The 72,089-nt window shown below is 40.6% G+C and overlaps 1 long non-coding RNA gene across 1 annotated transcript; it reads right to left on the reverse strand.

Moving 5' to 3' along the window:
- Positions 1–27,267: 27,267 nt before the first annotated feature.
- On the reverse strand, positions 27,268–58,216 carry LOC309390509. The gene is made up of 3 exons (XR_014175147.1): positions 58,124–58,216; positions 27,775–27,887; positions 27,268–27,319 (listed from the first exon to the last, which is right to left on the reverse strand). It is a non-coding gene; the product is annotated as an uncharacterized lncRNA (long non-coding RNA).
- Positions 58,217–72,089: the final 13,873 nt, after the last annotated feature.

Here is a 72,089-nt window from a genome sequence, read left to right on the forward strand (position 1 = left end):
AGGATACTTAATACTGGCATTATAAAGACCCAATGATCAAGACAGAGTTAATTTGAGTAATTCTACTCCTAGGAAGTCTGTCAATATAAATTGGTTGTGTTACCTATTTGTCAAGTGACAAAATTTTCAATTGCCATACTAAACACACAAAATTTTTGATGATAAAATGTTAACAAGAGAAAATCTCTCAACTGAAAATTGAAAGCTTCAGGACTCTCTTGAAAGGCCCTCCTCCTTACATTACTTTAGGGATCTTCACACTCTCATTAGCTAGTCATTGGGAAATTATTGTAGTTTTTTCTTCATGTATGAAAGACAGTTTCTTGCCTGCAGCACATTTAATTAAGAGAACAGTTGGATATTCAATTTTGACAAAGGAAGAAGAGGGAGTGGAAAATGTTAATATTCTGCAAAATGCAACGGAAATAAAATTGAGCTAATACACAAAGAAAAAGTGAAATCTATAAAAATCCACACATATCCTAAAAAAAATGGTGGTAATATCTCATGGCCATTCTATTCAAAGGGTGCCTGAAACATTGCAAAAGAAGCAAACAGGTCATTATAAAATAGTCAAAGACTGTCAAATGCCAACCTATTCTAAATCATACTTACGTAACTCATCAAACATGTCCCTGCCAGGGAAAACAAGGGTTCAATAACTCTTATGACTTGTTAGTGATTAGAGTTAGCACTTGTTGTTTTAACCCTTCTGTCATGTCTGATTCTTAGTGCCTTTATAGCAAGTGCTGTCCATGTTACCATATCAAGCACAGCTTCTTTCAGTTATTAGATGTTCAACTTTGTATCTCTTTTGATGTTATCAAGGCACTCAGCATGTTCTTTGGTTGCCCCTTCTTCTTATTCCACTAACTATTCCCAGCATCATTGACTGGGAATCAATGAATTTGCATGCATGACATGACCAAAGTGATTGTGATTTTGGCTTCTAATGATATGTTTATTGGCTGCTCGGGCTGTGCATGGTATATGCAATATTTTAGGCCCAGTACCACAGTTCAAAGATGTCAATTCTTCTTCAATCAGCTGTTCTTTGATCAGAGTTAGCAAGTAGGTGTGAAGTTTACAAAACACACCATACTGGAGGTGGAGGACATAAGCAGAGATTGTTTTGGACTTTGGCTCACTCCCAAGCTCCACTACACTTAAAAATAAATAATTGAGTAAGAATTTGCTAAAACACTCAGTTCCTTATAAGATCCCATTATATCTTCCCCAAGCTCTAGGAGGAGTATCTATAGCAGTGATGGATATCTATAGCAGTGATGGCGAACCTATGGCACGTGTGCCACAGGTGGCACGTGGAGCCATTTGTCAGGGCACACAAGGTGCTGCCCTGTCAGCTGGCAAGTGCGCATGCGTGCCCTGGCCAGCTGAATTCACCCTTTTTAAAAGCTATTTTTCGCCCTCCCCAGGCTCCAGAGGCTTTATAGGAGCCTGGGGAGGGTGAAAAGAGCCTCCCCTGCCCCGCCCCGAGGCCCTCCGGAGGCTTCATGAGCTTCTGTGAAGCCTTCGGAACACTTAAAATGACCCTCTGAGCAAACCGGAAGTGACTTCCGGTTTGCTTGGAGGGTCGTTTTGAGTGCTCCGAAGGCGTCAGGGAAGCCTCCTGATGGTCCCTGAAGCCTCCGGAGGGCGTCTGGGGGGTGGGGGAGGCTCTTTTCACCCTCCCCAGGCTCCTATAAAGCCTCTGGAGCCTGGCAAAAGGCATGTAAAAATGCATGGAAAAAGGCATGTAAAAATGGCAGGGGGGAGTGCCTGTAGTGCATGCATGCGCACTGGGGGGAGCGCATTGCATTATGGGTGTGGCACCCCTGCACACGACCCCCCCTGCGCTACCCCCACTTATGGCACATGAGCCAAAAAAGGTTCGCCATCGCTGATCTATAGGAAAGAAGGGAATGTTGTTCTTCTCCCAACTTTCCAGGTGGTCCATTATCACTATGTCCATTTGTAGTCCTTATATTTAGAAAATAATAGCAATTAAACTGAGAACATATTTGTCTGTCATATTGTGTTTACTCATTTTTACCTTATTTTGCTATTTTTAATTCTTTTAAAGATCATGGTTTTCTGACTTTTTAATTTTTCAGTTCATTAGCTGCCTTGTTGTCAATAATTTAATTTCATTATTCAGTTAATTGATTCAGGATTTTTTAAAAAAACTTTGATAAATTACTAATGTTTTTGACACCTAACCTCAGTAAAGTTTTCAGAAATAGGTCACTTGAAGTTGTTATTTAGATTCCAGATAGGCGTTTTAAAGGCTGGGTATGTATAAGTTCCTGGTTAGAAAGTAATACCAGCAAAGCCCTTGTTTAATGTTGTGATGAAGAGGATGACTTCTCTTTAGGCAGAAATTAGATTTTCATCAAATTATCAGCTCAATTTATTCCCAATGTTTCATGTTCAATGACTCCAGCCTGGACATTAAATGATTTTTCATATTCATAGATAGATAGATAGATAGATAGATAGATAGATAGATAGATAGATAGATAGATAGATAGATAGACAGACAGACAGACAGACAGACAGACAGACAGACAGACAGACAGACAGACAGACAGACAGACAGACAGACAGAAACATTTACTAAATTTTGAAAGGAGTATGGATACTTCTAGCAAAGCTTAAAGCAACACGTTTGTAGCAAAAGCTTCAAGTTCTGGTAACTCCTAACATGGTTTGTTTCCTTTCTACTTAGAAACTCCTTGCAAAAGAAGAAGAAAAACTTCATTAAAAAGTATCAGAAACTTTGATCTTCTGCATAGGTATCCTGTGTTTTTTATTCAATTTTCTGTTTTATCATATGATCAGGAAAAATGTGGTTGAAGAGCAGTGGTGGGTTTCAAATTTTTTTAGAACCTCTTCTGTAGATGAGGCCTGCTTTGTGGGAGTGGCTTGCTGGCCATGTGACTGGGTGGGAGTGGCTTGCCAGCCATGTGACTGGGTGGGAGTGGTTTGCCAGCCATGTGACTGGGTGGGTGTGGCCAACTTTTAAAATGTGATGAAACTCACTTAACAATGCTCTTGCTTAGCAACCAAAATGTTGGCTCAGAAACTCTGGCATTTGAAGCATGCAAGTCTTAAAGCTGTCAAGTTACAAGATCCTTGCACCCCTAACCCTTTAGAAAAAAAACCCAGGGGTGTTCAAATGTGACAACCTTAAGACTTGTGGACTTCAACTCCCAGAATTCATCCTCCAGTCATGTTGGCTCAGGAACTCTGGCATTGAAGTCCACAAGTCTTAAAGCTGTCAAGTTACAAGACCTTTCTACCCCTAACCCTTTAGAAAAAAAACCCCAGTGTGTTCAAACATGACAACTTTAAGACTTGTAGACTTCAACTCCCAGAATTCCTCCTCTCGCTCTTCATCTTGATGATGTGCGGATGGGTGGAGGGAGGGAGCTGGAACCGGTTCTTTTTAAAAAAAAATTATTGGTTTTTAAACATTTATAGGAAAGCGTAGGTGGATATACAAAAAAATTTTGGCAGCTACATCGTGCTAAAGGTAGAAATCTCTCCAAATCTCACAACTTTTACAAAGAAAAAAAAACAAAAGATAAAAGATAAGCAAAAACAGCATCTTGTTATACATTGTATCAACCATATGTTCAATCATCTCTTTTGCCACTTTCTAATATAACAACAATTACAATAATATTTCAAATACATTTATTTTTGTAACCTGTGTCTTTTCAATATTGCTCCCTTCCCACTGTCCCCTGGTGGAGCCATAGCCATTCCCTCCCTCATATCTTGTGTATTGTCACCTTTTTCACTACCTCTTATGATTTCATCCTCTAGGAGGGCACAATGTTTTTTCATGAAGGCTTCTGCCTCCACAACTGTATTGATTCTAATTCTGTTTCCCTCCCAGAAGATCAACATTCCTTCTGGCAATAACCATCTAAACCAAACTCCTTTGTTATATAATTTCTTTGATAAGGAGGAATACTTCCTCCTCTTATCTCTTATTTTTTTCATAATTTGTTTAAGAATGGCAATTTCTTTATCTTTATATTTTAGTGGTCCCCCCTATGGGCCCCCAAAACCTCATCCCTTGTGGACGAGCAGCAGACAGCAACATCCGTCGCCTTCGGGGACCGGAAGTGATCTCCGGAGCTGGAATAGGTTCTAAATGGCACTGTAGATTTGTGGAACCTCTTCTATAGAAGAGATTAGAACTGGCAGGAACCCAGCCCTGTTGAAGAGTGAGAGGAATCTATCGGATTTCAAGCTTGTGAGGAATAAAGATTTCCTCTTTGTTATCAAAGGCAGCACATTAAAATAACTCCTGTGTCTGGAGGACATGCTTTACAGAGATTGGTTTGCAAGTGTGCTTACAGCAGTAAAAGCAAAAGCAACATTGATGATTTAACTGCAGTAATTAATTGATCAAATGAGATATATATGAAACATTTTAGTTTTTATTTTTTCTCTCAAATCCTGGGCTGGAAAGTTCAATAGCAGCTAAAATTAATAATACGTACACTGGTCTGCAGCCAAAGCAGTAAATAGCTTAAATGATTTGGTGTGCATGATTAGATTGAAAAAAAAAGTCATGTTATAACTCAAATTAGTTTGGAATCATTATTGCACTTCCACACAAATGAAGACTTGGCTGTAGTTTAGTCCAATACCTAGTATAGCAGTGGGCTGTATATGGCTTCCAGTCATAGAAATGAAACTTTAAAAATTTTAAATTAGCTGTACAATTAGTATTTTTAGAGGAGTAAGGATAATATTTAGTGCTCAAGGGGAAAAAAAGTAAACTGAAGGAATTATGGCTTGAGAGTAATATGCAAGAAGATTAAAGAAGGGGGGAAAGATAAAATATACATATGCATTCTGTTGTATACATGACTGGTATATCACAAGGAAAACAATCAGTGATATTTATTTGGTCAACGACTAGCATTGCTAAAAATTGGCAGATATGTTTCTCTGCAATGATTTATGGAGTTGTTCATGACATGTTCTCAAAATTCCAAATTTGATTACCACTTCAAAAAGATAGTTTTCTTTAGAAAGTCCACAATAATTAAATCCTCTGCTGATTTAATATTCAAACTGAGAACTAACGATATGCTTCCAGAGAAGTTTGACTAGGCTCAATGTAGTTCTTACTATATTGTCCCCCGTAGCCTTCTTAAATTTCAAACACATTACATGTCAATTTCCATTTATGAATAATATACATTTCTGACTTAGCAAAACTGAATAACCTGTGTTACTAAGCCTAAAATGGATCTTAGTTATCCTAATGAGGATTAAATTTTCCTTTATGTGTGAAGGATTTGTTTTGGGTTTTTTCTTTTTCTTTATTTGAACCCACGCTTTGAGGGAATCTTGTCTCTCATATATATATTAACTATTATCATGGAAAAATTTGAACATTTATTCTAGCTTCTATCATTTTAATGGAGGTTAGGAGGCACATTATAGACTGTAAAATTTGGAACAGTCACCAGGACCAGAGGTTTAGTCTTCCAAGTGTCAAGCTCAAAATTGACATATGCAAAGCCATTTTATTTAGCTCTCTATTATACTCATTTATTTCTTTTCTTTCTCTGTGTTAGGGGGGTTTCAGGCTTGCCACATTCTTAAGGTGAGGGGGGGGGAGAGCAAATAGATAGTGAGGATTGTTTTGGCTAGGTGACCTTCTTTCCCGTGGGAACAGAGGTTGCTCCTGGTGAGAATGGAAGGTGGAATTTGAAGACACCGGGCAATGTGGATTGTGTGTTTATTGGAGAATGTGATTTTTGTGAGATGTTTCTAAATTACAATAGTATGTGGTATAATTCTGGTCTGTATCAGATCCAGAATGATTGTTGGCTCATCTGAGTGGGAGAGTCCAAGCATGGGTTAAATTCTGCCTTCTGCCCAAGGACTGAATTGGATTTCTTTGGCCATTCCCACTGTTGCTAGCTCTAGCCAGTTTTTTCAATTAAGGTATGGTTGAGTTGAGATGATAGTCAATGCCTCTTGCATCCGGCTGGTAGTCAGATAAACTCCCAAAAGAGTTCGAGGTCACCGGAGATCCTAGGGTGGGTTTGGATTCTCCCGCAGCACCCAGAGAATGATCGTTCAGGTAAGCCAATGATCATTCTCCTGAGTGCTGCTTGGTGAATCCAAGCATGGGACATACCTAAGCTAATTGTCCCTAGGGTGGGAAACAGATGTGCTGGAGGTCTCCATGCTGGAGTGAACTTCCTGTAACACTCATCACCCGAATGCTGCTTCAGCGGATGTGAACTTGTCTAATTTATAATTGCATACAAAGAGAGAGGGCAAGGCCAAAGTGGCTGCCCTGCAGATCTTCTCAATTGAAGCTTGAGTTACCCAGGCCGTGCTGGTAGCTGTGCGCCTTGTGGAGTGAGCTGTTATTTGACCTGGCAATGGCTTGGCCTGGTGTTCATAGGCTAGGAGTTAATTTTTGGAATAAATGAAGGGTCCAATCAGAGGACGACCCTGTCAATGTGAATGATGCATTCAGGGTATTGATCCCCTCTGCTTGAGGTGTGGGGAACCTGGAAAAGAACCTGGGTATTCTCCAGGGGTGCAAAGAGGTCAATCACGGTGGGATCGAACTGCATCGATATTTGAAGAAATAAATCCGGATGCAGTCTGTATTCTGACTAATCAATGGTGGTCCGGCTCAGAAAATCTGCTTGAATGTTGTAAACCCCAAAGAAGTGCTCCACCGTGATGGAGCTGAGGTGACATTCCACCGCAATGGAGCTGAGGTGACATTCTGCCCACCTGCCCAGGCACTTGGCCTCCATCATGAGGGATATGGAATGGGTGTCACAATTCACATGTGCCTTGGTTGCAATGTGTTAGGATCAAGACATAGTGATGTATCTCTGACCTGAACTGTCGCAAAGTGAGGTGGACTGCCCTTAGCTCCAATCAATTGATGCTGTGGGACAACTCCTGCACGGACCACCTACCTTGCACCACCTGGCTGAAAAGATGTGTGCCCCACCCAAATAGGCTGGTGTCCGTCATGATGGTGAGACAAGCTGGCTCCTTGAAGAGGCTGCCTCTCATCATGGCCAGGGATTGCCACCAACATAGTGATCTGAGAACTCTCTGTGGTACCTGAACTCTGGCATGGGAGTTGCTGGTGTTGGCCCTTTGTAGTGGGAGCAGAAACCACTGAAACTCCCTTTAATGCAGGCATGCCCAAGGCACTATGTTGAAGCATGATATCATCTTGCCGAGCAATTGAGATAAGAGGACTACAGTCATCTAACGTGAGGTCAGGACCTGCTGAATCATCGACTGGATGCTGTTTATCTGTTCCTCAGATAGAAACACTTGGCAAGACCAGATACCTAGTAACACCCCCCCCCCCCCGATGAAGCAGTCTGGTGTGGGGGGGGACAGGTGATTCTTCTCCATGTTGATGGAGAACCCATAGGTCTGAAAGGTACACATTGTGATGGAAAGATTGTGTGGAGCCTGCTGGTGGGAGGATGATTGAATCAAAAGATCGTCCAGGTAGCTGGACTTGGAATAATGGATTTTATTGTCTGGATTTGAACTATAGAAAAGGTCCCAATTACTGTCTGGACTACCTGCCTCATGATCTCTCTTGGCTATCCCCTTTTATAGCTGCCATTTCAACGTATGGACACAGACACCTCTGAGTTCCTTTTATTAAAATGGCACCGAAGAGACCACCACCTGGGAAACCAGGCTTTGCTGGTTCTGCTCCAACATCTTCAACATCCAGCCCCAGTGGACAATAGACATTAACATCTCTATTACAACCCAAAGCCCCTGAGGAGGACCTAACCCACCAGTTGCTTCAAAAGCTCTTAAAGGGGCAGGAGGACTTGAAAAATCAACTGAAAGAAATGAACAAACAGCTCAGAGAGAACCAAAACCAAACGACTCAAAATAAACAGAGACTGGAAGTTTTGGAGGAGGGGACGGCTGAGATGAGGGGGGAGGTGAGGGGGGTCCAGAGAGGAAACCAAGAACTTGAGAACCATCAGATAAAAATGGAATTTGAAAGGATGTCTTTTTTCCTTAGATTCCAAAATGTAATTGAGGCTGATGATGAAGATTTGAGGGAGATCATGACAAAATTACTGGCTGAATATATTAAAAAAGACAGACAGCAGTTGGGTTGGGATATTGACCTGGTCTATAGAGTTAATTCAGCTTATGCTAGAACACACAATGTTCCAAGAGAGGTTCACATTAAATTTCTTAGAAAGACTACAAGAGATGAGATTCTGAGTGCACAAAGGGGGCAAATGTTAAAATACAAGGATAGAGAGATAGTCATCCTGAAACAAATCCCAAAGAAAGTCTGAGATAAAAGAAAAAATATGCGCTTTTAGCGAAAAAACTATTCGAAAAAGGAGTATGGTTCCGGTGGCTTTTGCCAGAAGGCATGCTGATATTCTGGGAGGGCAGTAGAGTTAGAATTAATACAACTACGGAGGCGGAGGCCTTCATGGAAAAAAATAAAGCTCTCCTAGATAAAGCTGATGATACCACACGAGACACACAAGACACGGGAGGTGCCGAGGCTTTGCTGGTGGTGGTGGTGGGGCGGGGGAAGAGGCAACATTGAGAAAACTTAGATCACAAAGGTGAGTTAGAAAAACACTGCAATTGCTGATACAGGGAATTTTTTCTGTTTGATATAAAATAGATTGAAATTATTGGAAGATATAAGGTAAAAATAAGCTGTCAAAATATTGCTAAGTAATAATTATCTGGTGTATTAACACGTGAAAGTTATGAGAACCAGGGGGGAGTACCATTTCCTGCATAATGTAGCTGTCAAAATTTGTAACCATACCCATCACTCTTTTCCTAAAAACTTTGTAAAACTAATAAAAAAATTTATTCAAAAAAAAAAAGGAAAAAAAAAAGATTGTCCAGGTAGCATTGAAGTCTTATGGAGCATGACTGGACAGATGCTGCTACTGCCGACAGCAACATGGTGAAGGTCCTGGGTGCCGATAACAAGCCAAATGGCAGGGCTATGTACTGATAATGGAGCCCAGAGAAGTAGAACCTTAGGAACCTTCTTTGAGATTGCCAGATTGGGACGTGCAGGTACGCTCCTTCAGATCTATGGATGTTAATAGGTCTCCCTGCCTGATGCAGCCTAGGATTGACTGGAGGAACTGAATCTTGAAGCGCTTGTAGGCCAGATGGATGTTTAGCTGCTTCAAGTCCAAAATTGCCCTCCAGCTCCCCGAGCTTTTGGGAACTAGGAACAGGATGAAGTAGAAATCCCTGCCCTCCTGTTCTATGGGAATCCTTTCGATGGCCCTTATCTCGAGAAGATGGTGGTGTATCTCGCCTTCCATGAGGTCCCTCTTGGTTGGGCAGGAAGGTGTGGGGCAAGGGATAAAGCATCAGGGGGGAGGAGATAAACTCCATGGTGAGGTCCTGCTTCATTTTCTGGAGGACCCTTTGGTTGGTGGTAATTGACTCCCACTGGCTGGTGAATAGCTGACAACACCAGCCTCTGGGAGTGATAGGATAGTGGTCACTTGTTGTGGCAAAAGGGTCTCGAATTGGACCCTCCTACATTTCGCTGTCTAGAGAAATTGCTCCACCTGTTCCTATCCCGAAATGGCTGCCGGTCCTGGGAACAGTTGGAGCCTTGGGTATAGGGATGGTGAAAGGAGGATGTGGAAGGTGCCAGATCTGGCGCCCAAGGTGCTTGCCTGGGAAAATAGGACGTGGACCTACGAACTGCCTTCTTGGGGTCAGAGGGGAGAACCTTTTCTTGTCCTTGTTTTCCACAAGGACAAGAAATCTCCATATACTATAACTTCCTGCCCTTGAAGGGAGATGCAGCTAACTTCCATTTTGATCTCATGTCCACATTCCAGTGGCAAAGGAACAAGAGGTGTTGTGTGGTAGCATTAGAGGCCAAGGCCCTGGATGCAAACTTGGTGGTATTGAGTGTGGCATCTGCCAAATACTCAACCACTGTTATTATCTTATTTATGTCCTGGGGAAGCCTTGCTTCCTGGGAGGGTAATTTCTCCTGGAGCTTACAAAGCCATAGTATGGAGGCCCTATTAAAGAAGGATGCAGACATGGAGGCTTTAAGGGCCTACGCTGTGCCCTGGTGGGTCTTGGGTCAGGATTTCTCTGACCTCTTGTCTTCTGCCTTCAGCCCCTCCAGGAGATCTAGCAGAAGTACAGATGAAGAAGTGAGAGAGCCTACTGGGGCATCCACCAGGGGCACCTTGAGGAGCTCCTCAAAGGCTGGATCTATAGTATACAGCCTCTTGTCAGTGCCACTTGGGGTTGTTGAGGTTCCCAGCTGTGCCCACTGTCTCTGAACAATGACCTGGAATAGAGACGGAGCAGGAACAAAAGCAGGAGTAGGCCTTGGTGAGTCACAGTAACCTGAGCCATTATCTGGTTATAGGTCCTGGCCCCATCCTCGATATCAGAAATTGGGTGTTCTATTATGGGGTGAGTCTGCCTTGGGGGAGAGCCTGGAGGGGTAGACTACCAGGAGGTGGACTTAGCCTGATCTTGGGCCTTGTCAAATTGCCTCTCCAGTGTCTTTTGTCTCTGAAGAGCTAGCTTGTCTGACCCCTTGTTTTGTCTCTTCTCCTTTCGTTGGGATCCAACTGCTCCCAGGGCCTCAGCCAGTCTTTTGCCAGCCTGTCTCCCACCACAATTGGTGGATGGGCCCGGCTGCTCCTCATCCTACCTGGAAGCCACGGCTGGATATTCAAACAGAAAAGGAGGGAAACAAAGAAAAAAATACTCTGTCAGATGTTGCTTCAATAAAAATGGCTACCAATGGCCCACCTTCGCAGGGTAAAGGTGTGCCACTCTCCTCAAGGCTGCAAGTGTGGCTGAAGCAAAAGGAGAAATGCAGCAGGTTTCCAAAATGGTGAGAGCTGAAAAGAACGCTCCCAGTGCCAGGCAGATCAGACCTTGGAGGTTGACCAGGTGGGCCAATCCCTCCAAAACCACTCTTCTTGGGACAGCCCTGCCAATCATATTGGACAGGAGGAGATACCACTGGTGATCTGCCAGGACAGGTAGTCAACAGGGTAATTTGGGCTGAGGAAAAAGGGTGCATGATTTTCGGCGTGCAAAATGCCTGCCCGACACTGGAGTGAGGTGCTGTTGCTGCTAAGAGCGCTATTAGCGCTAACACGCTCAGCAGCAGCCTGTACAGTTCGTAAAGATCACCTCCTTTTAAGGCAGGCTATTTGGGCACTCCTGCTGACTGCCACAGCATCCGAGTTGACCAGAATGCCACGGTGAAGAAAGGAGGGGGAGGAAAAGGGAAAAAAGCCTTTTAAAACTCTCCCCACCTGCCCCAGAGCAAAATACAAGGAAAAAATTCAGACAAAAAGAAATCTATGAATACAATCAGTACTACTAAGAAAATAGGAAAGGAATAGTGGAGATTAAAAGAGAGTCCAAGTTTATCTGGTCAAGAACTGCTGGAGCTTCTTTGACTACGTCCACTGGGCAATAGACTGAATTGAAAAACTGACTAGAGCCATGATGTACCACAGGTGTCACATGGACCCATTTGTCATGGCACGTAAGGCGTTGGCCTGTCAGCTGGCCAGCGTTCATGTGTACGCTAGCCAGCTGACTTCAGCCTTCTTTTGAGGCTGTTTTTCGCCCTCCAGAGGCTTCAGGGAAAAAAGAAAAACTGGCCCTATGGGCAAACCAGAAGTCAGGAATGGTGACTTCCGGTTTGTCCGTAAGGCTTATTTTTGACCTTGGGAGCCTTCAGGGGCCTTCAGAAAGCTTCTCAGAAGGCTCTGGAGGGCAAAAATGGGCCCTATGAGCAAACCGGAAGTCACCATTCCCGAACTTCCAGGTTCCCCATATGTCCGTTTTTTGACCTCTTGATGCTTCAGGGAAGCTCCTGAGGCCTCCTGAGAGCATCTGAGGGGGAGGGGGTGGCAGAAGAGGCTGTTTTCGCCCTACCTAGAGGCTCCTAGAAAGCCTCTGGAGCCTTGGGATAGCGAAAAAACTGCGGCAAAAGCAGTGGGGGGGATCTGCTGGTTATGTCCGGGGGGGTGCACACAAGGCATTATGGGTGTGGCATGCCGGTGCATGACCCTCCCTGTTCTCCCCCCACTTTTGGCATGGCAGCTAAAAAAGGATCGTCATCAGTGGACTAGAGCAAGCAACAGTGGGTATGGCCAAAGAAATTCAATTCAGTCTTTGGGCAGAAGGCAGAATTCAACCCATGCTTGGACTCTCCTAGCAGTGCACAGGAGAATTACAACAGACTTTGTCAATTTGATGCCTACCTATGTAAAAGAAATTTGTTTTGGAAGATGGATTTTGTATATTTCTTCTTTGAATAGGTTTCATCACTTGGAAATCTGACATTAAGCTTTCAGAAGCTGGAGCCCATTGTTAGGGAACTTGGCTCACACACATTCTGGTGAGAGAGAAGTTCCCTGTGGATGGGCTCCAGCATGAGTCCAAAAGCTTGGAAGACTAAACCTCTGGCTTTGTGACCAATCCAGATTGGGTCTGTCACCTGCAACATTATCTTGGGACAATACACTTGCCTTCGTTTGCATATTATAGACTGTTCTCATAGTTAAAAAAGATTGGCTTGGTTTATCAACCAACCAGTTAATGCAGGCATCCATCATTAATTTCTTTTCAAATATAATAGTATGATCTGCCAAGATCTACTGAATCTATTAAAGCCCACATTTCTGAGCATTGCACAATCTGCTGTCTTGCACCTCAAAATACTCCTTTCAATCAATACTTGAATACAAAACTATATCTGAGGAACTTTTATCCAGAAATGTGCATATTTGTGGAATTTGTGCATTGGTATTTAGAAGGCATAGAAGAGGCAAATGAAATATATTAATGCCTAAAATGCTAAACAAAATTAGCCCCACAGAAACCACTAGATTGTTGTTTAAAGCATTTAAGATGATTCTCAGCATTTCACAGGCAATAAAGGAAGGAGAGAAGTGATTCCAGAGATGGAACGAGTGGGAGAGAGACTTTTCCTAAAAGTCTGGAATCTGGGACTCCGAGCAGAAGGGTCTGTTCTGGATTGTAGTGAGAAATAATGACTGAGGAGGTCATAACTGAAAGGCTGGAAGGTTACGTTTGAGCTTAGCTCTGGGTCAAATAAGGAACTAGTTAAGAATCTTGCAGTGCATAGGAACATGGAAATAGTTTGCAAGGTTCACAACAGTTTAAATGGCCCAGTTCTGGATGAGGATCAGGATTAGAAAAAAGAATCAGATACTATTGCAATAATCTAAATATGAAACAACCAGTGCATGCATCCATAAAACTATAATGTTGTCTTGTCCATCAAAACCTGTGGAAAATCTGTGACACTTGCTGTAAAATCAATAAATAGGCATAGTGAAGATCTCATAACAGTGGGCATCTTAAATTACTTGTTTCTAAATTTGGAGATTGATGCAGAACTTTGAAAGGAACAGAGTAATATTGGAATCCATGTGTCACTAAGACAGTCCAATATAGTCTTTTTCTGAGTTTGTGATGGCTACTAATCACTCCAATCTCTGGAGACTGTGTACATATAGAAAATATATATTTTTCTGCCTTTGAAAAAGCCCAAAGGCAAAAATACTTTCCCCTATGAATCCTACATGAAACATAAATAATTTGGAACAGAGAGATAGAAAGAAAATTTTAAACTTTTTTTTAAAAATACATTATTTTTCACCATTTCCATATTTGCACAAGTTTCTCAAATATTAAAAACATCAACTTTTATGGGATTATTTAAGGATTATTTAAAAATAAAATAAAATAAGCGAGAAGGAAAGAGATTGCTTAGATTCTTGCATTGTAGATCCTTCCTCTTACCTGGCAAATAAAACTAGTTTAAGGTCCTGGTTTCATCACAGGAGCTTTGCTGAGAAATATAAATGGAAAGCATCTCAGAGAAAAGGTACAATTCTAATTGCCCTGCAAAAGTTCTACAATATTTCCAAATTAAATAATTTTCTTCATCAGTAAACTCACTTTCATAGGTAACCTGAGCAGTTAGATATAATCACACCAATCTTTTCAACTCTCAAAAAACAATTAGCAGACAGAAATGCTACTCTGAGTAACCAGTCTTTGTTTAGTGCAGAACTGGCAGCATAATAAGGCAGGACAACATCAGAACAAACAATGTTCTTATAGTTGGATTATTTACATAGTTGACAGTTGAGTTGTTGACCATACAGGTCAAAAAATGAACACACCTAGCCTTTCATCTATTCAGCTTTTCAGTGTCATATCTGGCAAACTTTGTAACCCATTTCACCATCTTCATCATTGTCAGGACATGTTGAAAATTCTAGGTGAATTTCCTGAAGCAAACTCATAAAGCAGAGAAATTTCAACTGATTTTTAATGTCCTTTTCCAAAATAGGAAATTCAGCGCAAACTATGAAAACAATGATATCAGGGGAAAAATATGCAAAATAACTGCAAAACCCTATTCTGTTTTTTTGGCGAAGTCATGCCAGTTTAAAATGGATCTTTTATTTAGTTATTGAATTTCCTTGGTTAAACATTTCTCTTTTTTATTTTTAAAGAAATGTTTTGTAACTTAGACAACATACAGCCAAGATTATTATGATAGAAAGCACTTGACATTATGCTTTATTTCTTATCAATACCAACACAAAGATTCAATCTTCTCTGCAGTGAGAATACCTGCATTGCGCTGTATCTCCCTGTAAACTGTCAAATTAAATAAATAGGTGTGATGCATTCTGGACAAGTACTTTTAACAACTCATCTGGAAAATAGAGCATTATAATTTCTTCTCAAAATAATGTGTGCTTAAAGCTGCTGCTATGCATGTAACATCTGAAATATGATCCTTTTCTGATTAACTATTTCATTGACCTGGAAAACTCAGATTCCATTGATGATTTTCTTGCATTATTGAATCTTGGTCACACTTTCTTAGGTTGTTTTCATGGCTCAGTTAGAAATCAACCAAGAGAAAATAGTAGGGACTTGAAGTTCCTGAACAATTACTTTAGTAGTTTAGGACATTTAAACATTTCATATGGGGAATTGGCTTCAGATGTGGTATTCAGCCAGTTCTGACAGGTTCTGGAGAACCTGTAGCAGAAATTTTGAGTAGTTCGGAGAACCGGCAAATAGGCTGGTCCTGCCCCCACTGCTTCCCAGCTGATCTTCTTTTGTTGCCCTGAACAGGAGAATGGAGCTGGAAAGCAGGTTAGTGGGGTGGGGAGTACCCCATGGGATTTTGCAGTATCCTTCCCCTGCCACACACACAAACCCATGCCCACAAAGCCACACCAAGCCACACCCACACCCACAGAACCAGTAGTAAAATTTTTGAATCCCACCACTGATTGGCTTTTGATTGATTTTACAAAAGAATCCAATTTAAATCCACTATGATTCATTTACTTCCTTTATGAATCTTCTGGATCACACCAGTCATATTTACCTTTGATCATCTAACCTACCTCCAAAATAGTATTATGGATAAAATGAAAGAGAACAATATAAAGAAAAGCATATAATAAAGTATATAGCATATAATAAAATATAATAAACATATAATAAAGTAGTCATATAATAAACAAAGCTCTCATGCCAAGAAATAACCATAACTTCATGATCTTTGGGAAACTTTAAAGTAATGCTCCCCATTGGTCCCTAGAGTGCCTATTGAAACAGCCAAGTCTTAATGGTTTGTGAAAAGCCAACAGGGTGGTGTCTTATTTGATATCAAAGAAGTATATGGTGTTTGAATAAATCTGCAGACGACAGTAACTAATCCTACCAGAAGGGAACCTTTTCTTCCAGGACCCAATGTACAGATAGTGACTGCTGAGTCTCACCTACAAATATCACACACACACACATACACACACACAGGGAGGGAAGGAGAGATGCATGTGCATATGCATATACAGTAAAGAAACAGAAAAGATACATATAAAGAAATATCTTCTCCCTTTCATAAGTTAGAAGTTTTTGTAACACTTCACCCCATCTTAGTTTATAACCAATGACCTCTTATCTATAGACAAATCCATAAAGCATCCTCTTTTCAGTTCTAGTGTTTATCTTATTTTAACCTTGATTAAATAAATAAATTATTATATTCCTTCCTTTTACTAATAACAGTCTTATTCTTTAGGCCAGGGGTGTCAAACTCACGGCCCGTGGGCCGGACATGTCACGTGCTGGCCCTGACCCCACCCAGTTTAGCAAAAGGGGAAAAAAGTCTCAATACATCATATGACAATGCGGGTTTTACATCCTTGCTTTAGGCAATTCAAATATTGTTGTAGTTATTTCTTTCCATGTTGTCTTTGTTCCTTCTCACAAGATTATTCAAAGCTTTAACTAGCTTCTTTTGTAAATCCAATATAAAATAATTATCCAGGTCACTCTCTTGGTTTTTTATTTGTATTTTTCTTTTAATTTTTGAAACATCAACCAATTCCTTTTGTATATCCAGTGAGGTATTCTATGTCATTCTTATTACCTAGTATTTACATATTTATTTTCAATGCCATTTATGTATTTTCAAATAAAATGTGTTCTTCATCTGCTATTTCTTCCATAACATATTTTGGATACAGTTTATCCATGGAAGCAAACATCACCATTGACACTGTTGCTGCTAATTTCTGATTCCATTTTTCAAAGTTGCCCTGCATTATTTCCTATGTTAGAGTGCTCTGCATCATTTTTAAGTCCCAGTTAATTTGCTGTTACTAAGGCTTGAATATTGTTCTCTTTAACTCTTCAACTTTGCTCCCTTTGTTACCTAATTTTAAACATTACTTATTTTTATTGTGTTTTGCAAATGTCCAAGCAAATCTATTTCCCATGAGAACAATTCACTATAAATAATTCCAAAATCTTATTTAAAATTTATCTAGGTGCCTTCTAAGATCAAGCTGTTAATTATCTTTTTGCAATTTATTTCAACTAAAAAAAAATTAAGTTTACAATTAACATTTTCTTTTGTTAAGTATTGAAGGCAGCTTCACCTACCATTCTCAGAGTTATCAATCTGAATATCTCTAATGGATTAGAGTAGTTAACCATTTCCCAATGTGATTAGAACAGGAAATAAGCAAACCTAGTGCCTTTGAAAGGTGCACCATAGTTGCAAGCAAGATGGCTACTCCTTCTATCTCTCAGTTCTCAAAATTTGCTGCCGACCACTGCCTTGCAGCCTCCTTACAAAAAGCAATTGTTCAGAGCCTATGTGGGTGATTTCACCCACATATCTTGTGCATAGAAGTTCTAAAAAGCTGACCTATTCACTGGCTCTTTATTCTTCACTACAGTTCTTGGTGCTGCAAAAAAGTTCTTCAATCCAACAATTCCCTCTTTTGGAAATCCCAAAGCATTTTTTTCTCTTTTGAAACCTGTTCTGACCCCCCCCTTCCTCCGTTGCCCACACAGCACACACACTCCGGAACAGTACAAGGGAACAAGGTTTATTACACCAACAGACAAGAGGTTTTGTGGCAGCAAGCCACCAAGACAGAACTCACAAAGACAGAACACAGAAAAGCAGCAATCCAGCTTGCCAGGATCCCAGACTAGAGTTGCTGTCAAAAGTCCTTTGTTGATTGCTACGCAGAGCCTGTCCAGAGTCAACCCTTTTATAACCTAAAAAGGGCGTCTCCCAACAGCACCTGAGAGCTCTTTACTGCCTATAATTACGCCCACGCTCCTTGCGTTTGTGGGCGCGCCAGAAACGAGCATCTCGAAACGCCCTACTAAGTCCTGAGTCACTATCCTCTCCGCTGCTCCAAGGCAGGGCATTGGGAGTCCTCCTCCTCTCGCTCTCACCGCTGCTCCATGCCTCTGGCACCACCTGGTGGCCGACCAGACTCTCGGATTCCTGCTCAGCCTCCGAATCCTGTCCAGGATCGCACATCTCCTCTGGAGCTGACTCGTATGGAGTATCACTCTCGGAGTCTGGTGACAGCGGCACCGGCTGGGCCACAACACTATCCCTCACCGCAGGGCCCTTCCCCCGGGCCTGACGCTCGGGATGCGGTCAAGAGGGAAATTGTCCATGATAGGCCCGCACCAAAGCTGGAGCATGCACAGCCGTCGCATCGGTCCAGGACCCCCCGTCCAAGTCCTCGTCCGCCCAGTCGACCAAATACTGGAACCGACCCTTGAGCCATCTCGAGTCACGGATCCGGGTCACTCTGTGCGATGGCCGTGCGTGCACCTCAGGTGACGACGGCAGGGGTGAAGAGGGACGTTGGAGAGGACAATCCGACCGCTCAGGGATCAGGAGCGAGCGATGGAACACCGGGTGTACTCGCATCGAGCGCGGGAGGGTCAGGCGATAGGCCACCGGATTTATAACGGCCTCCACAGGGAACGGCCCCAGATACCAGTGGTCCAACTTCCTCGTAGGCCGGTGGGACGGAAGATGCCGCGTGGACAACCACACGCGATCACCCACGGCCAATTCCGGCACCGCACGGCGAGACCTGTCCGCCACCCGCTTGTAATCCTCCTTCACCTGATTCAAGTAGCGGCGCACCATCTGGTGAACCGCCTGAAGCTCAGAGAGGAAATCCTGCGCTGCGGGGACCGGAGAGTCCACGGGGGTGAGAGGGAAAAAACGAGGGTGGTACCCGACGTTCGCCATGAAAGGCGTCGTCCGTGTGGAGGAGTGCTGCGAGTTGTTGAACGCAAACTCCGCCACGGCGAGGTACTCCGCCCAATTGTTCTGCTGCTGGTTCACGAAGCAGCACAGATATTGTTCCAGAATCCCAATCACCTTCTCCGTCCCTCCATCGGTTTCGGGATGGTGCGCCGAGGACAGACAAACTTGAACGTCAAGAGCGGCCATCAGCCCTTTCCAGAACTGGGCCGTGAATTGTGTACCACGATCGGAGACGACCCGGTCAGGTAGGCCGTGCAGCCGGAACACGTGCTGGATGAACATGCGGGCGGTGGCGCGGGCTGTCGGCAATCTCCGGCAGGGGATGAAATGCGCCATCTTGGTGAGCATGTCCACCACCACTAGGACCGTAGTGAAACCGGACGACGGAGGCAGTTCCGTCAAGAAGTCCATGGACACGGCTCCCCAGGGTCTGTCCGGGGTCGGCAATGGCTGTAGCAAACCTGGAGGAGCTCCCATCGCTGATTTGGCCTGTCGACACTGCACACATGATGTGACGTACGTCTGCACGTCGTGTCGCAGGCGAGGCCACCAAAACATACGGGAAACCAGGTGCAAAGTTTTGAACAGGCCAAAGTGTCCCGCTGCCGGAGTGTCATGACATTGGGAGAGAACCAATCCACGGAGCGGTCCTGCAGGCACGTAGAGCCAATCCCGATACCTCAAAAGGTCCTCGTCAAAGGTCCACGGGGATGTCGGCCCTACCTCTGCCTGCCGTTGTTCCACCCACTCGTCGTTTCGCTGCGCATTCTGTATCAACGACCGTAAATCCACGGGTTCCTGGATTGCAGCGAAGGACTCGACGGGTAGGACCGTCCGGGGGGGCAGTGAGTCAGCAGGGTCTGAGTACTCCGGCTATCTAGATAGGGCATCCGCCCTCTGGTTCAAGGCATTGGGGATATACGTGACCTTGAAGTGGAACCGGGCAAAAAACAGAGACCACCGGATCTGGCACTGATTGAGCTTCCGCGCTGTTGTCAAAAACTCCAGATTTCGATGGTCTCTCCGGACTTCGACCTGATGCCTGGCCCCCTCCAGGTGATGTCGCCAGGCTTCGAACGCCGCCTTGATAGCCAGCAACTCTTTCTCCCAGATGGTATAATTGCGCTCGGAAGGATTGAGTTTCCGAGAGTAATAGGCGCAAGGGAAAAGGGTGCCATCAGGGGCGTGAGCCTGCAACAACACTGCCCCCACCGCGATGTCGAACGCATCCGCCTCGACTACAAAGGGGCGATGGGGATCAGGGTGTTTCAAGATCGGCTCCTTTGTAAAAGCGCGCTTCAAGGCCACGAATGCTTGTTGTTCCGTGGACCCCCAGTGAAACGGCACTTTCTTTTGCAGGAGTCGAGTGAGGGGCGCGGTCAAGAAAGCAAAGCCGGGGATGAAGGACCGGTAGTAGTTGGCAAACCCGAGGAGTCTCTGAACGTCTTTCATCCGTCGAGGAGATTGCCAACTTCGTAATGCCTCCACCTTGCCTGGCTCCATCGCAATTCCTTCAGGGGATATACGGTGCCCCAGGAACTCGATGGTGGTCTGCCAGAACTGACACTTCTCCAGCTTGGCAAACAAGCGATGCTTTCGAAGGCGCTGCAAGACCTGACGCAAATGCTGTTGATGATCCTTCCGAGACGTAGAGTAGATCAAGATGTCGTCCAGGTAGATGACGACAAACTGATCCAAAAGGTCCCGAAAGATATCGTTCATAAAATGTTGGAAGACAGCTGGGGCATTGGTCAACCCGAACGGCATGACCGTATACTCAAAATGTCCGTATCGGGTGCCAAAGGCTGTCTTCCATTCGTCCCCCGCCCTGACTCGAACCAGATTGTAAGCTCCACGTAAGTCCAGTTTTGTAAACACCACGGCCTCCCGGAGCCGCTCCAACAACTCGGGAATCAGAGGCAACGGGTAGCGATTACGGATCGTGATGGCGTTCAAGCGCCGGTAATCGCAACAAAGTCTTAGATCCCCGGTCTTCTTTTTGACGAACAAAACCAGGGCAGACAAGGGCGAAGACGAAGGCCGGATAAAACCCCGGGCCAGGTTCTTGTCAAGGAAGTCCCGCAATGCGGCCAACTCCGGTTCAGACATGGAGTATAGGCGGCCCGTCGGGAGTTTCGCATCAGGTACCAGGTCAATGGGACAGTCGTAAGGCCGGTGCGGTGGCAGTTGATCCGCCTCCTGCTTGCTAAACACGTCCGTGAACTCCGCTAAATCCGGCGGCTCTGTCACCTCGGCCGAACTGGGCACCTGAGCCACGCAAACATGACGGGTATGGTCTACGCATTGCAAGGACGGGAACGAGATGCGGTTCTGCGACCAGTGGATCTGGGGATCGTGCGCCCGCAGCCAAGCCAAGCCCAACACCACGGGGAAATGCAGACCCGAAGCCACGTAAAATTGAATGGCCTCCTCATGCTCCCCGAGGATCAGGCACAAAGGCTGCGTGGCGTTCTTGATGGGCCCAGACAGAAGCACCCGGCCGTCAATGGTCTCCACTCGCATAGGAGGGTCTACCGGGCACAGAGGGACGTGATATTTCGTGACAAACGCTGCATCCATAAAATTCGTGGTAGCCCCGGAATCGACCAAGGCATGGGCTGGTATTCCCTGCGGACTACCCGACAAGAGAATGTGCGCTGCAAGAATCAGATGTGGTGGAGGCCCCTCCGCCTCTGTTCCGGCCTGTGCCCAACCCGAAGTCTCCCTCAGATCGGGCTTTCCCCGTTTCCCGAGACGGAGGTCCGTCGTTGAGGGGGGGCCATAGACCGTGAAGCCCCTCTACCTCCCTTCTTGGGGCAACCCGTAGCCAGATGTCCCGGATCCCCACAGTAAAAACACAACCCCCCTGCATGCCGTCTCTCCATCTCCGTGCGTGACAAGCGGGGTCTGGCTGCACCCAACTCCATGGGCTCCTCTCGTGGGACAGGAGTCTCTCGTGGAACTGGCACTCTCAGCACCTCCCGGGACGCTCGGCGAGGCCTCCGCCTCTGCAGCCGGCCATCAATCCGGAGGCATAGATGAACCAACGCATCAAACGTTGGAGGCCTGTCCACTCTCACCAGCTCATCCTGCAGGTCCTCTGACAGGCCATCCTGAAAAGCATCCATAAGGGCTGGCTCATTCCACTCAGAGTCCTGACTGAGCAGCCGGAACTCGGTAACGTAGTCCAGTAAAGAACCACGCCCTTGGTGCAACTCTTTCAGGAGTCTGGTGGCTGTTTCTCCTTTGATGGGGTCCTCGAACGTCAGCCGAAGATGAGTGCAAAAACCCTGGAAGTCATCCAGCAGGGGGCTCGGCTGAGTCAGCAAAGGCGTAGCCCACCGTGCTGCTGTGCCTGAGAGCAAGCTTATCACAAAGCCCACCTTCGTCTGGTCGGTGGGAAAGTCCTCCGCTCTCAAGGCAATGAACAACCGGCATTGGCCCAGGAACGCCGGGAAAAGTTTCGGACTGCCATCAAACTTATCCGGCATGGCCACTGGGCATTTCCTTCGTTGCTGCTGGGGGGGTGGGGGGTTGGCAGGAGCAGACAGCTGTGCAACTTGCGCTGTTAGCAAGGCAAATTGCTGTGCGAAGAGAGCATTCTCCGCCTGAAGTTGCTCCATCATAGCTGAATGGAGATACGTTTGGGGTAGCAATCAATCTGTTCTGACCCCCCCCTTCCTCCGTTGCCCACACAGCACACACACTCCGGAACAGTACAAGGGAACAAGGTTTATTACACCAACAGATAAGAGGTTTTGTGGCAGCAAGCCACCAAGACAGAACTCACAAAGACAGAACACACAAAAGCAGCAATCCAGCTTGCCAGGATCCCAGACTAGAGTTGCTGTCAAAAGTCCTTTGTTGATTGCTACGCAGAGCCTGTCCAGAGTCAACCCTTTTATAACCTAAAAAGGGCGTCTCCCAACAGCACCTGAGAACTCTTTACTGCCTATAATTACGCCCACGCTCCTTGCGTTTGTGGGCGCGCCGGAAACGAGCATCTCGAAACGCCCTACTAAGTCCTGAGTCACTATCCTCTCCGCTGCTCCAAGGCAGGGCATCGGGAGTCCTCCTCCTCTCGCTCTCACCGCTGCTCCATGCCTCTGGCGCCACCTGGTGGCCGACCAGACTCTCAGATTCCTGCTCAGCCTCCGAATCCTGTCCAGGATCGCACATCTCCTCTGGAGCTGACTCGTATGGAGTATCACTCTCGGAGTCTGGTGACAGCGGCACCGGCTGGGCCACAACAGAAACCTATGGGTTTTTTGGCAATTTTTTGTGGTGTGGACAGACTTGTTTGGAGTGTATTCACAGAAATACAATAATCAATCAATATAACAGCAACAATAGCATCATATTTATTAAATATTAAGGCGAAAGGAAATAAAATCCTGTTGGAACATTACGTTCTGTACATTATAAACCTTATACTGAGCCAAATATCTCACAATTTTTTTTTCCTGAGAAAATGTAGGTGACTTTCGATTTCTGTATTCCAGGAAAAAAATGAAATTCTTTTTTATCAATATTCACTACTACTACTATTACAACTACTACTACCACCACCACTACTACTATAATATAGCAATTCTGATATAATTCTCAAATATCAAATTGCAATGGATCTTCCATTTAATTTATTTATGTAATATGTAAGGCTTCAGGATATTAACATATGCAATGGAAGAAGGGAATTGAATTTCTTTAATTGCCCTTTGAATTTTCACTTTTCTGATAAATCAGCATTACCAAAGTGAATAATTATTCCAAGCACAGGGGCTTTGAATAAATGAAAAATAAAATGATTGCTTATGCAGCCATCAGTGGCTGACACTTACATTTTGTGGATATCAGCCCTCATTCAGAGGATAACAGTGGTGATAAATGCTGTTTCATATGTTAGTTGTTTGATTCTTGAGTGGAAAGCTGTCAAAGTGCAACCCAAAAATAGCACTTAGACTTATATGCTGCTCCATAGTGCTTCACAGCCCTCTCTAAGCAGTTTACAAAGTCATCATTTTGTTCCCAACAATCTGGGTCCTCATTTTACTGACCTCAGAAGGATGGAAGGCTGAGTCAACTTTGAGGCAGTAAGAATTGAACTGCTGGCAGTCGGCAGAATTAGCCTGCAATACTGCATTCTAACCAATGCACCACCATGGCTCAGTGGTTAGATATGTAAGATCTTGCATATCTTTCCTATGTTTAATGGTTCCTGCATTTTTTTGATAAGGCAAGGTGCAGGAATAAAGCCAGCTTATGGGGAGCAGCAACATTTGCAACAGTTTTTGGTTCCACAAATCAGGACATAATATTTGAGCTTATTTAAAAAGCACCCAAAACGTTTCATTCAAAACTGATAAACAAAACCAATCAGTCAAACTATAATCCCATACATATTAGGCTTGTGAGAATCAGCTCTATTTTGATTCAGATTGGAAATTGAAGATTTACAGAGAGAATTCCCTTGACTTGATTTAAGATTCTACATTTGATAACAACCTGTTTCAGTTCAATCAAGATAAAATATTCATTTTAGAAGAAGATATTTCAAAAATCTATAATGGGAGAGTTTCAAATTACCTAAAGCTGTCTGGTTTGGGGTAAAATTAGGCAAAATTAACACAGATGGCAATAAAATATTTATAGGATATTTACCCTACCAGGTTTCAGTAAAACATTAAAGAGTTTAATAATTACACTTCTTAGGAGAAAAAAAGGAGGCCTGAGCAAAAGAAAATTCAACAAACCGTGGAAACATCTGGAATAAAGAAATGAAATGTCCCATATTGATAAGTAATTGTCAAAATAAGTATATTATGATACATTCAAGAAAAAAATGTTTTGCCCAGTCATTGAAAACTAACAAATGTAAAGAATAGGCTGACTGTCAGAATCATTACGTTGGAAGTATAACCTGAAAGAGAGGACTTTAGCCTGTCTCACTCTTGTCCTGATTTGGTTTAATATCTGTAACTTTATTAATATGATTTTGGAGAAGAAGATGCAATATAAAAGGTGATAAATGACCTAATTTAAAGAGAACAATCATTTCTCACAGTTTCCAAAAATCCAGATTTTAAAGACAAACTTATATGAAGGAGCAAAACAAATTTTGAGGGACACTAATAAGAACAAAGAGTTGGTAGCTCATATACCTATAAACTAACCTGGTGAGGCCTGATCTAAAGTAAGTCATTACCTCTATCTCAGTAGGCTACCAAATTGATTTGAGCTGCAAAAATCCATGTAATTGTGAGATGACCAAAAAAGAGATATCAGGGAGTCTTTCTCTTTGATGCCATCACATGGTCTGGATTTCTGTCCAAGATATGGTAGCACTAATTCTTAGAAATAAAACAATAATAGTAACAATAACAGCAACAATAATACCATATTTCCCCAAAAAATAAGACAGGTCTTTTTTTCTTTTGATACCCCCCCCCCCCCAAAAAAAATAAAATAAGCATGGCTTTATTTTTGGGGAAGTCTTATTATTTTTGAGGTGCAGGAGGCTGCAAGCACGGTCACTTCATGGCTGCTGCTGTGTCGCAATATTTTCAGGGAAGGCTTATTTTTGGGAGAGGGCTTATCTTAGCACATGCACTCAAAAGTCCAATTGGGCTTATTATCTGGGGAGGTCTTATTTGCAGGGAAACAGGATAATAATAACTTATTAAAATTGCATGCCACCCAACTCTGGACAGATCAGAAAAACCAAACAATACAATAAAACCAATAACAGGTGAAGATAAAAGATGGCAAACTCAATGAACCAAGGGATCTCATTCTCTCTCTTGTGAAATGCTTTGTCTTCAGGGCATTTCTAAGCAACAGTAGAGGGGATCCACCATGGTCTCTATTCTAGTTCCAAACATTGTTGCCTTTGGTTAACTGCAGCAATACACATTTGGCACCAATCCATTCTAGGCATTCACTCAACATGGAGAATTTTATAGCTTGTCCAAGGCAAATCAAAGCATTTCTTTTTCGTGTACTTCTGTCTTTAACATTTAAAAAGATTGCTGGACCTCATTTTTGCAATCTCGACCAAAAAGAACATTAATTTGACAAGTACTAAATTACTTTTCCCACCTGCTCATTCCCAGAAGGAGTGAACTTTGTGAACCAAGACTTCCTCACTCAGTTCATGAATCTGAGTTCAGAGGCTGGTTGATGAAGTTAAATTGTGTGACAAAGATTTCCTAATAGCTTCTGCCTGAAACTATGCACCTTCTGCAAACTTCTGTGAACAAGTGAAAAACAAGACAAATTATTATCATCACCATCATCATCTTTAAAAAAGCAGTGCACCAATGAACAGGATAATGGGGGTGACTCATTCTCCCTAAAGATCCATCTTATGGTAACCAAACAATAGGAAACTGCCTTAAAAAAAAAGAAAAATGTTGAAGAATGAGAACAATCTCATGCTCCAGAGGGCTGGGATTGTTTGGAATTGGAGGGAATGCCACCCCATTAATTGTCCTGCTGAAATTCCCTTTCTTGGAATTCTTGTTGGTGGGCAAAACCCTCTCCTGGGCATCTATGGCCAGGTTCTACTCTATGTGACTTTGAATTGAGAACAAGGAAGTTTTCTGACTCCGCTTCTGCTGCCAGAATGTTTCTCTTTCACTCCATTTCTTCTGTCTCTCTTTCCCTAGTAGAAAGCTCATCTGTTTTTTCTGTATGCCATAGCATTAGTAGTGCCTACTAGCACAGGAGGAGCTGCCATTCTTTTACCTCCACCTGGTCAAATGAAGACAAAACTTGATGAAATACTTAACTTGATGAAAACCAATCTCTGTTTATCTATTGTTTGCCTACAATAAAAACACTTATCTGAGTGTTTTAGTGCTAGTCTATATTCTATGAACAGTGCCCTAAATTGAAAACACAAACTCAGACCTTCACTTGAGGTCTTCTCAGGATTTAGGCTTATACTCATGCCCAGATAAAGATAGACAATAACTCAACAAACAACTCAGAAGTATATTTGGCTGTTTAAAATCAATGAATGAAAGAGAATCAGTATAGGGACCAAAAGACTAAGTAACAGCACAAACAAACTGGATTTCAATCATATGGATTAGACAAAGGCAGAATTACACATAAGAACAGTGCATTTCCTGATTTTCTGCCCCCTTTCCTGAACAGCATTTTCAAATTAGGCTCAGGATTTGTGTAGTCAGAAAGTCTAAAATGGTGTTGGTAGAAAAAAGCTCATTCTTACAGCAAAGCTATTGTCCTTATGCCCAGAGACAAGCAGAAAATTTTGGTTGACTGGTAGAGGATTCCAGTCTAGTAACAAATTGGTTTACTATTAGAAATTATTTCATGACCCCTTGGGCTCAGGAAATTTTGGTAGGAATTGAGAACTAAATAGTATAAATGGTATACAGCTGTCTTAAGATAGATCATTTCAAGTGGCATCAGGATTACAAGGTTGGGCAAAAATATCCAAAGCCTTTCCCTTTTACATCACACAGCTTCAAGATTCAGCAGCTGCTATACAAACCCAACAGTCCCATTTGTGGAATCTTTTTGGTAAATGAACCTGGAAATCCTTTCAGTGTACCAAACTCTTTGTCATACTTCTGTTTGTGCCTGTAAGAAATGACATGATGAGGGTTACCAGACCTTTTTATCAATGGTTCCCTCCCCATCCTTCTCCTGACTCTTTTTCTAAGGGCCTGACACACTCTTTTCTCTGAAAATGGGCTTTCTTGAATTAACTACCATTTAGCTTTAATCTACCTATAAGAATAAGATTCCTGAAAGAAAAAATCAAAGAAAATAAAGTGATCGGACACAAGTACATTACTAATGTCCCTTGTTTCGCTGACAGTCTTCCCCATCATCGTAGAACCACTTTTAGGGTAACTCCTTATATCAGCAAAATCAATTTATTCACCCCTTTTCAGATATCCTCTTTCCCCTTTCTCTTCTCTTCTTTTTCCCAGCTACACTATGTCTATCTATCCTTCTTTAGGATCTTTCTCTTTCTGTGTAAGAGAAACTGAGATGTGTGTAAGTTGTATATCTTTAAACCCCTGTCTCACCTGCTTTGTGAGAGGCCTCCTATTGTTTCAACTTTGTCTTCTGACCTTAGTTGCACCAGCAAGAAGATGTCATATACTCCTTTTTGTCAGGTCCTCCATTCGGTAGGCATAGGCTTAAACATAAATATTTATTTAGCTTTTTTGATGTTTTGGACAGGGGAGGGTAGAGTTATTATGTAGACTACTACCTAATACCATGTTTCCCCAAAAATAAGACAGGGTCTTATTTTCTTTTGACCCTTGAAATAAGCACTTGGCCTTATTTTCAGGGAGGTCTTATTATTTTTGAAGTGAGGTGCAGGAGGTGGCAGCGTGGTCACCTCATGGCTGCTGCTGTGTTGTGTATCGCTGGAGCTGCCACTATTTTTGCAGTGGCCATTAGCATGACAGAATGGACATGGTGGCTAGGGTTGTGGGAGAAGCTCTTAAGTAAGGGTGCGTGGGATGCATGGGACATGTTCACCCCCTCTCCGGTTGCACATGCATTTAAATATTTTCAGAGAGGCCTTTTTTCCAGAGGAGGCCTTATTTCATCACATGTGCTCAAAAGCCCAAGATGTCTTATTTTGGGGAAAACATATGTTATGAACTTCTACGTTGCCTGAAAAAAATAAGTTATTTTTTTCCTGTCCATTATATATCAATGTCTGTCCTCTCAGTTTTGTGGCTTCCTCCTTCTATAGTTGAACTCTGTACAGTATACATTCCATGAAACTGAATCACTACACCAAATTCCACCACTTTTCTTGGCTGAGTTAACCTGTGCACTGTTGATTGGAGTTATTGACCATTCTTGTTTGGTTGTCTTCAGTGTCATAATCTCAAATATTATTTAATACATTGCATAGCTAAATGTAGTGATATTAACTTCCAGAACACATAAGATTGCTCAATAACTTTGAATGTTCATCACTGAGAGCGTTGGTGCTATGAGAGGGCCCAATTTGTTACATGAGCAATATATGTGTGTGTGTGTCTGTGTGTGTGTGTGTGTGTGTGTGTGTGTGTGTGTGTTGTATTTGTGCTGATAAATAAATAAAGGGAGACTAGTATAGATCTATTTCAACCTATTTAGCTCTCATCAGCTAGCCATACCCTTACTGGGAATCAAACCAGGGCTGTATTGCATATTAGACTGATGTAATTGCCACTAAGCCACAGGGTCTCTTCCTTATCGGCTAAGCTAGGGAAATAGGTATGTATTTGTGTTACAACCCCTGGTATGCCCAAATATAGGAGGGAGCTCACTACTCCCCCTTTCTGTCCTTCGGCTCATTACAGAGGACCATCCAGGCAGAAAACCATATTTTTATTTTTAATGTTGCCTTTTTATATTTGTGTTGTATTTGTGCTGATAAACATGTTGTCCAGCAGTGCTTGTAAATATCAGGGATTACATCACACAATTCTCTTTCTCCCATCACCTACGATTTTCTGAGTATCTGAATTGTTGCAATACCATATATTATCTATTGGAATTTCAAAAATTTGGATGGGGGAGTGGGGAAAGCAGCAGTAGACTCTCCGGATTATTTTTTTAAAAGAAATTGGCTAGATATAAAAACATCTAATTTTATCCATTGATAGGCTTAGAAACAATTTCAGTTTGTAAACCAGTTTCAGATGAATGAGTCAAATGGTTTTTCTGTGAATCAAATCTCTGGATCCAATTTTTGCACAGTCCACATAAATGCAAGCCCTCCAGGTACGTAAATTCTTAGCAATAATCATGCTGACTAAGCAATTCTGGGAAGACCTCACTTTGAGGAAGGCTACTGTAGAATGTAGTATGGCATTCTGTTATACTATTGAAGTTTATTCAAGCTAATTATTATTTGTGAAAAGCAAGTTTTCCAATAATGTTAATTTACTTCAGCTTTGTCTGCTGACATATCTTTCAACTTTATTTCAGCTGGCAAGTCTTCATCACAGCTTTCAGTATGCAACTGAGGGAGCTATCTAGAACTTTCTATGAAGGAAGAGTTCTTGGTTGAGTCACACTCTTTTGTGGTGTTCAGTTCCTGCACATATTACTCTTTTTGACATAGTTTGAATGTACAGGTAGAGTCAGCAGACGAGGCTCTCTTACATGTCTCCATATTATTCTTTATGCTTCATTCTGCAAAAACTGACACACAAATTATAAGAATATCCAGTCCAGGCAAGATGTTTTTTGTCAGCATAGCTCAACAATTCAGTTTAAAAATTGTGGGTTTCCAACAAAAAGATTATTAGAAACTGTTGAAGCTTGTCAATACAGTTGATCAATAAGAAAGAATCACTTATGATATTTTCTATTAAAAGTTAATGGCACAGACAAGATATGCTTACATTAATATGTCTCCCGACTCCTATATCTTAAAATGTCATAGTTCTTGACAATTTCAGGCACCCACTGAATATTTTATGATTCTATCCACTGTATTAAGTGTAAACATTCACAAAACATAGCTCTGGGAATAATAGAGGACTAATTATGTCACACCTTGTTTGGCTATTTTGCCATTCTGTCATAAACTGTTAAAAACAGTGGTGTGCTCTACAGGAATTCAGACCTGAAGCTCAAGCTGCAGAAGTTATTGTTTCACGCGTGGGAGATAATCAATTTCAGTTTATTTATATTCCTGTGGCTCTTTTGTTTATCATGACCCTGGGTGCTGTACCAAAAAGAAATATAGTGCTTTAAATATTTATGTACCTCTATTCCAACTGTGACAGCAGGAAGAAAACCATGGGTCTAAGATCTTGTCCACAGATTTTTCCACAGATTTTCCAAATATATATTTATTTATGTTTTATTGAATATATTTGTGCCACAATCAACTGGACTCTCAGCAGAATTTTGATTCATCGCTGGTGAGGAGTTACATTGTTGATAGTGTCACAAACATATGCTTCTTTAAAAAGCAAGAAACTTTGTCTTCCTTGCTTGATAGAAAAATATGGCGTACGGAGATCGCTTCCAGCTTCCGAAGGCGACGGACGTTGGTCTGCTGTTCGCTTCTCCGATGGGCTCCTCTTAGGAGCACAGGCAGCCTTGGAGGGACCACCTGCCGTAGGGCAGCTTGCTGGAACCCCCCGGATAGATTCCAGAAGGAAATAACTAATTACATGCAGTGGTTGAAGTGCTGGAGATGAGAAGTTCGCTCCAATCTCCTTAATCGCTTTTAATGGATGAGCAGCAGCTTTTTGTAAGTTGTGGATTCAATCTGTTTGAAGTTGGAAGATTGGAGGGGGGTTTCATTTTTTTTTGTACCCCTCTCAGGCAAAGCAGCATTTGGACTATCTCTCAATCTCGGAATGGAAAGAGAGAGCAAAAAGTTGAATTAGTCACTTGAACTAACTATGTGAAATATTTATATCACAATTGCAAGAGGTGATTGCTGAGTAGTTTTGAAAACTTTATGGAAATTTTTGATGTTCTGCTCCTCTGTTCCCCATGAAAGGGGGAGCTAAGATGGCCTGCTTCCATCTTCTTCTTCGCACTTATAAATGAAGTCTGCCTTTTGAAACTACCTTTGAAGAAAGTCTGGCTTTATATTACCACCACCACCCCGAAGGACACCTGGAGCTTCTCCTGTTATGTGGTCTTTGTGGATTTGGATTATTTGATTTTTTTTTGTGTGTGTGTGCGACTTCTTGGCTTGGAACTGTGACTGAGGATTAACTTTCACTTTTGGATTTGCCTGTCTTCTCGGACTCGCTCGGCTGCGTGCTTCACAGATGCCATTTCTTTTGCAAAAGATTTATACTAATCTCTGAACTCAGACAATGGGGCCCAGAAAACCACCTTCAGGCAAAGCAGCCTCGGCACCTACTTCTTCTACATCCAGCCTAACGACTCAACAGACAAAAATTTCATCATTTTCACAACAAGAAAAGACTGGAGAGATTTCAAAAGATTTATCTGTTAATCAAATGTTCCAGGCTCTTATGCAGGGACAAAATGAGTTGAAAAAGGAGGTGGCAGATTTTAGAGAAGAGCTCAAAAGTGTACAGCAACAAATAACAGAAAATAAACAGAGAATTGGTGTGCTGAAGGAGGGTGCGGTCGGGCTGGGGGAGGAGGTTAAGGCAGTCAAGAAGGGGAATATAGAATTGGAAACTTTTATGGCAAAGATAGAACTTGAAAGAATGTCCTTCTTTCTCAGATTCCAGAACCTACCAGAGACAGAAGATGAAGATCTTAAGGATATCATGAGTACAATTTTAGCATAATATATTAAAAGAGATAAAGAACAGTTGTGGTGGGATATGGATCTGATTTACAGGATTAATTCAGCATATGCCAGAACACATAATGTTCCAAGGGAAGTACATGTTAAATTTCTTAGGAAGACCATGAGGGATGAGATTCTAGGGGCTCAAAGGGGAGGACCACTAAAATATAAAGATAAAAAAAATTGCCATTCTTAAGCAAATTCTGAAAAAAATAAGAGATAAGAGGAGGAAGTATTCCTCCTTATCAAAGAAATTATATAATAAAGGAATTTAGTTTAGATGGTTATTGCCAGAAGGAATGTTGATCTTCTGGGAGGGAAACAGAATTAGAATTAATACAGTTGTGGAAGCAGAGGCCTTCATTAAAAAACATAGTGCCCTCCTAGAGGATGAAAATATAAGAGGTAGTGAAAAAGGCGACAATACAGAAGACATGAAGGAGGGAGGGGCTGCAGCTCTGCCTGGGGACAGGGGGGAGTGAACAATATTGGAAAGACTCAGGTCACAAAAATAAATATATCTGGAATATCATTGTAATTGTTGATATATTAGAAAGTGGCAAAAGAGATGATTGAACACATGGTTGATACAATGTATAATAAGATGCTGTTTCTGCTTATCTTTTATCTATTGTTTTTTCCTTTCTGTAAAAGTTGTGAGAATTGGAGATATTTCTACCTCTAGCACGATGGAGTTGCCAAATTTTTTTTGCATATCAACCTACCCTTTTCCCATAAATTTTAAAAATCAGTAAAATTCTTTAAAACAAAGAAAAATATGGTGTACGCAGGGACATTCAATAACAACCATAGCCATGTTTATTCTGCCTCAAGTCTTTGAGAGATCTTAGATTAATGCCTTGTTCAACGCCATGCTGAAGGGTTGATCTATAGTCTGTCTGCTTATTACACAGGTACGTCAAGTCTGAAACTGGAAGGAAACAGTATTAAAATTACCAAGGTGATGCAACCCCACTAATGCTATCACAGTCCATCTATGTCTTAGACTGTCAATCCTATTGATGAGAGTAAGTCTTTCTCCCAAGTAAGTGACCTTAGGACTTGAACCATATATATCCAGAATAAATATTGTACTTAGCAAAGTTTTTTTTTAAAGACAAACCTTTGCTCGTCTCTTTTACAGCTATCCAACTACACTCTTCCCCAGACTCTTTTGTTAAAATCTTGTTTAGCTCCATGGTTATAGAATTGTCTTATAACTGGTTTGTTTGAGATGGTTTGGAAAGCTATCAATCATCAAAATAGAACATGCATGTTGTTAGGATTGCAATAAGAAAATTATTATTAAACACATGGTAATAATGTTACTTGTAAGATAAAATAGTTAAAGGATAAAAGCAGCATTGCAGTGCTGTTGAAACTTCAAATGGTGGTTTTCACAATATTCCAGCCACAACTCATTCAGTATCTCTCTGTCTTTATTTCTCCCTATAATCCTGCTTGCTCCTTACATCATTTAAAGCAAAGTCTTTTTCTGTTTTTCTCTTCAACATCTTCAGTTTCAGGGATCTGGCTCCATTACAATGTTTATAACCATTAACTGGACAAAGATCAGTCAAAAAGTTTTGTTTATTTCTCTACCCTCACCCACCAATTTAAGGTTTTTTTTTCCTTTCTTAAGCTTGGAATATAAAGAAGATAATATGAAGGATTATAAAGAGAGTCGTAACAACAGGAGGAAAAGCAGTTACACTGCCACTTAGAGGCTGGAGGCTGGATACATTGTTTTTTCTTCTTTCTCTTTGAACACTTGAGATTCAAGGTTCTTTCAGTTTGCTTACTGACAGTGATAGTAGGAAGAACACAAGTTGTTTATACAGGTGCCTTTTGGAAGTTCTATCACTAGCTATTGGAGGGAAGACATCCTTTTTACATGAAAGATAATAAATGAATCTGTTTGAAGTTTATTAAAATAGCCTTGAAGCCAATAGTGGCGGTGTCTGCTAAATTGAAAGAATGGCTCAGCAGGAAAAAGAAACTGTAACATTGCAAATGATTATGTTTGAAATTCAAAATCTATTAGTTGTGATAGAGAGAATTGAAAAGTGATTGGAGAATATGGAATACAAAACAATTTTTTTTATGAGATACGAAAGGAATAACATGTTGCCAAGAGAAGTTTGTACAAGATTTATTAAGAAAGTAACTAGAACATTAATGCTACAAATGGCAAGAGATATAAGACCGTACTATTACTGGAAAGATACAGGTTGATCCAATGAAAATGTATAATAAAAAAATAAGCTAAATTTAGTTTACTAGTAGTATGTATAAAATGAAGTGACAATAGCTATAGTTAAATAATGATTAATAATGATAACAATACATATAGATATATTAGTTTGATAATATGAAATTTTATAAAAATAATACTTGGCGATTATGAGAGGAGGTTTAAAAGTTTTATTTAGAATGTTATAAAGATGTATTGTGATTGGATGATTTTAGGATGATTTAATGGAACGTTATCATATAATCCTATTCTAGATTTTGAATATTATATATAAAAGGATGCAAAAACAATTATAGTCAAATTACGGTTGAAATATAATAATTGTGATATACATGAATATAGGTGAATTTAAAATATGCGATTTGATATGAAAAGCAGGTGGTGACTATGGAAGAGATGCATGGAAATACTGTAACCAACTGACAAACTTTCTACAATTTGTAATGGAAGATGGGTTTTTATGTTTGTTTGTCAAAAACAAATAAAAATTGTTTAAAAAATACTTCTGAAATGTCCTTCCAAGTAAATCAGCATATGGATAGAATCAAGTTTAACATCTCCCAGTGTTTTTAAAACTACATAATTGTTTAAAATATGGAAGGAATATCTAATTCCTTCCTTCCTTCTTTTTTCCTTCCCTCCCTCTGTCCTTCCTTCCTTCCTTCCTTCCTTCGTTCCTTCCTTCCTTCCTTCCTTCCTTCCAACACAAGAGTTAAATGTGCCTCAATGTTATTTACATTGGCTGATGTCAAATATAGTATAAGGAAAAGGAGTTGCCTGTACATGTATCTGTGGTATCAGTGAATGGTATAATAAAAGCAACTTCAGGTTTTAAAAGATAAGAGAATCTCTCATTAAATCCTTCTTATAACTCTAATTCTAAGACTACAGTAGAAGAGGGGTAGATAGGGAACACTGAACTTCAGTTCCCCATAGGCTATGTAAGTATATGGACTAACCAAAGCCATAGGGGAAATAGTTTAAATAAGACTGTTTTAATGAGATAAGCTAAATGAATAAGATCAGGAACTGTTCTTTGGATTCAGTAATAAAGCAGAAAATTAGGAAATATTATATGTATGTATGTATGTATGTATGTATGTATGTATGTATGTATGTATGTATCAGTGACGTGCGGTGAGGTTTATGACTGGTGAGGCACTGACACAGTCCTGGGTTTCAAATATTTTTAGACTTGTGGACTTCAACTCCCAGAATTCCACAGCCAGGCATGCTCAGTTCCGATTTAAAGTGACAGCATTTGTTTTTCTCCTTTGCTCCTTCTTTCTTTTTCTTTTTCTTCTCCCTTCCCCTCCTTCCTCCCTCTCTCCCTTCCTCCCCCTCTCTCAAACACACGCACACACACACACCCAGAAGTTGGATTGGACTATCTCTCCTACCCCCTTCCCTCTCTCACTCACTCTCAAACAAACCCACACACACACAAAAGTTGGATTGGATATCTTTTCCAGTGGCTTGAAAGCAGCTCCTCTGCCACCCCCCCCCCCATTCCCCTGCTGCCTTCCCCAAACACCTCCACCATTGCAAATGCAGCCTGCTGTCTGGGTGGGAAATGCCTGGAACACAATAAAGCCCACCCACTCACCTCCTCCTGGCAGGCTGGGGTGAGAGGAGAGGCAGAGAAGCCCGAGGGGAGCCGATCCGAGCCTTCCAAAAGAAAGAGGCTGGGGGAAAGTGTGTGTACTACAGCATGGCTCTTTGCCTGGCTTCCTGCCTCCTCCTGTGGTCTCTTCAGTGTTCGCTTGTGCTCTCCCTCCCCAAGTGTAGATTGATTGCAGGCGGAGCCACGTTGCCTTTTCAAACTTGTAATCAGTGAAGCTGGGCTAGATTTTTATATAGTTTTATCCAGCTGTGTGTGTGAGAGAGAGAAATGAATGGGGGCCTGGAGAGGAAGTCACTACACTTGGGGAGGGAGAGCACCAGTGAGGAGACCACAGGAGGAGGCAGGAAGCCAGGCAAAGAGCCATGCTGTAGCACACACACCATCCCCCAGCCCTGCAACGTGGCTCTGCCTGCAATGAAACTACTCTTGGGGAGGGAGAGCACAAGCGAGCCAGGGTCCTTCCCTCCAGCCTTTACGGTTAAGCAGAGTCTTCCACGGTGATGCAGTAACTAGCTCAGCCTGACCTCAGCTCTCGCCTTTTTCCTTTTACATTTTTTTTCTTTTCATGATGAGAGTGGTGAGGCTGTGCCTCACTTGCCTCACCTGATTGCACGTCACATGTATGTATGTATGTATGTATGTATGTATGTGTGTACGTACTGCATTGAAGTATCTTTCTCCTAGGAGTATGTGCAAAACAGGAAAAGTTTTTTCCCCTGGTCTCAAAACAAAACAGCCCCCTTCATAAGGTTTCATTGGAATAAGACTCCTGATTTGAAAATCATAGAGTACATTGAAAGCTTGAATCAAGCTTTTACTTTCTTATTATGAAAGTTAAGACTACAAAGGCAGTTTCAGTTTGCATTGTCTCTCTCTGAATTTTTTTAAAAATTAAGCCCCCCTTTTTAAAAAAAAGTCCCTTGTTTTGTCATTTTTATATGCTAGATCTATAGTTGCCTATGAAGAGCAGCCATCCAGAGTACACAGTATACCTTGATATTACTATCACGGTCCATGATAGTATGATATAATACCATGCCAATAGATGAGAATATTTGAATATTTACATTGTTTTTCTCTTCAACATCTTCAGTTTCAGGGATCTGGCTCCATTACAATGTTTATAACCATTAACTGGACAAAGATCAGTCAAAAAGTTTTGTTTATTTCTCTACCCCCACCCACCAATTTAAGGTTTTTTTTTCCTTTCTTAAGCTTGGAATATAAAGAAGATAATATGAAGGATTATAAAGAGAGTCGTAACAACAGGAGGAAAAGCAGTTACACTGCCACTTAGAGGCTGGAGGCTGGATACATTGTTTTTTCTTCTTTCTCTTTGAACACTTGAGATTCAAGGTTCTTTCAGTTTGCTTACTGACAGTGATAGTAGGAAGAACACAAGTTGTTTATACAAGTGCCTTTTGGAAGTTCTATCACTAGCTATTGGAGGGAAGACATCCTTTTTACATGAAAGATAATAAATGAATCTGTTTGAAGTTTATTAAAATAGCCTTGAAGCCAATAGTGGCGGTGTCTGCTAAATTGAAAGAATGGCTCAGCAGGAAAAAGAAACTGTAACATTGCAAATGATTATGTTTGAAATTCAAAATCTATTAGTTGTGATAGAGAGAATTGAAAAGTGATTGGAGAATATGGAATACAAAACAATTTTTTTTATGAGATACGAAAGGAATAACATGTTGCCAAGAGAAGTTTGTACAAGATTTATTAAGAAAGTAACTAGAACATTAATGCTACAAATGGCAAGAGATATAAGACCGTACTATTACTGGAAAGATACAGGTTGATCCAATGAAAATGTATAATAAAAAAATAAGCTAAATTTAGTTTACTAGTAGTATGTATAAAATGAAGTGACAATAGCTATAGTTAAATAATGATTAATAATGATAACAATACATATAGATATATTAGTTTGATAATATGAAAGTTTATAAAAATAATACTTGGCGATTATGAGAGGAGGTTTAAAAGTTTTATTTAGAATGTTATAAAGATGTATTGTGATTGGATGATTTTAGGATGATTTAATGGAACGTTATCATATAATCCTATTCTAGATTTTGAATATTATATATAAAAGGATGCAAAAACAATTATAGTCAAATTACGGTTGAAATATAATAATTGTGATATACATGAATATAGGTGAATTTAAAATATGCGATTTGATATGAAAAGCAGGTGGTGACTATGGAAGAGATGCATGGAAATACTGTAACCAACTGACAAACTTTCTACAATTTGTAATGGAAGATGGGTTTTTATGTTTGTTTGTCAAAAACAAATAAAAATTGTTTAAAAAATACTTCTGAAATGTCCTTCCAAGTAAATCAGCATATGGATAGAATCAAGTTTAACATCTCCCAGTGTTTTTAAAACTACATAATTGTTTAAAATATGGAAGGAATATCTAATTCCTTCCTTCCTTCTTTTTTCCTTCCCTCCCTCTGTCCTTCCTTCCTTCCTTCCTTCCTTCGTTCCTTCCTTCCTTCCTTCCTTCCTTCCTTCCAACACAAGAGTTAAATGTGCCTCAATGTTATTTACATTGGCTGATGTCAAATATAGTATAAGGAAAAGGAGTTGCCTGTACATGTATCTGTGGTATCAGTGAATGGTATAATAAAAGCAACTTCAGGTTTTAAAAGATAAGAGAATCTCTCATTAAATCCTTCTTATAACTCTAATTCTAAGACTACAGTAGAAGAGGGGTAGATAGGGAACACTGAACTTCAGTTCCCCATAGGCTATGTAAGTATATGGACTAACCAAAGCCATAGGGGAAATAGTTTAAATAAGACTGTTTTAATGAGATAAGCTAAATGAATAAGATCAGGAACTGTTCTTTGGATTCAGTAATAAAGCAGAAAATTAGGAAATATTATATGTATGTATGTATGTATGTATGTATGTATGTATGTATGTATCAGTGACGTGCGGTGAGGTTTATGACTGGTGAGGCACTGACACAGTCCTGGGTTTCAAATATTTTTAGACTTGTGGACTTCAACTCCCAGAATTCCACAGCCAGGCATGCTCAGTTCCGATTTAAAGTGACAGCATTTGTTTTTCTCCTTTGCTCCTTCTTTCTTTTTCTTTTTCTTCTCCCTTCCCCTCCTTCCTCCCTCTCTCCCTTCCTCCCCCTCTCTCAAACACACGCACACACACACACCCAGAAGTTGGATTGGACTATCTCTCCTACCCCCTTCCCTCTCTCACTCACTCTCAAACAAACCCACACACACACAAAAGTTGGATTGGATATCTTTTCCAGTGGCTTGAAAGCAGCTCCTCTGCCACCCCCCCCCCATTCCCCTGCTGCCTTCCCCAAACACCTCCACCATTGCAAATGCAGCCTGCTGTCTGGGTGGGAAATGCCTGGAACACAATAAAGCCCACCCACTCACCTCCTCCTGGCAGGCTGGGGTGAGAGGAGAGGCAGAGAAGCCCGAGGGGAGCCGATCCGAGCCTTCCAAAAGAAAGAGGCTGGGGGAAAGTGTGTGTACTACAGCATGGCTCTTTGCCTGGCTTCCTGCCTCCTCCTGTGGTCTCTTCAGTGTTCGCTTGTGCTCTCCCTCCCCAAGTGTAGATTGATTGCAGGCGGAGCCACGTTGCCTTTTCAAACTTGTAATCAGTGAAGCTGGGCTAGATTTTTATATAGTTTTATCCAGCTGTGTGTGTGAGAGAGAGAAATGAATGGGGGCCTGGAGAGGAAGTCACTACACTTGGGGAGGGAGAGCACCAGTGAGGAGACCACAGGAGGAGGCAGGAAGCCAGGCAAAGAGCCATGCTGTAGCACACACACCATCCCCCAGCCCTGCAACGTGGCTCTGCCTGCAATGAAACTACTCTTGGGGAGGGAGAGCACAAGCGAGCCAGGGTCCTTCCCTCCAGCCTTTACGGTTAAGCAGAGTCTTCCACGGTGATGCAGTAACTAGCTCAGCCTGACCTCAGCTCTCGCCTTTTTCCTTTTACATTTTTTTTCTTTTCATGATGAGAGTGGTGAGGCTGTGCCTCACTTGCCTCACCTGATTGCACGTCACATGTATGTATGTATGTATGTATGTATGTATGTATGTATGTATGTGTGTACGTACTGCATTGAAGTATCTTTCTCCTAGGAGTATGTGCAAAACAGGAAAAGTTTTTTCCCCTGGTCTCAAAACAAAACAGTCCCCTTCATAAGGTTTCATTGGAATAAGACTCCTGATTTGAAAATCATAGAGTACATTGAAAGCTTGAATCAAGCTTTTACTTTCTTATTATGAAAGTTAAGACTACAAAGGCAGTTTCAGTTTGCATTGTCTCTCTCTGAATTTTTTTAAAAATTAAGCCCCCCTTTTTAAAAAAAAGTCCCTTGTTTTGTCATTTTTATATGCTAGATCTATAGTTGCCTATGAAGAGCAGCCATCCAGAGTACACAGTATACCTTGATATTACTATCACGGTCCATGATAGTATGATATAATACCATGCCAATAGATGAGAATATTTGAATATTTACATTGTTTTTCTCTTCAACATCTTCAGTTTCAGGGATCTGGCTCCATTACAATGTTTATAACCATTAACTGGACAAAGATCAGTCAAAAAGTTTTGTTTATTTCTCTACCCCCACCCACCAATTTAAGGTTTTTTTTTCCTTTCTTAAGCTTGGAATATAAAGAAGATAATATGAAGGATTATAAAGAGAGTCGTAACAACAGGAGGAAAAGCAGTTACACTGCCACTTAGAGGCTGGAGGCTGGATACATTGTTTTTTCTTCTTTCTCTTTGAACACTTGAGATTCAAGGTTCTTTCAGTTTGCTTACTGACAGTGATAGTAGGAAGAACACAAGTTGTTTATACAAGTGCCTTTTGGAAGTTCTATCACTAGCTATTGGAGGGAAGACATCCTTTTTACATGAAAGATAATAAATGAATCTGTTTGAAGTTTATTAAAATAGCCTTGAAGCCAATAGTGGCGGTGTCTGCTAAATTGAAAGAATGGCTCAGCAGGAAAAAGAAACTGTAACATTGCAAATGATTATGTTTGAAATTCAAAATCTATTAGTTGTGATAGAGAGAATTGAAAAGTGATTGGAGAATATGGAATACAAAACAATTTTTTTTATGAGATACGAAAGGAATAACATGTTGCCAAGAGAAGTTTGTACAAGATTTATTAAGAAAGTAACTAGAACATTAATGCTACAAATGGCAAGAGATATAAGACCGTACTATTACTGGAAAGATACAGGTTGATCCAATGAAAATGTATAATAAAAAAATAAGCTAAATTTAGTTTACTAGTAGTATGTATAAAATGAAGTGACAATAGCTATAGTTAAATAATGATTAATAATGATAACAATACATATAGATATATTAGTTTGATAATATGAAAGTTTATAAAAATAATACTTGGCGATTATGAGAGGAGGTTTAAAAGTTTTATTTAGAATGTTATAAAGATGTATTGTGATTGGATGATTTTAGGATGATTTAATGGAACGTTATCATATAATCCTATTCTAGATTTTGAATATTATATATAAAAGGATGCAAAAACAATTATAGTCAAATTACGGTTGAAATATAATAATTGTGATATACATGAATATAGGTGAATTTAAAATATGCGATTTGATATGAAAAGCAGGTGGTGACTATGGAAGAGATGCATGGAAATACTGTAACCAACTGACAAACTTTCTACAATTTGTAATGGAAGATGGGTTTTTATGTTTGTTTGTCAAAAACAAATAAAAATTGTTTAAAAAATACTTCTGAAATGTCCTTCCAAGTAAATCAGCATATGGATAGAATCAAGTTTAACATCTCCCAGTGTTTTTAAAACTACATAATTGTTTAAAATATGGAAGGAATATCTAATTCCTTCCTTCCTTCTTTTTTCCTTCCCTCCCTCTGTCCTTCCTTCCTTCCTTCCTTCCTTCGTTCCTTCCTTCCTTCCTTCCTTCCTTCCTTCCAACACAAGAGTTAAATGTGCCTCAATGTTATTTACATTGGCTGATGTCAAATATAGTATAAGGAAAAGGAGTTACCTGTACATGTATCTGTGGTATCAGTGAATGGTATAATAAAAGCAACTTCAGGTTTTAAAAGATAAGAGAATCTCTCATTAAATCCTTCTTATAACTCTAATTCTAAGACTACAGTAGAAGAGGGGTAGATAGGGAACACTGAACTTCAGTTCCCCATAGGCTATGTAAGTATATGGACTAACCAAAGCCATAGGGGAAATAGTTTAAATAAGACTGTTTTAATGAGATAAGCTAAATGAATAAGATCAGGAACTGTTCTTTGGATTCAGTAATAAAGCAGAAAATTAGGAAATATTATATGTATGTATGTATGTATGTATGTATGTATGTATGTATGTATGTATGTATCAGTGACGTGCGGTGAGGTTTATGACTGGTGAGGCACTGACACAGTCCTGGGTTTCAAATATTTTTAGACTTGTGGACTTCAACTCCCAGAATTCCACAGCCAGGCATGCTCAGTTCCGATTTAAAGTGACAGCATTTGTTTTTCTCCTTTGCTCCTTCTTTCTTTTTCTTTTTCTTCTCCCTTCCCCTCCTTCCTCCCTCTCTCCCTTCCTCCCCCTCTCTCAAACACACGCACACACACACACCCAGAAGTTGGATTGGACTATCTCTCCTACCCCCTTCCCTCTCTCACTCACTCTCAAACAAACCCACACACACACAAAAGTTGGATTGGATATCTTTTCCAGTGGCTTGAAAGCAGCTCCTCTGCCACCCCCCCCCATTCCCCTGCTGCCTTCCCCAAACACCTCCACCATTGCAAATGCAGCCTGCTGTCTGGGTGGGAAATGCCTGGAACACAATAAAGCCCACCCACTCACCTCCTCCTGGCAGGCTGGGGTGAGAGGAGAGGCAGAGAAGCCCGAGGGGAGCCGATCCGAGCCTTCCAAAAGAAAGAGGCTGGGGGAAAGTGTGTGTACTACAGCATGGCTCTTTGCCTGGCTTCCTGCCTCCTCCTGTGGTCTCTTCAGTGTTCGCTTGTGCTCTCCCTCCCCAAGTGTAGATTGATTGCAGGCGGAGCCACGTTGCCTTTTCAAACTTGTAATCAGTGAAGCTGGGCTAGATTTTTATATAGTTTTATCCAGCTGTGTGTGTGAGAGAGAGAAATGAATGGGGGCCTGGAGAGGAAGTCACTACACTTGGGGAGGGAGAGCACCAGTGAGGAGACCACAGGAGGAGGCAGGAAGCCAGGCAAAGAGCCATGCTGTAGCACACACACCATCCCCCAGCCCTGCAACGTGGCTCTGCCTGCAATGAAACTACTCTTGGGGAGGGAGAGCACAAGCGAGCCAGGGTCCTTCCCTCCAGCCTTTACGGTTAAGCAGAGTCTTCCACGGTGATGCAGTAACTAGCTCAGCCTGACCTCAGCTCTCGCCTTTTTCCTTTTACATTTTTTTTCTTTTCATGATGAGAGTGGTGAGGCTGTGCCTCACTTGCCTCACCTGATTGCACGTCACATGTATGTATGTATGTATGTATGTATGTATGTATGTATGTATGTGTGTACGTACTGCATTGAAGTATCTTTCTCCTAGGAGTATGTGCAAAACAGGAAAAGTTTTTTCCCCTGGTCTCAAAACAAAACAGTCCCCTTCATAAGGTTTCATTGGAATAAGACTCCTGATTTGAAAATCATAGAGTACATTGAAAGCTTGAATCAAGCTTTTACTTTCTTATTATGAAAGTTAAGACTACAAAGGCAGTTTCAGTTTGCATTGTCTCTCTCTGAATTTTTTTAAAAATTAAGCCCCCCTTTTTTAAAAAAAGTCCCTTGTTTTGTCATTTTTATATGCTAGATCTATAGTTGCCTATGAAGAGCAGCCATCCAGAGTACACAGTATACCTTGATATTACTATCACGGTCCATGATAGTATGATATAATACCATGCCAATAGATGAGAATATTTGAATATTTACATTGTTTTTCTCTTCAACATCTTCAGTTTCAGGGATCTGGCTCCATTACAATGTTTATAACCATTAACTGGACAAAGATCAGTCAAAAAGTTTTGTTTATTTCTCTACCCCCACCCACCAATTTAAGGTTTTTTTTTCCTTTCTTAAGCTTGGAATATAAAGAAGATAATATGAAGGATTATAAAGAGAGTCGTAACAACAGGAGGAAAAGCAGTTACACTGCCACTTAGAGGCTGGAGGCTGGATACATTGTTTTTTCTTCTTTCTCTTTGAACACTTGAGATTCAAGGTTCTTTCAGTTTGCTTACTGACAGTGATAGTAGGAAGAACACAAGTTGTTTATACAAGTGCCTTTTGGAAGTTCTATCACTAGCTATTGGAGGGAAGACATCCTTTTTACATGAAAGATAATAAATGAATCTGTTTGAAGTTTATTAAAATAGCCTTGAAGCCAATAGTGGCGGTGTCTGCTAAATTGAAAGAATGGCTCAGCAGGAAAAAGAAACTGTAACATTGCAAATGATTATGTTTGAAATTCAAAATCTATTAGTTGTGATAGAGAGAATTGAAAAGTGATTGGAGAATATGGAATACAAAACAATTTTTTTTATGAGATACGAAAGGAATAACATGTTGCCAAGAGAAGTTTGTACAAGATTTATTAAGAAAGTAACTAGAACATTAATGCTACAAATGGCAAGAGATATAAGACCGTACTATTACTGGAAAGATACAGGTTGATCCAATGAAAATGTATAATAAAAAAATAAGCTAAATTTAGTTTACTAGTAGTATGTATAAAATGAAGTGACAATAGCTATAGTTAAATAATGATTAATAATGATAACAATACATATAGATATATTAGTTTGATAATATGAAAGTTTATAAAAATAATACTTGGCGATTATGAGAGGAGGTTTAAAAGTTTTATTTAGAATGTTATAAAGATGTATTGTGATTGGATGATTTTAGGATGATTTAATGGAACGTTATCATATAATCCTATTCTAGATTTTGAATATTATATATAAAAGGATGCAAAAACAATTATAGTCAAATTACGGTTGAAATATAATAATTGTGATATACATGAATATAGGTGAATTTAAAATATGCGATTTGATATGAAAAGCAGGTGGTGACTATGGAAGAGATGCATGGAAATACTGTAACCAACTGACAAACTTTCTACAATTTGTAATGGAAGATGGGTTTTTATGTTTGTTTGTCAAAAACAAATAAAAATTGTTTAAAAAATACTTCTGAAATGTCCTTCCAAGTAAATCAGCATATGGATAGAATCAAGTTTAACATCTCCCAGTGTTTTTAAAACTACATAATTGTTTAAAATATGGAAGGAATATCTAATTCCTTCCTTCCTTCTTTTTTCCTTCCCTCCCTCTGTCCTTCCTTCCTTCCTTCCTTCCTTCGTTCCTTCCTTCCTTCCTTCCTTCCTTCCTTCCAACACAAGAGTTAAATGTGCCTCAATGTTATTTACATTGGCTGATGTCAAATATAGTATAAGGAAAAGGAGTTGCCTGTACATGTATCTGTGGTATCAGTGAATGGTATAATAAAAGCAACTTCAGGTTTTAAAAGATAAGAGAATCTCTCATTAAATCCTTCTTATAACTCTAATTCTAAGACTACAGTAGAAGAGGGGTAGATAGGGAACACTGAACTTCAGTTCCCCATAGGCTATGTAAGTATATGGACTAACCAAAGCCATAGGGGAAATAGTTTAAATAAGACTGTTTTAATGAGATAAGCTAAATGAATAAGATCAGGAACTGTTCTTTGGATTCAGTAATAAAGCAGAAAATTAGGAAATATTATATGTATGTATGTATGTATGTATGTATGTATGTATGTATGTATGTATGTATGTATGTATCAGTGACGTGCGGTGAGGTTTATGACTGGTGAGGCACTGACACAGTCCTGGGTTTCAAATATTTTTAGACTTGTGGACTTCAACTCCCAGAATTCCACAGCCAGGCATGCTCAGTTCCGATTTAAAGTGACAGCATTTGTTTTTCTCCTTTGCTCCTTCTTTCTTTTTCTTTTTCTTCTCCCTTCCCCTCCTTCCTCCCTCTCTCCCTTCCTCCCCCTCTCTCAAACACACGCACACACACACACCCAGAAGTTGGATTGGACTATCTCTCCTACCCCCTTCCCTCTCTCACTCACTCTCAAACAAACCCACACACACACAAAAGTTGGATTGGATATCTTTTCCAGTGGCTTGAAAGCAGCTCCTCTGCCACCCCCCCCCCCATTCCCCTGCTGCCTTCCCCAAACACCTCCACCATTGCAAATGCAGCCTGCTGTCTGGGTGGGAAATGCCTGGAACACAATAAAGCCCACCCACTCACCTCCTCCTGGCAGGCTGGGGTGAGAGGAGAGGCAGAGAAGCCCGAGGGGAGCCGATCCGAGCCTTCCAAAAGAAAGAGGCTGGGGGAAAGTGTGTGTACTACAGCATGGCTCTTTGCCTGGCTTCCTGCCTCCTCCTGTGGTCTCTTCAGTGTTCGCTTGTGCTCTCCCTCCCCAAGTGTAGATTGATTGCAGGCGGAGCCACGTTGCCTTTTCAAACTTGTAATCAGTGAAGCTGGGCTAGATTTTTATATAGTTTTATCCAGCTGTGTGTGTGAGAGAGAGAAATGAATGGGGGCCTGGAGAGGAAGTCACTACACTTGGGGAGGGAGAGCACCAGTGAGGAGACCACAGGAGGAGGCAGGAAGCCAGGCAAAGAGCCATGCTGTAGCACACACACCATCCCCCAGCCCTGCAACGTGGCTCTGCCTGCAATGAAACTACTCTTGGGGAGGGAGAGCACAAGCGAGCCAGGGTCCTTCCCTCCAGCCTTTACGGTTAAGCAGAGTCTTCCACGGTGATGCAGTAACTAGCTCAGCCTGACCTCAGCTCTCGCCTTTTTCCTTTTACATTTTTTTTCTTTTCATGATGAGAGTGGTGAGGCTGTGCCTCACTTGCCTCACCTGATTGCACGTCACATGTATGTATGTATGTATGTATGTATGTATGTATGTATGTATGTGTGTACGTACTGCATTGAAGTATCTTTCTCCTAGGAGTATGTGCAAAACAGGAAAAGTTTTTTCCCCTGGTCTCAAAACAAAACAGTCCCCTTCATAAGGTTTCATTGGAATAAGACTCCTGATTTGAAAATCATAGAGTACATTGAAAGCTTGAATCAAGCTTTTACTTTCTTATTATGAAAGTTAAGACTACAAAGGCAGTTTCAGTTTGCATTGTCTCTCTCTGAATTTTTTTAAAAATTAAGCCCCCCTTTTTAAAAAAAAAGTCCCTTGTTTTGTCATTTTTATATGCTAGATCTATAGTTGCCTATGAAGAGCAGCCATCCAGAGTACACAGTATACCTTGATATCTATCACGGTCCATGATAGTATGATATAATACCATGCCAATAGATGAGAATATTTGAAGCTCAGGGTTGAACTGTGGGATCTTGGTGCTGTCTAAACTTGGCTGTTTTCATGCAGACATTTAATTACTAACACCATCAGTGCTAGTAGGGAGTGGGATTTGCCCTCATTTTATATCAGTGTCCTGCCCTGTCCGTGTTGGTAGGAATAGTCTTGATGGTTCCTTAATTGGGTTGTTGTTTACTGTGAGTTTGTTTGGCAGTTCTTTGTTTGGGATATTGCTTCTTGGTTTTTAATCCACTGTTAACCTTGGTGTTGATTTCTGCTCATCTGGATGTTGACTGCTGGTGAGGAGGTATTTTGATCTTTTCCTTTCCCTTTTTGGCTTTTTGATTATCTTTTTTGAATGGTGGGGATGTGGTGGATCAGTGGTTAATACGCTGAGCTTGTCAGTCAGAAAGGTCGGCAATTCCACGGTTTTAATCTCTAGTGCCACATAATGAAGTGAGCTCCCATTACTTGCCCCAGCTTCTGCCAACCTAGCAGTTCGAAAGCATGTAAAAATGCAAATAGAAAAATAGAAATAGTGTTCTATGCATTTAGTCATGCCAGCCACATGACCATGGAGATGTCTTCGAACAGCGCTGGCTCTTCGGCTTTGAAATGGATATGAACACTGCCCCCTAGAATCAGGAATGACTAGCACATATGTATGAGGAAAACCTTAACCGTTACCTTTGAATGGCATTTAGATGTCATTTATGTCTATGTTCTGATTTGTCTGAGTGCCAAGCTTCCATGAATTCTCTACAATTTTTGACCTTGGCTTGATCAATTGAACCTTTGGTAATGTCTGTTCACATGTGAAATTAAGGGGTAAGAATGCAAATTAAATCAGTCTTTCCCCTCATTATTTAGTTATTTCAGTATATGTCAGGTAAAAGAGAAAAACCTGTTGTGTGTTAATAGCTTGCTTTGAAAAAAATCATTTTTAATATAATTTTCCTTACAGGGGAAGGGGATGTCTTTGAGTGTTTTAAGCTGATTCAAGAACTGGAAAACTTGAGGAAGTCTAATGATTTTGAAAAGCCTGAATAATATACATGAAGATACCAAGGATCTCAGTTGAACTTGATTTGTGGAAACCCCTGCTGGTATATATAAGATCCAGTCATTAAACTTCCTTAGACTTAGAATAACTTTATTGTCACTTTAAATATATACTAATTGGCATACATTAAAATAAAATATTATTATATGACATAGAGAAACAACATGGTCTAGGTGGAATTTATACATGTACATGGTGAAAAAACAAATCTTGTGAGTTTACCAGATGTGTAAATATGACTTTATAAAAGATGTACAAAGTTATATCAATGGAAATAGTATAACCTTTTACTTTCTGTCTGCACTAACAATATAATAGCAGGGACTGCTTAAAATTATGTCAGCATAATTCCATCAGGCATATTTGTGTAAGAGATGAGTTTTTGCCTGCATGATTACTGTAAAAAATGGAAATGTGTGACTAAGCTAACACTTGCAAGGAATATTAGGTACAGTTTAATCAGGAGTGTCTCTCAAATAATTGGGAAACTACATCTCTTCAGTATCCACCTGCATGCATCCTTTTCCAAACCAAGATTGACCTAAACTTTAATGCATTCTTCAAAGTTCCTAATTTATAAGCTCATTTAATATACAATACTCAATAAAGCATTTAAAGCTTATGTTATGAGGGATATTAAACTCTTGATCCTAATTTCTAATTTCCTGAGGGTTTTGAACTATGAATGGAAATTGTAATGATGTCAGCACTCTAACCTTAAATTAAAGATTTTTAAAATTATTAATAAACATATTTCCTTGGTGCTGAGAAGCTTACAAGACCTGATACTAATTACAACTAAACAGGGAGTTCCATGGCCAGAACATTTCTTCCAAGAATTCTATCACTGGAACTCAGATAGTTATGCAGAAATGTACACCAGCTTCCAGCCTAATATTTCAGTTGTGAAAAGATATTATGCATTGTATCCTATATTGCATTTTCATTCTCTTGTTGAAAAAAAATACCAGTATTTCTTTGTTTAGAATATTTTAGAAGGTTCAAGCTGTAAAATTATAGGTGGCAGATCCAGGGGAAAAAAACATGTAGGGACTGAGATATCTGACTTTCAATTTAAAATTAACACTAAATTATGTTCTTATATTAATGTCAAATACAGTCATTTCATTAATAATAAATGTGCCTCTTTGTTGAACAAAATATAAAAAGAAATAGTGATTGCATTTTCTCCAGACTTTTTAAAAGCACTGTGTAGTGCTGCTACCTCTTTATATTATTTTCATATTACTTTTTGATTCTTTTCATTTTGTATCTTTGAGTAAGTGTTGATTCTTGGCAACTGCCTGAATTAGTTGCTCTATCACAGGAGGTCTTTATGAAGAGATTGGAAAGTTATTTGTCTGAAATGGTCTTCTGCTTGAGCTAGGAGCTAATCTAGACCTCGATTCTATTATTCTTAGCAAGATTTTAGAAGTGGTTTGCCATTGCTTCTTTCTAGGGAAGAGAGAGAGTGTTGGGGGGGGGATATATATATACAGTAGTCAAGATATAACACATATGCTCAAAGGCACACCTATGCAAAGACAAAGAGTGTGTTTTATATGTAAATATATTGTTTAGGGTATGTAAATCATGTATAGCTCATTGGTTATGGGCAAAATCAGCCAGAGATAAACTCTACATACTCTAACCCTCACAGCTTCAACGTTAAATTGTCTTCCATGGACCTCACCTCATTCCTAAGAGGTCCATAAACTGGGCATGCATAAGCGCACCGGTGTGCCTACCGTCCCTGCCCTACTGTCCCATTTATTTGTATTCATTTCTTTCATTCATGTCCATGTTTATATTTATATCTTGTACATGTTTGACAAACTAATAAATACAAATACAAATAATGTTTACAATGAGAGATGTTTAAAGACATGTTTAAATATGTTCTTGAAATGAGTGGATGCTAGAATTGCTCATTCCATCTAGATTGCATTGTATGATTTTCAATAGTTCTAAGGTCTCACTTAATACCACATACAGGTGTTCCAAGGTGGTACACTGTTCCAAGGTGACCCAGCTAGTTTTGTGCCTAAGGAGAGGCTACAACCCAAGGTCTCCTAGTTTCTAGTTTGGTGCCTTAATCACTACACCTATGTGGCTTTCCTCATATTAGGTTTACAGAGATATTAATGAGCTTTTATCTGCTGGTTTTACTCTTATTATTGGGTGAGCATGACTTTTACTTTGCTGATTTTCACTGCTGTCTTTTGTATTGTTCCATCTTGTGAATATATATATATATATATTCACAAGATGGAACAATATATATCGCCACATTTACACGTGTGATTTAGAAGTAAAATAGGTAAGTGCATAGGTCATTGTTTAAGTAAATTAATAATATTGTCAGAGCATTGAAAAATCATTCAATGAAACCATAAAGAAAATCCGTTCTGAAAATGGTATGTGATCTTGGAGTAGTGGCCTATGAGCCATACACCAAAAAATGGATGAATGCATTCAGGAAGAAAGTTAAATTTAATTTAAATGTAATGTAATTTAATTTAATTTAATTTAACAGATTAATATAATTACTTACCATTCACAAATTATATCATCTCCCCTTAAGTCACAGTAAAACATTTTAATTTATTAATAGCTTTCCTGTAACTTAATTTGGTGTACATGGCTGTTAGAATGGTGGGGACCTCTAGTTGTCTAGGTTGAGCAAATTACCACATCTTAGCATCCTACAAAGTATTTATTTATGTATTTATTTATATATTTTGTTTGTTTGTTTGAATGTTAGAATACTTCATATAAAACCAAGACACAAATAAGTTTTAGAAAAAAAAAACTTCACAAAGTGTGGGTGAGGAGACCATAGGGCCTTGTTGCTTTCTGAGAGCCAAGGGGACTGCATATATTTATCATAAAAGGTATCTTCTCATGCTCACTAAGTACGTGAATAGCAGCAGAAGTGCCTGAAGATTTTCTATCTGAATATTATAGGTGGCAGTGCTGAAATAATGATTAATAGGTAGAAGAAGATTGATGGTTAAATTTGCATACCTAGCTGGAGGAAACTTCAAGAAATCACAAGATCAGACCAGCACTATAAGATGTGCAAGTATGTTTCTATTTATATAAAGACTGGATCCAGTCTTTGGTACTGTTTTCTGTAGACTGTCATAAGAATTACTAGAACTACAGTATATGCAATTTCATAACCTCTGGTGGTAAGCACAAAATATTTGTTGGTGGTTCATTGACTGTCAGTGGAGTTGGAAGTCAAGTCAGAGGAGATGGAGGGGGTTTCTGGATTACTATCAGAGCTGGCGAAAGGCTCTGAGGAGCAGAAGGTCTCAGAGCCAGATGCAGAGCAGGGCCCATCTACTCATGCTCAGGTGGAGAGACAGCTGTTTTCAGAACCTGAGCTGAGTGAGGGGAAGGAAAAGCTGTGTCCTGTCCCAGATGGGCATATGTGCAGAGAAGTGCAGAGAAGAGAGCAACATAGAACTGAAGGCCAGCTATCCAGGAAAAGAAGGAGATGTTAACAAGTCCCTCTCTAGCTGGGATATAAGGAGGAGGGGTGTGGGAGGCATAATTGCCAGAAACATCTGTTCATGCTCCAGAAAAGTTCTCTCCAGCAGATTCCTTGCCAAGATTTCCTTGCCACTAACCAGGTCATCAGGACTCCTTGTGTTGGGATTGAAGTGCTAATTGAGGCTCCCTTCAGGGAACTCAGAGACTGCTATGCTTTTGAATCACCTACAGATGTGTGACCTGAAGCTTTGTCAGTGAATGCCATGTATTCCTGCCCTTCTAAATAGAAATGGGTTTCTCCTCACCAGTAGGCTGTTGAGTGGGGCTCATGAAGGCTGGCTCAGAACAATATTTCACATTCTTTAATGCTTGCATATGAATAATTCAGATTTGTTCAGGGTTGATTTTAGTACCATCATCTTTGCAGAGATAGCAGAATGATTCCACTGAGCTTGTCAGCTGGAAAGCTGACATCCAAGCTTCAAACTTGAGCGCCACACAACGGGATGAGCTCCCATTACTTGCTGTAGCTCTTGCCAACCTAGAACTTCAAAAGCATGCAAATGTGAACAAATAAATAGGTACCACTTCAGTGGGAAGATAACAGCATTCCATGCTGGTTTCCCTCAGCTAAGAAACATTGATGTTGAGCCATTTCCTAGAGTCAGACATGATTGGACAGGTGAAAAATTATCTAATGAGTAAAAATAATAAGTATGAGTGGAAAAATATGGTAGCTGAGTGAAGTAGAGAAAATGTTTCTTCAAATTTCAAGTAGGAAATCCATTTACTACATAAAAATAACATTAATATACAAACTATAATAAGAAAATCAAAACAAGGCAACACTTATATTGTAATTAGCAAAATGAAACAAGGCCACAGCATTCAGTCCCCAGCAGGAGATTCCTATTCATCATTAATCTTTTCTGAGCCTGTCTGGAAAAAACAATATTTGAATGGCTTTCTAAATTCCAATAGGCTAGTTAACCCAATCTTAGGAGGTATGTTGTTTCAATGAAGAAATAAACTCGGTAATATAGAAAAAACTACACAGAGTGGCAGTTTTAATTCTACATGCCACGTTCCCTACTCACTTCTAACACAGATTGCCACAATTGCAACCAAAGCAGTTTTATTTCATACATTCTTCTTCTCTCCTATGTATGCCAGGGGCTCTGAGCTACTTTGCCAAATCCACATCCTGCCTTTCAGAGTTATAAGCAATTTACTGACCAGATACTCAAGATCCTTAACAGTTTGCACAGTTTTATATAATTTTCCCACAAGAGTGTTGTAATGACTGTTTCATTCATATAAATTTAGTTGTTGCAGCTTGGCTTATATGTCCATCATAAATATATGCAGTATGCAGATCCAAGTTATGAACCAAGCCCAAGAAGCTGGCAGTTGGGGTTTATTTTAATGAATAATTTATAATCATAAACTGAAGAGAAATCAAAATTAAGATCCAAGATGTCCAAAATAAAAACCTACTCACAACAGAAGGTAAGTATGTGTGTGATGTTCAGAAACTGGCATATTTTGAACAATTCTGTGAATACTTTCAGCTTTTTCCTTATGTCAAATGTAGTTATGGCACAAAACATCAGTAAAATGATAATATGCATAAATGTATTACATTTTATTACAATCTTTGTCGGTGTAAAAATTTAATTGCCACGTTTTTCAAATTGAGAGAGAGTGACAGAGAAAATCTACTTTAGAAATTATAAAAACCGACCATGTTCAATTGGCAATGTGTTTGCAAATTCTGTTCCTAAAACTTTGTGTTATCTAAAGTTAATGTAGATCTAATACCTAAAGAGAAATACTAAATAGTAGATTCATTTTATTCCCTCAGTGAGACTTTTAAGAGGAAGAGATGGAGGTATATTTAACTGAAATAGATAATATTCCTAAACCCATCAATTAGGCTCAAAATTCTTCAGCTGTGGTGGATTACATACACAATGATGTCCAAAATATTGAAATAAGAGAATATTTTAAAACAAGAAAAAATATCTTTTCTCATTTTTGTTGTATGGATGGCAGTTATGTTCTTCATTCCTAGCCCTAGATATATCACTATAGCTCATCTTCAAGATCTACAATATATCTGTACCAGTGGTGGGATTCAATTTTTTTTTACTACTGGTTCTGTGGGTGTGTCTTGGTGGGCGTGTGTTGGTGGGTGTGGCAGGGAAAGGATACTTTAAAATCTCCATTGCCACCCCACTCCACAGGAAGGATACTGTAAAATCTCCACTCCCTCCCCATTCCAGGGGAAGGTTACTGCAAAATCCTCATTTCTTCCCAATCAGCTGGGACTTGAGAGGCAGAGAATAGATGGGGATGGGACCAATCAGAGGTAGTATTTACAGGTTCACCAAACCTCAAAATTTCCTCTACCAGTTCTCCAGAACTAGTCAGAACCTGCTGAATATCACCTCTGATCTCTACATTAAACATTCCTCCTTAACCTTTGAAGGTTGACTCAGTCTTCCATCTTTCTAAGGTGGGTAAAATGAGGACCCGGATTTTTGGGGCAATATGCTGAGTCTGTAAACCACTGAGAGACTGTAAAAGCACTATGAAGCAGTATGTAAGTCTAAGTGCTATTGCTATGATGACTAGCACAATCTTTAAATGGATGGGACTTAAAATAAAGATGTTCTTTTCCTCATAAGATCACTTTAAACTAAGAGCCTAAAAGATTGCTTGGAATTCATTGAACTCTATATAATCTTAATTTAGTAAAAATATTTTAATTAATGAAAAAGGATTACATATGGTAAAGCATGGATACATAACTTGTAGTTTCTGTATATTTGTTTATTTCCAAAGAGCACTTTGTAGGTGCTCTTTATAGCCCTTTTGTGCTTTTAGGTGCTCTTTATTCTACTTTGGGTAGGAAATGCACAACCAAATGTTATAAGCCAGAAAGTTTATTATTTATTTATAAAGAAGAAAAATATCAACATCCCATCCAAAAATAAATGAGAAAAAAATTAAAACTAAAATAACACTAACAATAGCACTTAGATTTGAAGGATTCCATGAATGAGAATCCTCAAGGGGGAAAAATCTCAAGAAGGTTGGGAAATTTTGAAAAGTGAGATTATTAAAGACCAGTCTAGCACAATACCAATGAAGAAGAAAAAACAGCTCTCAAAAGAAAGCAGCTTGACTGCATAAAGAATTCTCTGATAAATTGAAAGACAAAAAGGATAAGTATAAAAAGATGGAAAGAGGGACATATAACTAAGACAGAATATCAGCAGTTAGCCCAAGCCTGTAAAGATGAAATGAGGAAAGCTAAGGCTCATAATGAAGAAAGGCTTGTGACAAAAGTAAAAAATAACAAAAAAAGCTTCTTCCAACATGCCAAAAACAAGAAAAATTCAAGGAAACAATTGGTCCATTGCTGGGAGAAAATGGCAAGAAGTTGACAACCAACAGCGAGAAAGCAGAACTACTTAACTCAGTTTTTGCATCTGTCTTTACACACAGGGAAAAAACAGTCCAATCTACCAAAAACAGTACCACAAAAAACATATTAAGAACACAAGTTGAAACAGGGAAGAAAATGGTAACTGAGCACCTGTCTACCCTAGACAAGTACAAATCACCAGGACCAGATGAATTATACCCAAAGGTTTTGAAGGAACTGGCAGACAAGATCTCAGAACCACTGAACAATATTTCAAAGATCCTGGAGCACCAAGGAACTGCCAGAGGATTGGAAAAGAGCTGATGTAGTTCCCATTTTCAAAAAAGTAAAAAAAAAAAAATAGTTCCAGGAAATTGCAGACCTATCAGCCTGATCTCAATACCAGGGAAGATTCTGGAAAAGATAATAAAGCAACAAATCAGTGAACACCTAAAAGCAAACAAAATAATAACAAAAAGCCAAAATGGGTTTGTCAAAAACATATTATGCCAGACAATCTTATTGCATTCTTTGACAAAGTGATAAAATGTATCACTGTATGTTCATCCAGTCTCGTAGGAGGAAAAATGGGAGGTGCCATGCTGGCAGAGCCTCTGGGTGGAAGGTGAGTGAAGGGCGCAGTGGTGGGAGTGGTTGGCTATCCCTGAATCCAGCTCTCAAGAAAGGAGCCAGAGATGAGGCCTGGGGCTTGCTTCCCTGCCTCCTTCCTCCGAGAGCTGTGGGTGGCAGATTGCCGCCCATTGCAGGTGCCCAGGGCAGGCTCAACCCCTGCCTCCCCGCTGCCTCCAGATTCGGGCAATCTCCCCGCTAGCCCACCAACCTGGGGAATGGGAATTCTGCTGGCCGGCTGCTCCTTCGTGCCCCGTTGCCGATTGGAGTTGGGCTTTTGGCAGCCCCACTTTCTCCTGGCACCTCTTCCCGGCTGGGAGACACTCCAGGAGAGCTCCACCATGCCATCCTGGCAAGGCACTGGTTCGGTCAGCAGCCTGCGCACCCCTGTCACATGGCCTTTATAAACAGAAATTAACCAACTCCTTTTAAATTTTCTGTTTCAATGAGAATTTTTCTAAAACTTCAAGATAGAAAGAGAGAGTGGTGACCAGGGGGGCAGGGGTAATGAGGGGGGCAGGCCAGGGAAGAGGCCCCCAGAGGCCTCCAGTATGCAAATGTATGTCAGTGTGTGCGTACCGGACTGGACCGCCTGAAACCCACCTCTGATCCAGATCCTTTGCATTTTCAGCTATAAGGATAATGTCATCAACATAGAACAGCTTATCAGGAATTCTCACTCCAACTTTAATTTTAAAACTCTGTTCACCTTTTTACAATCTAGATTCCCTCAATATATATTATATATAAACTGGTAAAGATTTCCCCTGTTCAGTTCTCTCCAACTCTAGGGGCCTGGGTTCATCTCCATTTCTTAGCCAAGAGAGCCACTATTGTCTGAAGACATTTCCATGGTCATGTGGCCAGCACACAAAAGCTGTTACCTTCTCAAGTGGTACCTATTTATCTATTTGCATTTGCATGCTTTCAAACTGCTAGGCGGACAGGAGCTGGAACAATTATTGGGAGCTCACCCCATCGTATGGCGTTTCAAACCCAAGCTGTCAGCTGGACAACTCACAACCATAGCATTTTAAAATGCTGAGCCATCGTGTCCCTTATATTGTATATATAGGTTGAATAAATATAGAATATATAGCCTTGTCTCATTTCTTTGCCAACCTGGAACCTGTTTTGCTATGTTCCTGGCAAAATACTTGCCACTAGGAAGAGAAAGTTCAACTTTTGGTTCAGAATAATCGTATCTGGCAATTGACTTGAATGTCTGTTAAATATGTTAATAGGGAGTGAATGCTTGGGATGAAGGCTTCACTCAAGGCTGCCTTTCAAAAGGGGAAAATAATGGTTTAAAATCATTGATTCACATTACAGGCAGGAAAATAGAGCAACCTCAGTGGTTGAGCTGCCTGACAACTCCCTTTAAAAGAGACAGCTAGCGGACAGCCAGTGCAGTTCATTGTACCTATCTACCAAATAAAGATCTGTAGTCATTATACTGAAGTCTTGCCTCTTCATTCGACCCCAATTTAACAATTTCAAATTATGTTCAAATTCTTTGGACTTGCAAAGTTATTTTGAATTATCAGGTGATATCTAAGTAAACAAAGGGAGGTTAATGGGTAGAAAAACAAATAAATACTACACCAATTGTTATTAACATTTAAAGAGAAACTGTACAGCTGAGGAACAGCAAGCCCTTAAGAAAGGCTGTAAAAGTTCCATCACTTTGAAGTATAAATTTGGAGAATTTTAATAATATTAATAACAAAACCTTTTCCAGCTGTTTTCTTATTTGCAAAATCAGTGCAATGAATTTTAGAAAGTGTGCACATTTCCAAAACTGTTAATGTAACTGAGATAAAGAGACATTTTGAACCATATGTTATAAGAAACAAAACATACATCCACATTTTTTAACAGTTCTTCAAGAGCCATCTGTCACCCTGAACTCAATTGCAAAACATACAAGATATTTCTCTTGCATGAAAATACCCCTACCTTGCTATCACTTCCCCGCTCCTCTCTCTCCCTCCCTCTCCCTCCCCTCCTCTCTCTCACACACACAGTACCAAAGATAGAGATAAGATTTTGTTGATTTATATGGTTGCCTTACTTCATACATGACTTAAGGGTATGTAAATCATTAGCAGTAGTAATAGTAAAGACCAGATAATAAAACATTAAAAAGCAACAATCCAAAACAACAACATTCACATACCAATGCCCCAGAAAAGAAGCTAATATTTCACACTACTTATAGACTGTCAGGTTCTGAAGGGTAACAGTTTGGCCAGCTTCCTAGCAGATGGAAGGCCGGTGCATGCCTTCCATGTCAGTTATCACTAACTTTGTAGATTTACTCAGCTGTTTGTGTAGGAGTGAAGGCTGGTGAGTCTTGGCAGCTGGCCCAGGTTTCTCCCCTGAATGGCAGCTCCAGGCCTCTGGCCTGGCCGGAGCTGACATGACTCAATGATGGAGATAAAGGTCTTTAATGCCTTCTAAAAGGCAGCCAAGGCTAACCATATCTTGGAGAATCCAAAGGGGGAGGAGCAATGACTGAGAAGGTGCATGTTTCCTCATCCCCACCAGATGCCTTTGTTTCTATGGTAGGGTCTGAAGCTTGCTAAACCTTTTAAACTATGTATTGAACATGCAAACATAATTGGAGATAAACAGTTTGCAAGTAACCTGGTCTTGTGCCATGAAAGGCTGCATGTGTAACAACCAGAACCTTGAATTGTATGAAAGAGAGAGGGGGGGAGGCAGGGAGGGGGGGAGAATATCATCTCTGTTTCAAAGTCAATGATGTTTGAAGAACATGATCATTCGTGGTCATGTGGATGGCATGACTAAATACCGAAGGTGCATGGAAAGCTGTTACCTTCCCACCAAAGATGGTCCCTATTTTTCTACTTGCATTTTTACATGCTTTCGAATTGCTAGGTTCGAACCACTGAACTGCTGATTTTTCTGATTGACAAGCTCAGTGTTTTAGCCACTGAGCCACTGCATCCCTAATATATGTATGCAGTAGTCAAAGATATAACATATATAACACAAAGGCACACACTATGCAAAGACAAAAAGTGTATTTTATATGTAAAGATATTCTATAAGTTTATGTAAATCATTAATATCTCACTGATTATGGGCAAAATCATCCAGAGCTAAACTTTGCATTGTACTATTTACAATGAGAGACTTTTAAAGACATGTTTAAATCTGTTCTTGAGATGAGTGGTGGCTAGAATTGCTCATTCTCCATTCTCTTGTTTCCCTCATATATCCATATTTCCTGATTTCTTCTTTTATTTTTATTATTTATTTGTGCTCTAGACCAAAAAAATATAGTACCCATTTGTAATACATATTGGTAATAATAACAACAAAACAACAACAATAAAGTCCCAAATTAATTCACTGGTCATTATGTAAAAATACGAATTACCTGTATCCAAAAAGTCATGGGAACATAAATTGGAAAAAGTTATTAAAAATGAGAAGGTGAAGCTCTTGTGGGATTTTGAATACAGATGGATCGTCATTTGGAACACAACATGCCACATATCACAGTTGTTGTAAACTGAAATGTGCAATTTATTGATATTGTGGTACGAAGAGATGCCAGAGTCAAAGAAAAAGAACTGGAAAATATAATGAAATATTGTGACCTGGCCATCAAAACTACCCAATTATGGATGAAACATGTAACAGTGATACCTATTGTCATCGGGGCACTTGGTATCATGTCCAAGAATTTTATAAGACAGATCAACAAATTGCAGCTTCCTGCAATAACACCAGCAGAACTGCAAAAAACTGTGCCACTTGGAACATTGTATATTTTAATAAGGTACTTGGTTGATATCTAAGACACTGGCAGCAATCCGTATCAACCATTAGCACCAGTCAATGGTATTTGTGATGCATTTTTGAATGTTTAGTTTGCTGAGTTTCATGTAATAATCATCATCATCATCATCATCATCATCCACTGGAATTTTTGCAAAAATTATAACATTAAAACAGCAACAAACTGGTGGGAACATAAGCCCGAAAAAGTCGTCGAGGGTCAGATGGTCAAGATCTTGTGGGATTTTCGCATACAAACAGATAAAATACTGGCGCATAATACACCAGACATCACACTGGTTGAGAAAAATAAGGTTACAATCATAGACATCGCAATACCAGGTGATAGCAGGGTCGCCGAGAAGGAATATGAAAAAATCGCAAAATACCAGGACTTAAAAATTGAAATTCAACGATTATGGCACAAACCAGCAGTGGTAATTCCAGTGGTAATCGGCACACAGGGTGCTATTCCAAAAGCACTGGAATTACATTTAAAACAGTTAAAAATTGACAAAATCACCATCAGTCAAATGCAAAAGGCGGCACTGCTTGGATCCGCACACATATTACGAAAATACGTTACGACGTCCTAGGCCCCTGGGTGGGGCCCAACTAGTAATCAATGCCAAATCCAGTGAAAGAACTGGCCGCTGTGATACAATTCTGTTGATGTAATAATAATAATAATAATAATAATAATAATAATAATAATAATAATAATAATAATAATGATAATAATAATAATAACAACAACAATAACAACAACAACAACAACAACAACAACAACAACAATAATAATAATATCGTATCCATTTGTATACGAAAATCCCATAGGATCTTGACCAAAAGTCACCGAAAATCAGATGGTCCAGATCCTAAGGGATTTTCATACAAATGATCCACTGGAATTTTTGCAAAAATTATAATATTAAAACAACAACAAATTGGTGGGAACACAAGCCTGAAAAAGTTACCGAAATCAGCTGGTCAAGATACTATGGGATTTTCGTATACAACAGAAAAATACTGGCGCATAACATACCAGACATCACACTGGTTGAGAAAAATAAGGTTACAATCATAGACATCACAATACCAGATGATGGCAGGGTCGACGAGAAGGAACATGAAAAAGTCGTGAAATACCAGGACTTAAAAATCGAAATCCAACGATTATGGCACAAACCAGCAGTGGTAATTCCAGTGGTAATTGGCACACTGGGTGCTATTCCAAAAGCACTGGAATTACATTTAAAACAGTTAAAACTTGACAAAATCACCATCAGTCAAATGCAAAAATATGCACTGCTTGGATCCGCACGTATATTACGAAAATACGTTACGACGTCCTAGGCCCCTGAGTGGGGCCCGACTAATAATCAATGCCAAATCCGGCGAAACAAATGGCCGCTGTGATACAATTGTATAATAATAATAATAGACAAAAATGTTAAACCCAGTTTAAACATCTGGTTGACTATGTGATGACTAACAACAACAACAAGAAGAAGAAGACATGAACCAACTTCAGCAACCACACTGTAGTAAATGAATTGAAACAAATTAAGAAAATATGAATTATTTTGCCCCTATTAAATGGTTAGATACCAATAAGTCATGACTTCCAAAGCAATTTGGAGTAATATTTCAATGCAGTAGCACATCAAGAATTTCACTATCGAGGAGCTTCCGGTTTCCAAAGGAGACGGACGCTGGGTGTCCGCTGTTCAATTCCCCAGTGGGCTCCTTTTAGGAGCACAGGCGGTCTGCTGTAGGGCGGCTTGCTGGAACCCCCGGAATTGGCGGCAGCCATGGTGGGGTTTCCAACCTCACCTCAGGAGCTGGGGAGCGAGGGGAGTGCATAGCGCAGCAGTCGGCTACCTGCACCTTCACTGAATGGACTCCGGAAGGAAGCAATTAATTAGATGTAGCGGCTGAAGTGCTGGAGGTGAGAAGTTCGCTCCAATCTCTTTAATCCTCTTTAACTGATGAACAGCAGCCTTTTGTAAGTTGTGGATTCAATCTATTTGAAGTTGGAAGATTGGAGGGGGGTTCTTTCACCACCACCCCTCATTTAAAGCAGCATTTGGACTATCTCTCAATCTCGGAATGGAGATAGAGAGCAAAAGTTGAATTAGTCACTTGCACTAACTGTGTGAGAAAGATTTATATCACAACTGCAAGAGGTGATTGCTGAGTTGTTTTAAAAACTTTATGGAAACTTTTGATGTTTTGCTCCCTGGTTCCCTGTGAAAGGGGGAGCCAAAATGGCCTGCTTCCACCTTCTTCTTTGCACTTATAAATGAAATTTGCCTTTTGAAACTACCTTTGAAGAAATTCCTGACTTTATATTATTACTACCCCCTGAAGGACTCCTGGAGCTCCTCCTGTTATGTGGTCTTTCTGGATTTGGATTATTTCATCTTCTTTTTTTTCTTCTTTTTGGAACTGTGATTGAGGATTAACTTTCACTTTTGGACTTGCCTGTTTTCTTGGACTCACCCAGCTGCACGCTCCACAGATGCCATTTCTTTTGCAAAAGACTTACAGTCATCTCTGAACTCAAACAAATGGGGCCCAGAAAACCACATTCAGGCAAGGCAGCCTCAGCACCTACCTCCTCTACATTCAGCCCAACGACTCAACAGTCAAAAATTCCATCATTTTTACAACAAGAAGGGACTGGAGAGAGTTCAAAAGATTTATCTATTATCCAAATGTTCCAGGCTCTTATGAAGGGACAAAATGAGTAGAAAAAAGAGGTGGCAGATTTTAAAGAACTCAGAGGTGTACAGCAGCAAATAACAGAAAATAAACAAAGAATTGATGGGCTGGAGGAGGGTGCAGTCAGGCTGGGGGAGGAGTTTAAGGCAGTTCAGAAGGGGAATAGAGAATTGGAAAATTTTATGGTAAAGATAGAACTTGAAAAAATGTCCTTTTTTTCTCAGATTCCAGAACCTACCGGAAACAGAATATGAAGATCTTAAGAATATTATGAGTACAATCTTAGCAGAATATATTAAGAGAGATAAAGAACAGTTGTGGTGGGATATGGATCTGGTTTACAGGATCATCTCAGCATATGCCAGAACACATAATGTTCCAAGGGAAGTACATATTAAATTTCTTAGGAAGACCACGAGGGATGAGGTGCTAGGGGCCCAAAGGGGGGGACCACTAAAATATAAAGACAAAGAAATTGCCATTCTTAAGCAAAGTCCGAAAAAAATAAGAGATAAGAGGAGGAAGTATTCCTCCTTATCAAAGAAATTATATAATAAAGGAGTTTGGTTTAGATGGTTATTGCCAGAAGGAATGTTGACCTTCTGGGAGGGAAACAGAATTAGAATCAATTCAGTTGTGGAGGCAGAGGCCTTCATTGAAAAAGATAGTGCCCTCCTAGAAGACGAAAATATAAGAGGTAGTGAAAAAGGTGACAATACACAAGATATGAAGGAGGGAGGGGCTGCGGCTCCACCTGAGGACAGGGGGGAGGGAGCAATATCGAAAAGACTCAGGTCACAAAAATAAATGTATTTGAAATATCATTGTAATTGTTGATATATTAGAAAGTGGCAAAAGAGATGATTGAGCACATGGTTGATACAATGTATAACAAGACACTGTTTCTGCTTGTCTTTTATCCTTTGTCTTTTCTTTCTTTCTTTTAAAAAAAAATTATTGGTTTTTGAACATTTATAGGGAAAGGTAAAAAGTGTACAAAGAAAATTTTGGCAGCTCCTGTGCTAGTGGTAGAAATCCCCCCAAATCTTACAATTTTTACAATGTTGAAAACAACGTATAAAAGATAAGCATAAAGAGAATCTTGTTTTACATTATATCAACCATATGTTCAATCATCTCTTTCTTTGTCACTTTCTAGTATATCAACAATTATCATAGTATTTCAAATACATTTATTTTTGTGACCTGAGCCTTTTTGATATTGCCCCCTCCTCCCTTACCCAGATGGAGCTACAGCCCCCCCCCTCCTTCATATCTTGCACACTACTACCTTTTTCACCACCTCCCCTATTTTTGTCCTCTGGAAGGGAACTATGTTTTTTAATGAAGGCTTCAGCCTCCTCCACTGTATTAATTCTAATTCTGTTTCCCTCCCAAAAAATCAACATTCCCTCTGGCAAAAACCATCTAAACCAAACTCCTTTATTGTATAATTTCTTTGATAAGGAGGAATACTTCCTCCTTTTTTCCCTTATTTTTTTCGGAATTTGCTTAAGAATGGTAATTTCTTTATCTTTATATTTTAATGGTCCCTCCCTTTGGGCCCTTAGCACCTCATCCCTCGTGGTCCTCCTAAGAAACTTAACATGTACCTCCCTTGGAACATTGTGTGTTCTAGCATATGTTGAATTAATCCTGTAAACCAGATCCATATCCCACCACAACTGTTCTTTATTTCTCTTAATATATTCTGCTAAAATTGTACTCATAATATCCTTAAGATCTTCATTTTATGTCTCTGGTAGGTTCTGGAATCTGAGAAAAAAGGGCATTCTTTCAATTTCTATTCTTGCCATAAAATTTTCCAATTCTAAATTTCCCTTCCGGACTGCCTTAACCTCCTCCCCCAATTCAGTTGCCACCTCCTCCAAAACCACCATTCTTTGTTTATTTTCTGTTAAATGTTGTTGTACAGATCTGAGTTCATCTTTAAGATCTGTCACCTCTTTTTTTCAACTCATTTTGACCCCTCATAATTTCCTGAAACATTTGGTTAACAGATAGTTCTTTTGAGCTCTCTCCAGTCCCTTCTTGTGTAACAATGAAGTTAATCTTCGTCTGCTGAATGCTTGGACTGGAGGTGACAGAGGAAGGAGCCAAAAATGACTTGCCCATTGGGGGTATTTTGGGCCCCATTTATCTGCATTCAGGGATGGTAAGTCTTTTACAAAGAAAATGGTGTCAGTGGAGTGCACAGCTGTATCGGTCCCAGGTGGCAGGCAAATCCAAAAGTAAAAAGTTAGTTCTCCTTCACAGTTCCAAGGCATGAAGGTACACCAGAAAGAGGAAAAGTCAAATAGTCAGAATTAATCAGGAAGACCACGTAACGGGAGAGGTCCAGAGCGCCTTCAGAGGGAGTATTAAGACAATTACCAGAGTTTTTTTCCCCCGAAGATAGTTTCAAAAGGCAGGCTTCCTTTTTAGGTACAAAATCAGAGATGGAGGGTGGCCATATTGGCTCCTCCTTTCACAGGGAGAAGAACAAGGAGTTCCATTAAAAAAAAATCCTTTTAAGGAAACAGCTCAGCAATCACCTCTTGCAGCTGTGATATCAATCATTCTCAGATAGTTAGTACAAGTGGCAAGTCAGCCTTTTTTCTTTCTCCATTCCAATATATATAGAGATAGTTCAAATGCTGCTTTGTCCGAGGGGGGGGGGGTAAAGAGAAAGAAAACACCCCCCCTCTAATCTTCCAGTTTCAAATGGATTGAACAAAAACTTACAATAGTCTGCTGCTTATCTGTTAATGATGATTAAGGAGATTAGGGTGGATCTCTCCCCACCGGCAATTCAGCCGCTCTTCTTTTGCTTAACTCTTTCCTCCCAGAGCCCATTCAGTGAAAGGGCAAACAGCCCACAGCTGCCTCCTGCCCCCCCCCCGCTCCCTGGCTCCTGGAGCAAGGCTGGAAACACCCCCGCCAGCTGCCCCCGAGTCTGCGGAATTCCAGCAAACCGTCCTGTGGCAGGGGACCCCTCCAGGGCCCCCTGTGCTCCTGAATGGAGCCCACCAGGGAGATGACCAGTGGACGACACATCCATCACCTACAGTGATCTCATTATCCTTTGTCTTTTCTTTTCTGTAAAAGTTGAGAGATTTGGAGAGATTTCTACCTTTAGCACAATGGAGCTGCCAAAATTTTTGTATATCCACTTATCCTTTCCCATAAATGTTTAAAAACCAATAAAATTCTTTAAGAAAAAAAAGAATTTCACTAACTATCAAACTAACTAAATTCTGGTTTAGTTTCAAATTGCCCTTGTAGGACATAAACAAGGTTCAAATTGCCCCCAATAAAAATCAAATTGCCTCCCTATGGGGTCTGGACCCATGTTGGAAACCACTGGTTTAAATCTTTATAAAATTGGGTTTTGGATGAACTATAACCACTTGAAGGGAAATTGAAGGAGTAAACTGTCTCCTTTCTGTGTCAGCACAATACAAGAGTCCTGATATTGAGATTGTGAGAAACAACCTCAAGTCTTGGGTTTTTAGACTCAACAATGGGTTTGCAAAAAGGCTGAGATTTAAGTTTTGGAAACTTGGTGAATATTCAGCTTCAATTGCAAAGGTTTGCTGCTTTTAGTTCTTTTTTGTTATATTGGATCATAGAAATTGTTTATCATACATGCCAGCTATTTTCTTCTTTCTTAATAAAGGTCTCTGGAACAATCATAGGTTACTTTAGGGGAAGGACAGGAGAGAGATATTGTGGTTAAGGAGAGGTCAAGGATCAATTTTATTGTTTTTATTTTATTATTTTCTTGGGTATATTGTGGATATTAATGGGCATTTGGGGATATTATTTAGGGATTATTATTTTGAATATATTGTACTGTCCTTTGGGAGGTATTACTTTGTATTTTATTTTTGTAATTCTGTATTTATATTTTGGGAATGTTTATTTTGTATCATTTTGGGGAATATTATTTTCTTGGGTACAGAAAATCCTATACATTTAGTTCAGAAATTCTTGTTTTATATCACAAAAGCCATAAATCAATTCTCCAGAAGATATGTGCCTTCTTATATGATTCAAATACATTCTGAAATTAGGTGACATGATTATAACATTTAATTACGGCTTGTACTGTTGCTGGTAATTTTTGTGCTGCTGGTTTTAAAATGCATTTTCCTATTTTTTTTAATGTACACATTTTCATTTGATGTTGAGTGCTTTTTAATATGTTGCGAAAGAATAGAAACCATTTTATCCTCCCTATCTCAAACTAGATTTACTGGTGTCAAAAGCAATAAGGAGGAGGAAGGAGAGGAAGAAGGAGAAGGAAGGAACTAATCCAAATAATTTTTGTTTTCTTTAAAAACAAAAAAAATCAGACTGAAGCAGCTTGACTAAAATAAAAAAATAAATAAAATAAAAAGAAACTAAAATAATCATTTCCTTAAAAAGGTTGTTTTGAAGCATGATGATACTACTATAAAATATGGTATATGGTCAATGAATACCAGCATTTAGAAAAATAATTCTCACAAGCAAGAACGTGCTAATGATTTTTCCTGCTGTAAGAAAAATTCCTTTGGTGCTAGCGATACGGTGATAGCTTATTCCACGCACACTGTTCCCATCTGTAATGCCAGCTTGCTCACTTTCCCTTAGGACTGTGTTCTGTTTTAATAATAGAGTTGCAAGCTTCCCATAGCAAAGAGAAATATGCTAAAAATATAGGAAGACAAAAAGTGTCAGAAGTATTCCCCACCAGAAGTTAAACACTGCTTTTTATTTTCCCTCTTCTTTTTGGCATGAAAAGAATAGGACAAGATAATAGCAGCCCATGGGCATTTTGAGAATTCAAAGTATATTATGTCAGCTAGGTGGCAATTATGTGTTTCAAATATATTTGAATGAAGGCTTCGGAGGGCATAATCATGGCTAGTGTGCTTATCTTACAGATGATATAAAGGTTTGGGAACCTGGCATCGCTATTTGGCTGTACTCATGCCTTCATGCAGTTCAGCAGACATCAGAAAGGCTTACGTTTTCAAGCCCTCTCTGCTAAATTAAAGCAAGAAAATGAAAATAAGGAAGAAATATGGGAAATATGCAAAGTGCTTTAGCTTTACTGTGCCATCTGCTGCTCTTGGTCCTTGTTCCTTGGCTGAAAATAAAACATCTATTTTATTTTTATTTTATTTTACAATGGACAGATTGGTTTATTTTTTTCCCCTTGCTTCAGGCTAACTGCACTAATTTTCAGAATCTCTGGCAATGTTACTCAGCAAGAATGTAGAATTAGGGAATCATTGATCCAGATGATAGATCTATCATTTTGGAGATTCAGATGCCGTTGTCCTAATTTTCAATTCATTGCGTTTACTCTTTAGTGATAAAATATAGTTTCCATTGATGATCTGGCTTGCAGTGTGTTGGCTAGGAAGACCACCTTCTTAATGGCAGTAGCCAACCATGAAATCAGCAAGAACAACCAGAATATCATTTAAAATGAACTTCACATTAACTTTCTTTATTGTTGTTATTTCTATTTCTATTGTCTCATATTACAGCAGATCATTCTACTCTTCATTTTGTACATTCACCTGGTACAGTTTAAGAGGAAGAACTGTACATAGTAATAATGGAGGTGATGGCAATGATAGAAGAGGAGGGGAAGACTGGAGTGGAATGTTTCAGAATCCCTATAAAAATATAACTTCACAAATTAAAATAAGTCCCTTATTAGATGGCACCTTAAAATCTGTGCACATTTATATGTTCTGAAATGTACTCCTTTTATTTAGGCAGTTTATCTGTTGTCTCAATCCAAGTGGATTCTAGGCAATCTACAAGCACTTTTATGCAAAAAACAATAAATAGCACACAATTACATATTCTCAAAAGATAATGCTTTAAAAATGCCTATTAAAAAATTCTAGAACTCTATATTAAATTAGGAAGTATTTTTTTTAAAAAAAAAATCTCTGAATTGCATATTGCCATATCTATATACTTAACGGAAATTCACCCCAAGTTGAAGGACATCTATTATAAGTCTTTATTTAACGAGGATTATTAAAATTCTCCTTGTTGTATAGTTGCATAGTTTGCTCCTCTCTTCAATTCTCTTAGGAATCTCCCATTAACCATGGTAACAAGAAAATGAAATGAACTTCATGATGTTCACAGCCTAAACCGAGCTCTTATATGCTTGCAACCTAATCACAGATACAAGATAAAAGGTTTGTGTTGGGATACCAAAAATATGTCCTTGCTTGTCACTCCATTGATGTCTATATATCCTTTCCTTCTGCTCTGGAAGGAGTATTCATGCAAGCAAATGTTGTTATGGCTTCAATAGAAGCAGGTCATAGCACACATCATGAATCAATAAAAGAGCACATATGCAGCTCTGGTGCTCTCTGAGCTTGGTTGTTTCCTGACAGACTTCATTACACAAATAGGTAACATCATCAGTGCTCTCATCCACATTGTCAGCATTTGTATATGTGTACAGGTGGTAAGTCGAAATGAACTGACTTACCACAGTTCATTTAGTGACCGTTCAAAGTAACAATGGCACTGAAAAAGGTGACTTATGATGATTTTCACACTTACAACCATTACAGCATCCTCATGGTCAGTGATGTGCGGTGAGGTTTATGACTGGTGAGGCACTGACACAGTGCTGGGTTTCAAATATTTTTAGACTTGTGGACTTCAACTCCCAGAATTCCACAGCCAGGCATGCTCAGTTCCAATTTAAAGCGACAGCATTTGTTTTTCTCCTTTGCTCCTTCTTTCTTTTTCTTTTTCTTCTCCTTCCCCTCCTTCCTCTCTCTCTCCCTTCCTCCCCCTCTCTCAAACACACACACACACACACACACAGAGAGAAGTTGGATTGGACTATCTCTCCTACCCCTTCCCTCTCTCACTCACTCTCAAACAACCCCCCCCCGCACACACAAAAGTTGGATTGGATATCTTTTCCAGTGGCTTGAAAGCAGCTCCTCTGCCATGCCCCCCCCCCATTCCCCTGCTGCCTTTCCCAAACACCTCCACCATTGCAAATGCAGCCTGCTGTCTGGGTGGGAAATGCCTGGAACACAATAAAGCCCACCCACCACCTCCTGCTGGCAGGCTGGGGTGAGAGGAGAGGCAGAGAAGCCGGAGGGGAGCCGAGCCGAGCCTTCCAAAAGAAAGAGGCTGGGGGAAGTGTGTGTACTGCAGCATGGCTCTTTGCCTGGCTTCCTGCCTCCTCCTGTGGTCTCCCCAGTGCTCGCTTGTGTTCCCCCTCCCCAAGTGTAGTTTGATTGCAGGTGGAGCAACGTTGCCTTTTCAAACTTGTAATCAGTGAAGCTGGGCTAGATTTTTATATAGTTTTATCCAGCTGTGTGTGTGAGAGAGAGAAATGAATGGGGGCCTGGGGAGGAAGTCACTACACTTGGGGAGGGAGAGCACCAGTGAGGTTAAGCAGAGTCATCCACGGTGAGGCAGCAACTAGCTCAGCTTTTCCTTTTACTTTTTTTTTTTCATGATGAGAGTGGTGAGGCTGTGCCTCACTTGCCTCACCTGACTGCACGTCACTGCTCATGGTCATTAAAACTCAGACACTTGGCAACTGACTCATATTTATGACAGTTACAGTGTCCTGGGGTCGTGTAACCCCCTAGGTTTGGCCTCCAGCCCTTTCGAGGGCCCACCTTGAGGACGGGTTTATTAACCCAGAGAGGTGGAGGAAGTGTAAATTAAGGGGTTTTTTAGTAAAATGTTTTTTAAGAATTTGTAGGGGTTCTGGGGTTAGGGGGCGGGTGGAGGTCAGGAGTGATGACAGAGCCAGGTCACTAGGTGTGGTCGCGAGGGGAGGGAGTGGAAGGGAGGAGGAGGGGGAGGATATCGTTCCTATACAGGGCTCTTTGATTCCAACGGTCGTAGGGAGGGGCAGATGCGAGGACAGATCAAGAACTCGTAGTCGGTTGGGAGACCGTGGTTGTTGGTCACACCCGGTCGCTTGTACCAACCCCCGCGTACTAGGTGGTCAGGAGCTGCAGACCCAGGGCCTGAGGCTGTTGTTATGCAATGCGAGGTCCGTTGTTAACAAGGCCCCCCTCATTTTCGATCTAATTCTTGAGGGGGAGCCGGACCTCGCAGGAATAACGGAGACCTGGTTGGGCCACGAGGGAGGTTTACCCCTTGTGGAAATGTGCCCTCCAGGTTACCGAGCATTTCACCAGCCCCTGGCCCAGGGAAGGGGCGGTGGGGTAGCAGTGATTATTCGGGAGGACTTAGAGCCGAGGGAGTCCACTGTGCCGCAGACATCCGGGTGTGAGTCCCTTGTCATGAGGTGGGGCCCTGGGAGACAGTTGGGCCTGCTGATAGTATACCTGACTCCTCGCTATACATCAGCGGCCCTGCCTGAACTCCTCGAGCTGATCGCATCGGTGGCGGTTGAGACCCCCAAACTTTTAGTGATGGGGGATTTTAACCTGCCATCGGTGGGAGAAGCGTCTGGGGGGGTTCGGGAGTTCATGGCTTCCATGACAGCCATGGACCTGACTCAAGTGATTCAGGGCCTGACACACGAGGGAGGCCACACTTTGGACCTTGTTTTTGTCTCTGGCCAGTGGTTGAGTGATCTGGGAGGAGGGGATTTAACCATCACTCCCCTGTCATGGTCAGATCACTCACTCCTCCGACTTGACTTCCCCAGTGCTACCCCCCGCTGCGGGGAGGCGGAACCGGAAAACACCAGATGGTTCCACCCCAGGCGCCTGATGGAACCAGATAGGTTCCAGATGGAGCTTGGGCCACCTCCAGTAGCCCTGACCCACCCCCGGGTAGAGGACCTGGTGGTCGCGTGGAATAATGCGACTACCGGGGCCTTAAACCGGGTGGCACCTTTGTGGTCTCTCCGGCGGCAACGATCCACCCTGGCCCCTTGGTTCACCGAGGAGCTAAGGGTGATGAAGCGCCGCAAGAGACGCCTAGAGAGTCGTTGGAGATCCTCTCGTTCCGAATTTGACCAAACACAGGTACGAACCCACTTAAGGGCGTACCTTGTGGCATTGAGAGCGGCCAAACATCAATATTGTGCCGCTCTCATTGCATCCACAGAGAACCGCCCTGCCGTCCTGTTTTGGGTATCCCGCTCCCTCCTGTTCCAGAGGCCGCGGGAGGCCCCTTTACAGGGTAGAGCAGAGGAATTTGGGAAATATCTGCAGGATAAAATCGCTCAAATCCGGAAGGATTGCGTCTCTTTCAGTGGTCTAGTGGAGACGTCCACGGCGAGTCTTGAGAGACCAGTCTGGGAGGAGTTTGACTTGGTTGACATTGAGGATTTGGACAGAATGCGTGGACGGCTGCGACCTACCACATGTTTACTGGACCCGTGCCCCTCCTGGCTTGTACTGGCATCCTGGGAGGTTACACGTGACTGGCTCCTGGGCCTAGTGAACACTTCGTTGGGTGCGGGGTCTCTCCCGGCCGCCTTGAAAGAGGCGGTGGTGAGACCCTTGCTCAAGAAGCCTTCCCTGGACCCTACGGAGCTGGCCAATTATCGTCCTGTCTCCAACCTTCCCTTTTTGGCGAAGGTTGTAGAGAGTGTGGTAGCTTATCAGTTTCCACCACATCTG

The sequence above is a fragment of the Natrix helvetica genome (assembly GCF_964273705.1).
Source record: "Natrix helvetica genome assembly, chromosome: 4".
Taxonomy (NCBI): domain Eukaryota; kingdom Metazoa; phylum Chordata; class Lepidosauria; order Squamata; family Natricidae; genus Natrix; species Natrix helvetica.